We start from the raw sequence: 72,089 nt of genomic DNA, 5'->3' as shown, positions 1-72,089 counted from the left end.
GTGATAATTCTCAATCCTCTTCGGCCCGGAGTTGATTTTGAATGTTTCCTTAAAAAAACGTCTTGGGGAAAACTTGAAGAACAGTCGCGGGAACTGCACATTAGTCAATCAGGGGAATCGGGACATCTTTTTCTCGTTTTGCATCCATTTTCTTAGAGTATAATACCCTTTTTCACTTCTCATTTTTATTTGTTTTATTTTAGCAGGATCATGTTTTGCTTCCGACTCTATGGTTCGCGTGAAACTACTCACCAAAGATGACGGCACGAAAATAGAACGTAAACGAATGGATCAACTGAAAGTAGGAGATAACGTCGAAAGCTTTGACCCGGAAACCAACTCGGTAGCATTTTCCGAAGTGTACTTCATATCTCATGAAGATGAAACCAGCAACTCCTCTCGCTTGATAAAGTTAGTGTTCGGATTCGAGGATGAGAAAGAGTTATCTCTTCGTCTACATTCAAAGCATTTGGTATACGCGTGCAGTGTTGAGGAGAAAGCTGAACCAAATGTAGCACCCGTCACTGATTCCTGTCATTATCCACCGATGAATCCAGTAACCGCTGGGAGTGTGAAAATCGGCGATTTCGTGTGGCTGAGAAATTCTGCCGGTAAATTCACGCCAAAACCGGTGATCGACATCGGCGAGTCCTGGAATGGCATTCGACATCCAATGACTCTTAACCATTACATCGTTGTAGATGATGTTTTGGCGTCTGTTCATATGTATGATGAAGGGCTATACAGGCAGGTTACGGCTCCGTTGAGGTTACTGTATGGCATCAGTCCGTCTATTACCGACACAAGTCTGGTTAAGAAGCTAGTCCAAATGTGGGATAATGTTGAAGAAAAACTCTTGTAAATCATTTAAGGCACAGGTTTGGATACATTTATATGTAGTTAAGAAAATATAACTCGATTGGTATTAAAGCTAACATCAGCTATAACTATTTGGGCAAATTATGTTTGTTTGAAGTAACATAAGAGACAAACAAAAAATATTTTAATCTCGCGGTCTGTTTATTTTTCTCTCTCTCCTTTTTTGTTGTAGTCTTTTCTCTTCAGGTTAAACCAAGTTTGAGGTGCAAATACGTACAACACCAATGATAACATGATAAAGATTCATTTAATAAAAAACGTCCTTCAAAATGAAAATTGCCCACGGGCATGTAAATTCACGGTCGAACGAAAATTTGTTTTATTTTGCTTTATTTCATTTTTACTGAACCATGGCATGGTATCGACCTTTAATAGTGTATAATTATTACTAGCTTACTAAGTTACTTACCAATGCTTACTGACTAACCTTTTGGTCTGAATGGGCATATCTAAAAATGCCACGAATGTATAAACCCCCGAGGAAAAGGTAAAGAATATAATAAAAACATTTTCCAACCCGGGAGTGACACTCATCATATTCCTATTCCTATTTCGGGTGACAGTGATATATACCATAACCTACTGTCGAAGCCCCATGGTTCAGCTATAGTGCGGTAACCGCTCTTATTACTAATGTATAACGGAATGAAGTGAAATTTACTTTCCAATAGAATTTATCTCCAAATCGAGTGATTTTATTAAAATGATGTACGAAATAATGATTGCTGCCGGGGTGCCTGATTGTGTTGACAAAACAAAAACATATGTATCATTGTTTTTGATATATTATATTATGCTCACGAAACAGAATTTATCCAGATGATCTGCTGGGAAAATCAGTACCAAAATTTAGTTTCTCGTGAGTGGTATTTTAACATTCTTTCTTTAACTCTCTCTGTTTTGGAATAAACAGTTGCCTATTCGCCGTAGAAGTAGTGATGTAATAGGATTATTTACCATATCAATGGGTTAACGCTATTTTTGAATTAATTGCCCTGCACTATAAGGAAAATACACTCATCACCTGCGTATGTATGCAATGATAGATTGACTACGATAACGCTCTTTTCAAAGAACTTACCTTACAGGTGCGGGTGATCAGCATGATGTGAAAATTCTATAGTATTATATACGATCCAGGTCTTTCCTGTAAAGCGTAACGTCTAGTGCAGGGCAATACATTCAAAAATAGTGTAAACCCATTGCTATCTTGATTATTATTGTAACATGCAATGAAGCTTGATTAGGCTATGGTCTATACCCGGGTGTTCTTCCTAAGAAATGGTGGACGGGGATGCTCAATGGTTTTGAGGTGCATTTTCATCGTTTTTGGTATACCAATGAGGTTGTTTCGGGTATTTTAATGACCCCTTATTTCTGTGATGGTATTGGGATGGGCTGTTGTTTTCTTTTCTTTTATGCACTTTTGTTTGTAAAAAATGTGTACATGTATACTGATAGGTGTTCATTGTTTATCTTTTTGATTCCGGTATACTCTCTATTAAAGTATCTTTACGTGTTGTGTTTTTCAAAATGTTTAAGTAGCAATTTTTTGCAAGTAGGATTAATGATGACTTGTGTGCCAAAGCCTTTTGTGTGCCAAAACTGTTTGATGACAGTACTTACATTGAAATAAATAGGTACTTGATTGAAAAATTGAAAGTACGTATATCATGTTGTGTGAATCTTTTTTGTCAATGCCGCACTTTAATAACAGGTATAATGATGGGTCGCCATTTCAGTAAAGATGGTATAGAGGTGGGTTGGTTAACTGATACAAGCGAGGTATAGTAATCGGGTGGTTTTTTTTTTTTTTTTTTTTTTCACTACGCAGGTATAGAGATGGTTAACATTCTGAAGTCTACTTTTAGCACAATACAATACCTACAATACCCCGTACATATTTTCCAGCCCCCCCCCCTCCCTCTGGAGGATGGGAGAATCGAAAACAATTCATCCGTTCAAAATGTCTGATCCCCCTTGTTTTCCCATCAAAATTGCCTCATGGCTCAAATAAAACTTCAGATGCCCCCTCCAGACCCCCAAAAGTTTTCGGATTTCCCCTCAAATCAAGTTCACCCCCCCCCCCGGCGTAAATATTGATCGGTCCCTTAGTATAATTTCGTCCTCGGATCTCGCTTTGCCAGCAAACACAAATGTTTTTAAAGCGTTTTAAACATGTTATACTTTGGGTTTTGGCTTAGATAAAAATGTTTTAATGTCGGGCTATATAAAGGTCATGAAAACGCTTTAAAATGTTTTGTATGAAAACACACTACAACAATATTTTTAAAATGTTTTCAAAATGTTATTGTAAAATATTTTTGCAAACATTTTTGCCAAATATTTTGTCAACACTTAAATAACATTATAATAGAATATTTGCAGTAGGTTATCAAAAATTATTTTTGAATGTTATGAAAACGTTTTTTACCCGATATATATAACCCGACATGTAGACGTTTTCTGTCAACCTTGTTGAAAACTATTTGTGCTTGCTGGATTCGTATGTCTCTCTCGTATCTTGTTCCTTATATCTCGGCAATCTCGCATCTAGCCCTCGCATCTCATATGCAGCCTTCTTATCACCCCCGTATATCTCGTATCTTGCATTCGAACCTCGCACATTAAAATGCAGATTATGGTATCAGGTGAAATTTCATATTTTCCCCATGACCCCAGTGAATTTTAGGCCTCAAACATGTTTCGTTTGGGCGATATGAAAAATTATGTTGTTACGAGATGCGAGATACGACGGCGAGATACGAAAATGAAATGCGATAGCGAGATATGCAGGCAGGATACAAGATGACGAGATACGAAGTATACCAATAACCCACCAGTTCTTTGGATTTTACAAAAAGCCTCAAATGCGACGGGCGGGGTCGTCTTCGAAATTTTCTACAGGGATGTGGCACGCACGCTTTCGGATGTTGCCTTTCTCTATTTGCCGTCGAAGTGACGTTGTTAATCGGATTAACTACCATAGCAAAAGATGAATACAATTTTGACTATATCGCCCTGCACTACACGTGTATTGAACCATAGATGTCAAAGAAAGGCTGATCACTCGCACCTGTAAGATTAGTATCTTTGAAAAGAGCGATATTGTATTTGTTTGTTTGGTTAAACGGTCGCTCCGTGTGTAGACACGCTTGGGTCCTGATGGGACCAGGCTCAAACAAAATGCTCAAGCCAGGCTAAAAACCTATATAAGCATGCTGGCCTATATGGAAAGAGAAGTGAGAAACAGATTTGAAGACAAAGAACAAGGAAAAGAAGGCCACTCCCAACAATCAAGTTTTCAATATATGTGTGCTGACATACACAGGTGATTAGTACAATCTGCTTGAAGTGCAGGGCGATTATAAAAAATTGTATTCATCTATGCTATAGTATGGGGTTTTGACACCTTTATCCAGGGATAATGCAACCGGGATGCAAAATAATAAAAACATGAACCTTCCAAAATTAAAGCAATTAATGTGGAATTTTAAGCATTATAACCATAGTATAATATTGAACACCGCTATTGCCACAATCATAATTGTCTGGTTCTATTTTGGAAAAATGTGCTTAAGCGGCAATTTTGCGTAAAACCTGGCAACCAAAATATTTTGGTTAATTCGGGTATGCTGAATTCAAAAATTTTGTCTGCCAAGCTATATTTGAACCTCGTGACCCTAAAAAAGCGCCCACCCCCACCTCACCCATCATACAAGGCAAGGGGGAATTAAGTATTGAAGGAAAACAAAAATGTAACATACGCGTAGGATAATATAGTTACCAGGTTTCGAGGCTCATCAGGTCCAAGGTCAGTTTGCATGTTATATAGGGGTGAAATTTTAAGTTGCTCCGATTTTCGTAAAAATGGATGCAAACTGTTCCTCGTGTGTTCATGATTCTAAATCTTTTGTTGACAGCTAGTCTAAAAGTTTGTCTCCTCGGTCAGTACTTTTGCCAATGACAAATTTGCCAACTACCTGCTCTCCAGCTCTATGGATTCCTACCTTGACATTAAAATCTCCCATTATGATTGTATGGCTTACTTTGTCTTGGTTGAGAAAGCCATTGATTTTTTATACGCCGTCAACTGCATCGTCTTTATAGCTTGTGGTTGGCATATATATCTAGATGATTCTCAGTTCTGTTGGTTTGATAACTAGATGATCATGTGTGTCACTCTATCTGATGTGCTCTTATAGCTTAAAGGGCATATCTATTGCAAAAACAAGTTTAACTCCATTCGAAGAGAATAATTATTACATTACAAGTTGACACTCGAGTGACCCATCATTAAAAATTGTTCGGATTATATAAGGCGGAAATTATCCGGCTTTTGTTACTGCGCGCGTCAAAAAAGTCCCAATTCACGCTCGCCTAAATTCACATAAGCGTGCGACAGTCACGCATTACGCAACGCACAACTAGCGTAAGCATTGCACCAAACTGCGTGCATCCCATTCTATATGCACGGTGTTATTGGTCTTATTCTTTCCGCTTTATGTAAACCGAATAAACTTTAACATCATCATAATTCCTAAACAAGGGGATCTCAGAATTAGCCATACGCGTCACCAAAATTCACATAGATATTCTTAAAAGAATCAGACACCTGAGTACCAATCAGAATGTAGGGTGGGTAGAACAACAATGCGCTACATACTTTATGGAATTAAGGCAATCATCCTTCCTAAATCATCGGTGGTATCTATCAAGATATAATCTAACTTCTAAGTCACCTGAAAACGTTATGGCGCCATCTTCCGGAAGACTTTACTAGTTTTATAAAGGGGGCTTCAGCATATTTACAGTCGTGTGCTGGCATGTTCTGTATCATCGGGCATACTGTATAATCATGTTAATGTCATTTTAAGAACAACAATAAATTCCTAATTAAACTACATAATTATTTCATTGTTTTTTGCTTAGTCAGTCTTGTAGTATTGCATTAATAACCTTTTATAGCCATTATATTTTATTATACGGAGTAACCAACACAATACTCACATCTATTATAGACATAGTTACAAACTGTACTGATATCAATACAGTCTGGATCTTCAGTAAAAGCATGAAACCATGTCGTCTCTTCGTTATACGAGCCGGCTGCTTGAAAAGCATGAAAATGGTCTGCACCAACTAAGCTGTAAAGTTGTAGCATTAAAGCGGTAAGCTAATATGTAGGCTATAAGTTCTTTATACAATAGGAGATGTATAATAATGTACTTGAACCACTGCTTTGGTTCATAGTTTAAACCATGATTGCCGTGTGTGCAAAAATGACTTTGTTAGTGTTTTCCTATGTATTGTAACCTTGTCTCCTTTATTATTTGCGACGGCGAACCTGGTGAAAATTAATGTTTATTTATATAATTCCCGTCGATCATGCCACTGTTTTTCCGTGTTATATTTCCTCACAGGGAGGATGGCAATTTATTTCTCGCATTTACGGCTCTAGCTACTATGGGATATTTGCGGGTAGGTGATAAGTTTAAGTGACCGCTTATGGGTTCGAATTTCAACCAGCCTAATCATGAAGCTCCCGTGGCCAAGTGGTTAAGGCATAGGTCTCGTAAACCTGAGGTCCTGGGTTCGATTCCCAGGCAGGATCACTTTTTCTCCTTGTCTCCTTTATTATTTGCGACGGCGAACCTGGTGAAAATTAATGTTTATTAATATCTATATCATGGTTCAATATCCAGTACACAATGCATTTGATCACAAACCCTTCAGCAACCTTAGCAAAAATATCAATAATTTATATAAGCCTCAATTTATTAATGCTGGGTGCGTGTTGCTTGTTAATGGGGACAACAATAACAAGTTTCCATTGATGTGGCACAATACACTCCTATTCAAAACATCTGTTAACAAAGGCCACTTAGTTCATAAGCAAATTCCTTTGTGATTTTTGGAATTTCATCCGGACCACTTTTCAGGTTATAACTCTCTTTTAAGCTCTCTAAACACATTACATTGATAAAGAAAGGGGGGCAGGTTTCACAGCAGGCAAACAGTTGGAAACTCAGAATGATCCAAAGGACTAACATGAAAGGATACGCCCATAAACTTGGAGTTTATGCCATTAGCCATTGCCTTGTGGTTAGCTAAATTCACTCCCGGGATGGGCATGTCAAGATCAGAATTGCTGGAATTAAGCATACACATACACATACACACCCCCATACACCCCCACCGCACATACACATACACATGATATGTTGATACCATTTATCTGGTTCAGTCTGTTGCAGCTTTCTCATTCTGTCCGCAACTTTCTCACTCTGTCCGCATTATAATTCACTTTTAACTTTAGTTTTCCCAATTTCTCTTTTCACCTCATTACGCAACTGGCACCATTTTGAGGTTTCATGAACTTCAAATACTGCTTGACGTTTTGATATGAGTTTATTTATACACTGTTTATCAGTCTGATGGATTTTGAGTAGTTTAGTTACTTTCTTAATAATTAAGAAGTTCATAATTAATTTTGAGAGTCATTTTAAACATAAAACTAAGTACCCCATTGGCACCACAAAATCTGTTCCAGCTGATTTCAATACAAAATGGCAAACAAATGACGGCGACGGCGGTGTGCTTTACACTATGGAGTGTTGCGATTTCTTTGTTGTCGTGTGACAATGGTGGTGACGCACCCTTACATTGGCCTTTATTAATTGTGACAATTTATGCTAGCAAAATATACATCCGATAATTACATGTAGAATCTGAGTATTAGTACAATGATCTCAAGTAATTTTAATTGTTTGTATAAACAATAATTATTGATTACACGTATTTTAGTCATAATCATGGTCAAATCTCATTCACGGCAGTAGAAGTTAGACCATATGTATTTGGGTTACTCCATATGAAATCAAGGAGGCGCCCCACCTGACCCCCTCAGATTTGCTTTATATTTTAGTCATATGTTGTACCTGTAAAAATATTAAAAACCTGCAAATTTGAGGTTTGTAGCTCTTACGGATTTTCTGTGGCAGCCATTTAAAGTTGGAGTATGGGGGTCTAAATTTGGACCCAAAAGTTGCCCTTTAAATAAATGTCATCTTTGGGAGTCTGTGCCTTCTTTATAAAAAGAAAAAGAGGTCTGCGACTTTGTAACTGCATGCCCAATTTGTCAAAAAATAAAAAATAAAAAATTTCTGTAATTGCGCGTTGTGTCACGGGGTCATTAAATATGGAAGAAAAAATGTAAGGTTTTGTAAACTGGCAAGTTTAGCCCCCCTAAATTCACATTTTTTGTCAGATTAATTATTTTTTGTTATCACTGATGCTATATATAGGATAAATACAATGCGTATCCAAAAATTGAGGTCACAACTCATTTACATTTCGAACAGCGCCCTCACGAAGATGACATTTATTGTAAATTCAACATTTTCAGGGGGCCCAAAGTCGATGTGGTCCACCTTCAAAATTTATAAAACATCACTTTTATATAACTACTAGTCTTAAATTACAACTTTGCTAAGTCCCAGTAATTGTATAGGTTGACTTCATATAAATCAACAAGCCCAAAGTTGACCATTTTCTTATGATTGCATGTGGTGCAAATGTGCCGAATTCGGAAGGCTTGAAAGTCAAATTGGCCCCAATATTGAAAATAAAATGAAAATAAAAGTAAATAGGGCCAATAACTACGCATCTAGTCATTTATTTTCAATATTGTGGCCATTTTGACTTTTAAACCTTCCGAATTCGGCACATTTGCAGTACATGCAATCATAAGAAAATGGTCAACTTTGGGCTTGTCGTTTTATATGAAGTCAACCTATAAAATTACTGGGATTGAGCAAAGTTGTAATTTAAGACTAGTAGTCATATAAAAGTGATGTTTTATCAATTTTGTAGGTTGACCACATCGACTTTGGGCCCCCTGAAAATGGTGAATTTGCATTAATTTTCATCTACACCCACTTTTTAAATGGCTACCATAGAAAATCTGTATATATTGAAAATGAAATGGAAATAAAAGTAAATAGGACCAATAACTACTCATCTTATCATTTATTTTTAATATTGTAGCCAATTTGACTTTCAAGCCTTCCGAATTCGGCACATTTGCACTACATGCAATCATAAGAAAATGGTCAACTTTGGGCTTGTCATTTTATATGAAGTCAACCTATACAATTACTGTGACTTACCAAAGTTGTAATTTAAGACTAGTAGTTATATAAAAGTGATGTTTTATAAATTTTGAAGGTGGACCACATCGACTTTGGGCCACCTGAAAATGTTGAATTTGCAATAAATTTCATCTTCGTGAGGGCGCTGTTCGAAATGTAAATGAGCTGTGACCTCAATTTTTTGGATATGCATTGTATTTATCCTATATATAGCATCAGTGATAACAAAAATAATTAATCCAACAAAAATGTGAATTTAGGGGGCTAAACTTGCCAGTTTACAAAACATAACATTTTTTTTTGCATATTTAATGACCCCGTGACACAACGCGCAATTACAGAATTTTTTTTATATTATTTTTTGACAAATTGGGCATGCAGTTAGTGTGTATACAAAGTTTCAGACCTCTCTTTCTTTTTATAAAGAAGGCACAGACTCCCAAAGATGAAATTTATTTAAAGGGCAACTTTTGGGTCCAAATTTAGACCCCCTACTCCAACTTTAAATGGCTGCCACAGAAAATCCGTAAGAGCTACAGACCTCAAATTTGCAGGTTTTTAATATTTTTACAGGTACAACATATGACTACAATATAAAGCAAATCTGAAGGGGTCAGGTGGGACGCCTCCTTGATTTCATATGGAATGACCCATTTCAGAGTAAAGTTGTTGGAAATATTACTGTCCGCACCCCAGAAAAAAATATACTTTCCGATCTTATGAAATGAACAGATAATCAGTGGGCGAGCGTCGAGTGGTTGATTTTGGACCAATCAGTGTATATAGGAGCAAAACGCGCAATATTGCATTGGTCAATAAATCAATGAGTGATTATATTTGAGGCATGAGTCGAACACATAATCAGTATTAGGCTCGTGGGTGAGTGACAATCTCACATGACGACTGTTCAGTGCCAGAAGTGGGTAAGTGCAATAGCTTCCATAATGTAGATGAGTACAATATACTGTGTGTAAATTGTCAAATGTTCACAGGGCAGCTATTGCAGTTACCCACTTCTGGCACTGAGCGGTTGATGAATCCTCTTCAGCATGCAGGGTGCGTCGGATGTTAGTAAACTAAAATGATTGCTAATTTCTAACAATTAAAATATTCTGTTTAGCATGTGGCGTCAGTGCCTTAAGCATCTTATATATTCCTTACAAATACAGCAGCCAAGTAAATTGGATTTTAAAAGTTTCAGTTGAGACCATTTAATCCGTTCATTTGTCTGTTTGTTTGGAATATTTGACAGCAACCAATCAATCAATCTTTATTTCATTCAAATACAACAATACAATAATACAATAACAGCAAAACACACAAACCTTCTTCCGATCCTTTCTTCCCATTGCATTGCGTGGGCATGCAGGGGTTAATGAGGGTTCGTGCTATCGTATATGAAGACATGTCACCCTGTTTACGATTTTGTATCATTATCTTTAAATTAATTTGTGCAGTTGGCGGTATTTTCCGGTCTAAATTTACTTGAACTTAATAATTCAATGTAAAGTTAACAGAGTTGACGAGTTATTAACACTAAGGTTGGCTGTACCTTGTTTTCTTTACTAAAGGTAGAAGTCACATCGACATGAGTCATCTTGGAAATTGAAAATCTATTTACAAGCAAAAACTGCATAATCGGAACCTTTTAAAATGTGCCGTAGATATAAATTTAGTAACTATTACGTAGCGCATTTTGTTGTTTGGTGTGACAAACAGGGCCATAAAAATATGAATCATTTTAATGCAGCCGCTCAAATGAAAACGCTCAATCTGTTATTGTTTGTATGTTTACTGTGGTTGCTGCAATATTGCCACATGTACCTGCTACATCAAGTTATCAATGTGGTGAGCTCAAACGGGTGGGGCCCAGGGATCCTCTGGTGGAGTCCAGGGTCAAAGCTCCTTGCAGGGCAGGGAGTAGAGTCTCAAGCTCACGAGTTTTTTTAAAGGCATTTTCAAAGCATCCATATTAAGATTTCATGATCAACTTTGTTTCCTTTTTTTTATAGTTTTCTTGAAGTCGTTTAATAACGCCTTCGAGATTTCCAAGTTGATCATATTATACGATATTTACTTCTTTTTTGGCGAGTGTAGCCAATTGCCGTTGATTGTGTTAAAATAATTTTATTTTAATACAGTAAGAGTTTTCTTCCCTGTTGAGGTATCTATTACTGACAACATAATCCCCACTATTTTGTTTCCAAACCACGCATAGTCACATAGCGGAAGAATACATGGATTTGTGCACAAAAGATCTAGATCCTGAAAAGAAACGACAGGTTTTTCGCTCTCTCACACTATTTTCTTTAAAAATGTTTAGTTTATTCACCACTCGGGATTCACCGTGATCTAAATGGATCTACTGCTTAAGTAATGTTAAACCATGTCAACAAAATATAGTAGGGTTTGGGTGAAATAAGTTCAAGAAGTCAACCAGCCTAATCATGAAGCTCATGTGGCCAAGTGGTTAAGGCATAGGTCTCGTAAACCTGAGATCCTGGGCTCTCCGCAGATGGACACCATAAACCGAGACAAGGGCACCTACAACCTGAGCAATCTCTATAACCCTCTGCTGCAAAGCGACTCAAGGACTGGCAACACTTGGTCGTACAGTAGCAGAGCTTCACAACTCTGAAGAAATCCGACTGAACAAGACGGATGAAACATCAGTTGGTGAGTTTTTACCATCATTTCACCACAAATATTTTGGTTTTGTAAAAACAATCTGTAATATTTAAAACATTAAGCTATTCTCCCAAATTCTGATGAAAAGAGTTTTACACCGTATCTAATGTTCCAGAATCTTGTTTTGTTCTGTTCTGCAGTCATCTACACAATCTGGAAATACACATCTGTCTTCATGGATATATAGTTGAGTACCACCAATGAAATGAAATGAATGTGTATTTGTTTTTATGCTATGTGGAAAAGGTGCTTTCAAAATCATCAGCACTTTCAGACTGACGCGGTGTTAGAATTATATGTTTTCCCTATTTCAGTATTGATGAAAATATATCCAAAATTGTTCATGCACAGCTTTAAATTACATTTACAGAAAAGATAAGGTTGAGAAACTTTCAAATGACCTTGTATATCATTATACATATCGGTGACAAGAATATGAATTAAAGTACTTTTGATATGCATGAGGTATATCAAAAGTTAAGGCCGGTTTACACGATGCAATTTTCCATGCAATTGCCTGTTGCACAGACCTTGGAAAAAGATTGCACCGTGTATTTTGGATTTGCAAGGAATTAATCCCCCAAGCATCAGGCAAATTAATCCCCCAAGCAACAGGCAAAAAGGTAGCGACATGCTCTACTTTCAAGGTTGTTGCATGCAATCTAATCTCCTTCAGCCAATCAGCTGAATGAACACCAGCTGGTCGCTGCATTCATTTGGGAAATGTAGGGACCAACTTGATTCACCAACATTGTAGGCTACATTGTAGGCCTATGCTGTTGCTGTCAAATAAAACATCATGGCCAATTCCAAAGCAACACCTATGGCACGGAAATTCCTTGATCTGTACGAGGAACATGAAGCACGATAAGAAAAAAGAACTATAGCCCTGGACAGCACAGGTGCCATTTTGATATGATTATAAAAAATTAACCACTAAATATGTTTTGAGTATATCCCAAATCTATGACCACGCTCATGGAATTGCATGGCCACATATTGCTTCGTGTATTTCGATCAATTGCACAGCTTCATGGTTAGTGAGCACATAATCTCACCCACTAAGTAATGGGCCTTGCAATGGAAATTTCATCGTGTAAACCCACCTTTATATACTCGGTTGATTGTCTAGTAGAGTAGACGCTACAAGAAAAGCAGCGAAGTAATAAGCCAAATCGGCATTAGAAGTTTACAATGCATTGTGGGACAGTTTTTGCATTTTTAGGACACTTTGTCCTTTGACCTTTCACGGAAATTCAGAAAAATTGGTTTTTGTGCATAATCAATAAAGTTTTACTTGAATAAAACAAATCAAAAAATATATTTATTATATAAATTAATTATCTAAATATTTTTAATTGTAACATTATTAGAATAATAAAAAAATAAATAATAATTAGAGTATTTTTCCCGAAATGTCAGAGGTCAAAGTGTCCTAAAAGTGCTCTCAAAAACCGGAAGTCACAATGGCGATTGGGCTTATTACTACAACATTAGTTGAATGGCACCATTCCTGTTTTGAATTTTTTTGACTGAAATTCCAACAAATCTGGAAATTTATGTGAAGTCAAACGAAAAATGGAATGTACGTTTCTGCTGATTACTTGCTTCATTTTCTTGAAGTGCGTGGAGGCCTCACACGATCCCACTTTGCAAAGTAAGTCTTCATTTTAGTTTAATTACGAAGAACGATTCGCTGTATCCAATTAGATTCCAATCCGCCCAGTTTTGACCTGAATGATTATTTTATATGAATTTAATCACCATGAACAAATTCTGTACATTAAATTAATTTTGACTACTTCATAATTTCATTTGGAGTTCTTTATTCATTCGGCCGGCAAATTGTTGCATAATAAATTTGCTTAAATGCTATTTTATTACCATTACAATTTTATATACAAAATGAACCCCTTTTTTGCAAAATATTATACCCAATGGCCCCCCTTTTTAAAACAACATTTTATACCCTACTTCCTGACGTCGGTAGGCAAATTTTCCTGGGTACCTCCTCTGCTCTTTGGTTGGGGTTGCGGATTGTTGTAGGATTCCTACGACTTGTCTCATGATCTGAACTGAAAAATTGTATTCGCAGGTAATGTAAAAAAAATACCATTCAAAAAGTATCACAAAAATCCACAAATATGTACAAATATATGAAAATTTGAACAGGTAATCTTTGAATACACAGCTTTCAGGAAATCAATGTAGAATCAATCCAACGACTGCGTTTTACGTCGGATATAGTTATATTACGTCGGATATAGTTATATCCGACGCTAATTCACACTGCCACTTATATCCGATACTATTACCGACGTAATTTAAGACCGGTAATAAGTGATTTAAGTCCGACTGTGTGAACACGACTATAGATGTACAAATGGATGAACAAAAGGACTATATGTATGAATAGATGCGACAGGATTACCTCTATTGTATATATTATTATATTAACCCTCCTCGTCTTTGCATCTTCTCCAGGTGTTAGGCGGCTTTTATTTGCACAATCGGGAGCTCAATACCTCAGGTTGGTGCTAGCGGGAAACCAAAGATGGCCGACCAAATCCTGGTCGTCTATACACCTATCCGACTTCGCCATTACTGCGGTGTCCCTGATGTAAAACTGCGGTGTCCTGAGGTCGGGGTTCTATCCATTATTTATTGTGTGCTATACAGAATTGTACCCGGAATTGTACACAACAGTGATATTCAATACACAATCATGAGTATTGAATTACGAATTAAATCTCCGCTCTGGTACATCTGTGTTGCCGTCAATATAGGGCCAAATACACTAAACGCTTCTCGGATTGGTGTATAGTGGCCGTATACGGAATAAATATACTGCGATATCGAAGGATATCAGTTCCGTATAATATGTGCGGCAAATAGCGCTATTGGTCTGTTTATAGTGGCGACCAATACCGTATAAGATGTACTTATAGACGAATCCAAGTAGCCAAGTCATGGTCAGAATTTGGTCGGACATCTTTGGGTAGCCGCTAGCACCAACCTGGTGTTTTGAGCGTCCGATTGTGCAAATAAAAGCCGCCTAACACCTAGAGAAGATGCAAGGACGAGGAGGTTTAATAGAATAATAGCTAATAATAAATATAATGGAGATAATTCCGCAGGTAATCCCGTCGCATCTATTCATATACATAGTCCTTTTGTTCGCAAGTACATCAATGCATAGATACCGCGTATAGTTAATCCGATTATTATGTCACTTCAACAACGAATAGACCATGCTGCATGTGTGTTTTGTCTACCTGTGTTTTCGCGGAAGGTGTAAAACGGGTGATGGAATGCAGTTTAAAATTTCCGCCAAGGCCGAATCATTTCACATTTTGAGTGCATTGTAGCCGACGGCTACCCAACTAAAGGCTGCTAGTCAGGTGTAGGAATGCGTGTATTTGGATTCGTCTATACGCTAAATACCGGATAATCTGGCTCACTATAAACACGCTCCTTGATTCTTCGGAAGGGAGTTTATTGTGCTGCCTGAAAAGTGTCCGCACTATCGATTGATTACGTAACTGTTATGAATAATTTATTAGGTTTTTCAATGCAATCGCCTCGACCCATTAATACATATCATCTGTATTACCAAAGTACTTGGAATAGCAATCCGGTGAGTTCACTGAACTACGCCCTAATACTGATGGAGTTTTAATGGCGTTTAATGGCGTTTCTCCTCTCCATACACAGATGAACAAATACAATAGATGAAGGTCAACACGTATGACCTCCTATGTGACATGTTATATGTGATGTACACAAACCTGAATATCATAAAGATCGGTATTCGTTTGTGCATATGAACTGCACATTTACGTTGCTAAATTACTCATTATATATTATGATATAAAATTGGATCGATTGAGCCCATATTTATTGGTCGAGCTGTGAGTTTTAAAATATTGGACGAGACGTAGTCGAGTCCAATATTTTAAAACTCATAGCGAGACCAATAAATTTTGGCGTAAAGCATCAATTTTATCATTATTATGTTTTGGATCCAATATTTTCACACACTTGGATCCATCAAAACATAATAATGACAAATATTGGTATTATGACAATACGGTATATATATTGTACATAAAACGACTAATAGATCCTACTATCATGGCGTCAGGTCAATGTTCATCATATCCCGTATGTTTCTAAAATTCATTCATATTTGAGACAAATTGCTGTGTCCATTTTATAGGTGCACAGGTAGATCCGTGTTTTTTTTAAATTTTTAGTTCTTTTTAATGAAAGAATTTAAAGCACGGGGCCACAAGGGTGATACTGATTTTAATGCTATATTTTCAAAACGAATACGTGTTCCCGGTTGGCTCTATAGCGATTTAACAGAAAAGGTATTTCTAGTATAATGCAGCGTCGGGCTCTAGCTGAGAGCACAGCCTAAGTCATTACGGACTTCAAGAAGGGCTCTCCATACACAAATGAACAATCACAAAGGAAGATAGTCTCCTCCGTGACCAGCTTGATTTCGATGGAGCGGAACCAAATTGGCTGCGGAGGAGACGGGTCATTTTGCTATGCAAATGAGGTAGTGTCGGTGCCCTGACATTGCTTACGCTCCTTGTGTGTACTTGGAGGCTAGCTGGTGATCCTCGCTCATAGTAAATGCGTTCCAAAGCCCAATACGATTATCTATCCATGTCATTAACCTTTTAATTCGTTTTAATCCTTGATGTAGGAAGTTTACGGTATGGGGTAGGTTGCATTCTGGAAGCTGTCCCAAAGTAAATTTCACGTCTTGAAGTACCAATAAAGCAATACTCAATTATTAGTCTATAAATGAGTTGACCTCAATGTTTATCAACAAAGGCAAGGGACTGGTAAATCGATATGCTTGAGTGAACCCAATGCATCCACTACACTGTTCAATGGCCTTATTATGATGTGGCGGGAGTTTTAAAAACACGAACCCTGAACAAAATATGATGCGCGCGCATACTGCCGGGCAAAAAACAATGGAAATTGTGATGATGCGTGCGCATACTGCCAGGCATTGACGTCAGCTCATCTGTACGTCAACACAATAAATATGATCACACACCACATAAACACTTGGGGCATTATTATCTACACGATATGGAAAATATCAGCTTGATTCTCTGATTGTTTAGGAAAAGATAAGGACAAAAGAGAGCTGCACCTCTGCCCAATTTTGTGTCTATTTTTGCATTTTTCTCAAAAATTATAGCGCATTGTTGACAAGTAAGATATGTATATTATCGGGGGCAAGGACTACAACTATTGCACTGGAAATTTTATTTCAACACAGACAACAGTTGTGGAGTTACAGTCAAAAATGAGGGAAAACCAATATTTGATAAATCAATCAATAACTACTTGCCTTGACTTGCTGAACTTTCAGTGCAGTAGTTGTAGTCCTTGCTTCTATCATATACATATCTTACTTTTCACCAATGCGTTATAATTTTTGAGAAAAATGCAAAAATAGGCACAAAATTGGCCAGGGGTGTAGTACCCCCTTATGGGGGTTCGAAACGATGTTTCTGTTTCTGGAAAACAGAAACTGAATTTAGAACCATTTGAATAGATTGAATAAGTTAAGCTATATACACTGAGCAAAATAGTTTTTGTTTGAAGGAAATCGGACATACGGTTGTCAAGATATGCATGTTTTTAGTTTCTTTGTATTCTATTGTTTTTGCCAATATATTGATGAAGTTAATGAGGAAAATTGGCAATATGTGCTCATGTATAGTCATGTTTGCCAATATTATACTAATATCTTATGAATAAACCTTCATTCTACTTTTATTTTAAATGATTTTGACATGAAACTTTGCCAATGTGTTTCTATGGCCTAAAATATTACCATGTGATTTTTCCGCCCATCTAATTTGCATATTTGCATAATTAATTAGCATTATACTTAAGGCTAATTAATTATGCAAATATGCAAATTAGATTTGCGGGAAAATCACAGGTTTAGGTCATAGAGACACATAACTTACTTGTCACTAATGCGCTATAATGTTTGAGAAAAATGCAAAAATAGGCACAAAATTGGGCAGGGGTGTAGTACGCCCTTAGTTCCATAAAGGTATACATTGTGGCAGTGTACATGTAAGTGTATATTTTAAAATAGGACTGGTTCAAAATTCAGGAATCTGTAATATAAAATGTGACCGTACAGCACGAATGAGCCGTAAATGTCCTCAATTGTATTCTGAGTTACAGTGTAAAATGGGCATGAAGGTCGTATTCATAGGTACCTCAATTTGGTGCTACGTGTACCTCATTTAATGAGATACACGTAGCACCAAATTGAAATACCTATGAATATGACCTTCATGCCCATTTTACACTGTAACTCAGAATACAATTGAGGACATTTACGGCTCATTCGTGCTGTACGGTCACAAATTATAACTTTCAATATTCGACTTGCACTGGGGGGGGGGTCGCATATCCAATAACCTTTTTCTTCTATAATTCTATCATCAAGATGCCATATAGACTATGCCATAGTCGAATTTTATTAAAAATATGTTATTATTAGTCATGGTGAACCCATTTCGTTGAACTCAAAATTATACTGATGTTTATTAAAATTAAAGTATTCAATAGTAAAATGGTCATAAAGAGTTAAAAATATCAGACGATTAGTGACAATAAAGTAATTGAATGCAACATTATCTTGCATAATTATAACGGCTCATTTTAATACTGAACAATTCTGATTTTGGAATCTACCAGTTTATTGATAGCGAACCCCGAAAGTTCGACTATGAACTTTGAATTGTAAGCAGAACTTTACCCCCTGGACTTTGCTCTCTAAAAACACACTGTCAAGCATACTTGCTTATCAGTCCATTAACCACAAGTACGCGCTAGATGTTTGATGAGAGATTAACTTTCGCGTCAACACAAAAGCGCCGCAACAGTTGCTTTACGGTGTAGTTAATGGTAATGGCGCGGGCCCAGACGATTTAAACCATAGCGAGGTATGGGCGATCAATCACAAGGCAGATCCATTTAAAGATGCATTACATCATGACCAATTTTAGTTAGGCCAGAAATTGGCCTAAACTCTCCATAGAGTCCCGTGTTAAAAATCTTAACCGCAAGGCAATGTCAGTAGTCCACTTGGGAAGCTAACAAACAGAGGGAGTAGGGTGACTGATCAGATGTGAAAATCTATCAATTGTGCACACATTAATTAAATCAGAGTTTTAAACTTAAATACAATATCCAGAGTATGCACAATGGGCAAGTGGACTACGGGGTAGTCTAGATGCCATAAGAAATGCAGAAACGTTCCAATTATTTCACTGAGCAAATATGTATTGTACATAAGCAACTTAAAAACAAAAGATTCCCTTTGATTCCTGCATAAGGGACGCACAATTGAATATTATCGAGGGGCTAGGGAGATTTTTGAAACTAATGAGAGAGAAAAAAAACCTCACCCACTAGTGAGACGAAAAAAAAATGCCTCACTTCGTGAAAGAGACATCTTCGCCAAACACATTTACCGTCAAGGTAGGCAAAAAATAATTTCAATACAAAAGTGGAACACAGATCTTGCTGGCGACGACGTGCCGCGGCGGCGTGCTTTACACTATTTTATGTTCAGATTTCTTTGTTATTGTGTAACAATGGTGGTATACGTGACATACATCATCCACATCGCCTTCATTAATTTTCACCATTTACGCTAGCAAAATATAGATCATGTCGTGACAGATAATTAGGTCAGCAAAAACTAATTTCAATACAAAAGTGGAAAACAGATCTTGCTGGCGAAGACGTGCCGCGGCGGTGTGCTTTACACTATTTTATGTTGAGATTTCTTTGTTATTGTGTAACAATGGTGGTATACGTGACATACATCATCCACATCGCCTTCATTAATTTTCACCCTCACCATTTACGCTAGCAAAATATAGATCATGTCGTGACAGATAATAAGAATCTGATAAGTACAATGTTCCCAAATCGTTTGTCGACATAGGTATAAACAATAGTTGATTAGTTCACACGTATTTTAGTCATAATCATAGTCAAATCTCATTCACAGCGGTAGAATTTAAAAATTATGTACTTATAAAAAGAATGGACAATTAGTGGACGAGCGTTAAGTGGCTGATTTTGGACCAATCAGTGTCTAAAGCAGCAAAACACACACTATCGTATTCGTATTGGTACTTGTCCACTGAATATTAGGCCGGGATATTAGGCTGAATTGAGATGAAAACCAACACTATATTGCCCTATACCACCTGGTCTTATCACGATAATAAATGGGACCGGGAATTGTGATTGTGGGCAGTGTCACGTTCACATGGTTCAGAGTGCATAGTGCGTAGGAAGTTTCCTGGAACTACAATGATTGTTAGTCATTTCGTCCCAACAATGTGTCTGACAAAATGATCTGCGTGATTAATAATCAGTGGCATCAATAGACTAACCTTCTTATATATTCTTAACAAACACACAGCCAGGCATGAAAGCCAAGTAATTGGATTTTAATTCATGTAGGTATTCCCCCGGTGTTGTCACTTAACATTGACTATGTGTACGCATGATCGTTCCCAATTTCGCGAAAAAAGGGGTTATTTTTAAACTATGTTCGCGAACATTTTATGTTCGCGATATTTAAAAAATAGGGTTGTTTTTGACGACGGTCGAAATTAAAAAATAGGGTACATATTTCTGTGAATCATCATCATCATAATGTTGAAATCCCAAGAAATCTTACCATTTCTCGCTCAATTTACTCCCCGATTTCACTTTTGTGAAACTTTTTTGCCTTCCTAATATCCCGGCCTAAATATTCAGCAACACGCTCGACTCGGTTTTATTTGTTTCATGGTTTGTTTACACCGATTACGTCACTGGGGACTTACCCAGTTTGGCCGCTGATTCCATGAGACTTTTTTCATTGGCTTTATTAATGACGCACCCGGCCTCCGGAGCCTTGACAAACTGGGTACCCACAAACCGAGCCACAAACTCTTCAAAATGGCACCTGATCATAAAGGAATTGTTCCTTCTGAACCTTTTGAAGTTGTAGTCAGCAGGGCGAAAACCGCAAATCGCTCACTATTTGGTGACCGGCAAGCTAGAGGTTTTTCTTGAAAATATCTAAAGATGGTGCTGATATAGTGGTGTGAGTGAGGGAATTCGTGGCAAATGCCAGAGTTCGTAATTTTTGGATGTATTGGTCACATTCAAGCTTTATTTTGCAAAAAAAAAAAAAAAACGGGAGGAAAGATTACATTGTTGATAACTGTATCATAAAAACACATGATGCATCCTATTGGATGTATTTGTATATATTTTTCTGTTATTTTCCTCATTTATATATTAAAAGGACAACGGAGTAAAACAATGAATCAGAACAAGTGTTTTTGTGTGTGTTCTTGAAATTTTAAAAAAGGGATACTTTTGTAAAAGTGTACTTGAAATGCAAAAAATAGGGGTATTTCTTAAGGCTAATTTGTACGCGTTTTCATGTAAAATAGGGGTAAAAAATGACGCAAATGTTCTTGAAACCGCGCAAAATAGGGGGGGGGGTATTTTTTACTTATAGGGAACGATCATGTGTTACGCCTTTGAATGTTAAGTGACAACACCGGGGGTATTCCATGCATGTCGTTACCTCTTAGACTCGCCAATTAATTTTGGGTAAATAATTGGATATGAATTTTGTCGAGATTTTTTTCACACTACTCGGCCAAATTAAAGGATCAGACGTCATTTGGTCAGTACTATAAATACAAAAAAAATAGAAAATGTAAATCATGATAGTACAACATAACAGTCAATGTCTAATACTTTAATTTGGCTGAGTTGTGTATTCTTGACAAGTTGTGGAATATGAGTGATATAAAACTGGGTTTTTTGTTTTGTTTGCACTTTCCAGTCTGATGACTCGGTTTTCATTAGATTTCAATAGGTATTAACACATGCCAGTGAGCTTAAACTGGTTTCCTACTGATATAGGGTCATGATCATGATCATGGATTCATGCATGGTGGAAATTTAAAAGAATCAACCCCATGTAAAAAACGTGGTATCTACTTTGGTAATTACTGACAGTTTTTGACTTTATTTTGGGAGAAGGTTGACTCCAAAACATATAGATTCAGGCTGTAATTGGTAAAATGATTGACACCAGCCAGTTCTGTTGCCTATTGAAAATCCAACTTCTTCCAAATACAACATTGGGTCCTTTTGAAATAACTTTGTAGGGTTATGCACTTTTGCTGTTGAGTGTATTTTATATTTCTTGTGCCCATAACTAACGGATGTATACCATACATTTCGACATATTCTCTTAAATCAAAACAATCTATTTATTCTGGTATTTACGTTTAGATATTTATTTTTACTTTTAGGTGCAACGATATTGCCTCAGAATCCATTAAGTGTATTTCTGATTTCATGAAGTACATTAAACATCATGAACAACTTTGGGCCTCATGGAAGAACAGAGGATACCTTAAAACATCCACTGAATGAGTAACCCAGGCAAAAGAAATAAAACAAAACAAACTATTAGAATCACAAGTCAGCAAATTTGCTATGCTGCAATATTTTCATTTACACGAAGCCGTCATTAATGCCATTGGGTTCTATTTTGGTGAAAATTTTTCTAGTTTTTTGCCATGTTGGCAAATTGGTAATTAGCTTTGCTCCAAAGCCAACATATTTTCTATCCAATTGAAAGAAAGAATGAAAAAACCATGCCATATGCCCTCTGACACTATAGTAAAGACCAGGCGCATCGGTGAGTGGACTTGAGCGGTTGGTGGGTGGGTTAGACCAATATCTGTGGGTAGACAGTAATACTGCATAGTGGTCCTACTTATTGTTGGTGACACAGGGAAGTGCAGGTTGGTGACTTATGTAGCTTGCCAAGTGATAGTGTAGCTTGCCTAATGCAAGCTCTGTACTGTATAATTTTTTTGTAAACAGAATGGTATACTAATAACCAGGCATGGATTAGCCTTACATTTTCTTTACTAGTCACTTGCTTGGGTTTATTTTACTCAGGGTTCACTGGATCACACCGCTTGAAAGAGTGCCAAGCACTAAGTTTCTAGGTCTTCAAATTGACCAGAATATCACTTGGAGAGAACATATTGATAATATTGTTAAAACATGTCCAAGAAATGTCGGTATCATTAATAAATTAAAAAAACTTCCTCCCACATGAGGCGTTATATACATTGTATTGTTCGTTGATATTACCGTATATCAACTATGGCTTCAGGACATCACTTAGGTTTGCATTCTCCATCGAGTTGTACGTAAGTCATTATACATGCGAAATCAGAACTATGGAGAATGCAAACCTAAGTGATGTGCAGAAGCCATCGAGTCCCAAAGCCAATATCTCTCAGAAATGTTCTCCAAGGACATATCTTCAACATACCTGAAGTTGATGGTGGATCAAAATGTCTGACATTGGTTTTCAGGGGGGTCAAAATGTACAAAAAATGTACAATTGGGGTTTTGCATAGGTAATATCTCAGCTAAATGTATTCTAATAGGCTCAATATTGGATAAGAGTAATGTCCTACCAAAGGGCTCTGACTGGCAAAAAAATGGACAAGAAAATTATTTTTACTTTTGGAGTTCTGACCCCCAAAGTTTGTCCTGGATGGACGAAGTTGCATTTTGAGGGCCTTATATCTTTTAAAGTAAAGGAGTTACAAGTTTTTTGATGCCAGATTTGAATTCTACACAAATAAGTACCCCAGGATACATACTTTTCAAAGTTGTAAAGGGTTCCCTTTATACATTTATGGACCTCCAAACGTTGTCTTTCGCATTGCGACACATTTTTTTACGCTGACCCCCCTAAATTTCAAATTGATGCCACGGGAAAACGAAATAGAGTATGAAGCTCAAATTTTCGGGATTTTACTTTCTCATCAATATCTACCACCACACAGAAAAAAGAAAAAAAAAATGAAGAGGTGCTGCGGTGCACATCCCTGGAGTTGACATGGAATGGGTCAGCTATTATTATTTAACACTTTATTTAACATATTTATTAAAAGAAGAGTTTGTTTTTTTTTTTAAATAAAGAAAAGTCTCAGGTCATCATTGACATTTTGGTCATTTGGGTATTCATGTTTCATTTCTTCCTTCACTGTAAGAGGTCTGAATATTAGAAAATTATTTGAAATAACAATGTTTTTCAAATGGAAATTGTGTAATATTATAAAGGATTTAGTAGTATATTTAACCGCACAATGCATTATCATGTACAGGGTGTATCAAAATGATTGGTACCCATCGATTTTGATGTTTATTGAAAGGCCTGACTCTTCCAAATACAACACTGGATGCCCTTGAAATGTCCAGAATGTATAATTTATGACTTGTTTTAAAATTAATCTGCAAATTATATGGATCTTATGTTGAATTTTAATGTGTCAGGCTCATCCATTATCAATGAAAACTGATGGGTACCAATCATTTTGATACAGCTTGTACAGCTTCAAGAAGCGTACGTTTACAGAAGAAGAGATACGGTTGAGAAACTTTTGAATGACCTTACATGTCATATTCGTCGGTGACATACTAGTATATGAATTTAGGTGTTTTTTATTATGCGTGAGGTATAATGATTCCATAAACCTGTTGCATGTCTAGTAGAGTAAACGTCACAAGAAAAGCAGCGACCTCCTTACAGCGGCATTATTTGAATGTTTCTCTCAACGTTATGCACCATTCCATTTGACTCTGCTTTTCCAACAAATCTGGAAATTTATGTAACGTGAAACGAAAATGGGATATAAATTTCAGTTGCTTGCTTTCTTCATTTTCTTGAAGTACGTGGAGGCCTCACACGATAATAGTTTGCAAAGTAAGTATAGTTTTTATTTAAATTACGAAAACCGTTTTCCGCTGTTGGGTATATCTAGTCAATACCACTGCCGGCTAATTATGTTATTTGCAATCATACGGGTCAACACTGAGGGGGTGTCTGAGGAAGTTTTTGCAAAATAAAGGTCCAATTAAAGCCATTTGGTGCATTTTTAACTACTTAGGCCTATATTAATTATTATTACTTTAAACAAAAAAAGGGCCCGAACTCAATTTGTAAAATGTTAAATGTTACACTGCTCTACTTTATCTGAGATTGAGACTCGGAATTACTAAAGTATGCATGGATTGTTAAAGTCAGCATTGAGTCCGTCTTAATACTGATTTTGGTGATAAAATGTGACGGGCCCGCAGTAATTTTCACATGTTTTTGGCCGAGGACTCGCCTCCAAGCAATAGCTAAAATAATCCCAAGCCTATTATTATGATCAACCCGACCGTGCGCTTTTTAGGCATATGGGACTACTCAATTACGTGCAATTTAACTTTTTCCCTCTCTTTTTCTCCCTTTTCTGTTCTCTTTTTTTTGGGGGGGGGGCTTAACCGCGATTGGCGACATCGTCTTCGGACCAGCGTCCTGTTGTTATTTAAGAATTTTTATTAACATGATATCAACATGCATGACATGACATGATTTGATTTTGTAATGGGGCTTATCGATCTTCAAGCAACATATCTGCAAACTCATGCAATTTCGCTACCAAGCAAAATGCATAGTGTTTCATTTCTACCACAATTTCACGTTCGGACCAAAAATATGTCATATACACATATCATCCAACTTTCGACCATATTTATAATCATAACAACAAAACTTGTAAAGCACCACTAATTGAAATTAATTTTGGATTTGTAAAGCGCCTCTCTCCAGATCTTAGAGGAATCAAAGCGCTGATACGTAAGCATCAAATTCATTCTCTAAATATAACTTTGACAAGAGCTAATGTTTTCGTATTCCTGCCACTGACAATACACAGAGGTAAGTTTACCATGGGGTCACACTACGATAAACATATAATTTACAGTCCGGGCCCGTCACGGGTCTGACAGGGACATACCCAGGCGTATATTTATATTATTTATCGTATCATAATATGCCGGAAATTACAGGCCAGTGAGTATTCTTTCTGTTGTTTCAAAGATTTTAGAGAAAGCTGTTTTTACTCAATTGAACAATTCCTTGGTTGAAACCAAGCTTCTTTATCAATTTCAGTCTGGTTTTAGGGGATCATACTCAACGGACACCTGCCTCATTCATTTGCAAGATCACATTAGGAAGCAGACAGCCTCCGGTTACTACACTGCGATGATCTTACTGGACATCCAGAAGGCGTTCGACAGTGTAGACCACCAAATTCTGTGCAATAAGTTGTCGGCTATGGGTGTGAAATCAACACCTTTGGTTTCATTCTTATCTTTCTGATAGAAAGCAGATTGTTAACATCAATAGGGTTGAGTCTGATCCCCTTACCATAACACGCGGGGTACCTCAGGGCAGTATCTTAGGGCCTCTTTTATTTCTTTGTTATGTGAATGATATGCCAAACTCTGCTGATTGTTTACTATTACAATATGCTGATGATAGTGCCCTGATGTACTCTGATAAAGACCCAGAAACTTAGCACTACTCTGCAAAGTTGTAATAAATGGTTAATTGAAAACAAATTGTCGCTTCATATGGGCAAAAATGAACTAATTCTCTTTGGATCTAAGCGTAAAGTTAACAAATATCCTGATTTTTCCATCACATGTGACGGTCAAATTATCAACGCAAAACAGTCTCTAGTTTATCTTGGGCTCGAACTAAATCAATATCTTGAAGGTGAACAAATTGTTTTTAATATATTTAAGAAAGTAAACTCTCGCCTAGAATTCCTTTAGAGGCAAGCAAATTTTTTTTAATCATAGCATAAAAAACCCGATCTGCTCAGCTCTTGTTCTTTGCCTTTTTGACTATTCAATCTCTTCATGTTATGCAGGCATGAGGCATCTCCAAATATCACGCGCAAAGACTTCAATGTACTCAAAACAAAATCATTCGTTTCCTCCTGAATAAGGATTTTTGGTATCACATCAGTCACTCTGACCAGGGAAGTGCTCTGATTTTCAAAATATTGGCATTTTAAATATAAATAACAGAGCTGAGCAGCCCCGTTAAATCATGTTTTTAATATTTTTTACAATACTTGTCCTGATTACATGAATGAGAATTTTACTAGCCTATCAAGTGTGCATCATTACAGCACAAGGACTTTAATTTTCAAGTTCCACGGATCAGGTCTTTGTTCAAATCTAGTTCTGGTTCTTTTCATTTTAATGCTATCAAAAACTGGAATAGCTTGCCGGAAGATATTAAATCTGCTTCACTGAAATACCAGTTTAAAAAAGACGTCAAAGCTCACCTTTTAAATCAAATGAATGTCTAGTTTGTTGTGTTTTGCTCCAATGCTTTGTTTTTGGTTTTTGGTGTTTTTTTACCAGTCTTAACTTTTATTATCTTTTTTCTGTAATATAAGGACCCCTTTGGAAATAAGTTTTTGCGGTATATTCAGAATATAGGTATATACCTATAATCTGAATTATTCCACCAAGAACCTCTTCGGCTGTTGTCAATGTTAATGTTTGTTCTGTGGATTTTATGTGTGTGTCCTAGCTGGATGCACAGACATACAAACACCACACCTACATCCCTGCATACACACACCATATATTAAATCAAGGACCTCTTGGTGTCAGCAAGACTTCCTACACCACGTGTTTTGGAAGATCCTGGATTCTTTAAATGTCCTTCTAAAAAGTGTGCTGACCCTTTATTAACACTGGCACTAAATTAGTAGTGTTACTCATCAAAGCATGCCGCAAACTTGAGGGCGATCGCCAGTTTTTTAACAACAACGGTGATTCAGTTACCCGCAAGCCTTCAAGTTTGTGACATGTCACAGACGAACGCTGCATAGGTCTAAAACTCGATCCTCGCCACTAGATGCTGTCATAGCTCAGTGGTAGAGCGCGGCGACTAGTAATGCCGAGGTCGTTATTTCGAGTCCTCCTCTCAGCAAAGTTCATTTTTTGTGATTTTCATGCTAATATAACAAGTATTATTTTTCAGGTGACCAACTTTGGAATTAAAAGTGCTCAAACCCATTACAGATGAGCGTAGAAACAAATTCAAAGTATAGACCTCTGGAAAAGGCAACCGTTACTACTAGTTTCACAACATACCCTCACTTACGATCATTGGGTATACCGATCATCAGACGGATAATTTGTCTTTTTTTTTTTTTGGTTGATTTGTATGGCGCTTTCAACTACTGAGGTTATTTGCGCCAGTACTCACTCCTTTGTCAAGTTGCACCTATATATTTCCATTCAGTCACAATACGTAATTATCTGCTTCACTGCATCTTAGTTATTTCTATCTTCTTCATGCCTAGCTCGTTGTATATCTCTTGCTGTATATGCTCGTACGATGAATCCAAATTTGTTTCTTTGTCTACGTGGTAAAAAACCAAACGGTGTCTCTTCAGAGCCACACCAGGCTGAGTCAGCCGAGGAAGGACTGAAACGTGGTCAAAATACTTTGCATGATCCTCCGCTAGCTTGACTTCCTCGCATCCAAGCCTGTTCCCCAGAGCCCAAGTTCGCGTTATCCATCCGACACCACGTGGAGGTTTGGGTTGAGTTGCCCGCGAGCAAATACTTTGCCAGCTCTTTTTTCAGGTGACTATAAACTTTAGAATTAAAAGTGCTCAGACCCATTACAGGTGAGCGTAGAAACAAATTCACTATAAATAGTGGGGGCGTAATATAACAAGTATTATTTTTCAGGTGATTAACTTTGGAATTAAAAGTGGTCAAACCCATTACAGGTGAGCGTAGAAACAAATTCAATGTATAGATCTCTGGAAAGGGCAACAGTTACTACTAGTTTCACAGCATACCCTCACTTACGATCATTGTGTATACTAAGCATCAGACGTATAATTTGTCATGGTTTTAACTTAACAGTAATGCATATACATGAATATACATTCTGTGGTGTCAGAAGCATGACAAAAGCCACCTCCAGCAGTCTCTACTCCAAATGTAGTCGAAAGTGCTCAACCACTATAAATAGTGGGGGCGTATATATATATGCTGTGAAACTAGTAGTAACGGTTGCCTTTTACAGAGGTCTATACTTTGAATTTGTATATATACCGTATATATATAAAGTTCCAAATGATGACAAAGTAAAAACGTCTGAACATTGAAAATCATTTGATTAATACTTTTAACCCAACATTAAATATAAGTACCGCTTTACTCATAATAACCAAACAGCATGCTGATGGTCTTTTTCCCTCCTTTCTGTTCATTTTACATTCCCAATGACATACCGTACACTTTTACCAATTTCTCACCTCTATAGCTCAGTTGACCTGTGATGCGGCAGCCCCATTTGATGTTGTCAATGATTTCCAACCAGCGTGTTCTTATGAGGAAGGGGAGACGGTATGGATTCATGCGACAACTGATATATTGGATTACATTGGTGGTTCCAGTATCTATCTTGATGCGTCCACTGGATGTAAGAATTTAACAAATGCGTGACCTACACATAGTTTGAGGGGCGTGTTGTGTGTAGAGTGGCAGTGGCGTAGCCAGGGAAAGTGGGGAAGCTGCCTCCCTGTGAGAAGTCTTGTCCCCATTCTTACCTCCCAGTTAGATGCTTTTATTGTATTTTGTAGCTCATTTCTGATCATTTTCGTTTGTTTGCCCCCCCCCCCCCGCCATCCTCACTCTGAAAATGTGCTGGCTACGCCACTATAGAGTGGATAGGTTTATGCTGTTTGTTTCCTGTAGCAGATCCAAAAAGTCAAATGCGAAATATTTAGTTCAATGATGGCCCATTAGACTTTTTGGACCTGCTACAGGAAACAAACATGTTTTTTGGCTTTATCCCTAGATATTTTTTTATGGTAGCCTCTACCCCAGGAGTTAAAGATCAAGGACTACAAGGGTCAATATGTGCAGAATTTGGTACTTGGTACAATGATGGCCCATGACCCCAAAATATTTGCTGTTGTAGCCTTTACCCCTTTATTATTAGCATTATCATCTTCTTCTTCTTCTTCTTCTTCTTTTTTTCTTTTCTTTTCTTTTTCTTTTCTTTTCTTTTCTTTTCTTTTCTTTTCTTTTCTTTTCTTTTTTTTCTTTTCTTTTCTTTTCTTCTTCTTCTTCTTCTTCTTCTTCTTCTTCTTCTTCTTCTTCTTCTTCTTCTTCTTCTTCTTCTTCTTCTTCTTCTTCTTCTTCTTCTTCTTCTTCTTCTTCTTCTTCTTCTTCTTCTTCTTCTTCTTCTTCTTCTTCTTCTTCTTCTTCTTCTTCTTCTTCTTCTTCTTCTTATTATTATTATTATTATTATTATTATTATTATTATTATTATTATTATTATTATTATTATTATTATAATACAGTGTTCTACACCAGGGATGGTTGTCTGGCAGATGAAGGACTAAATTTTGGAGACCCAGGTCTTAACTGCGACAAGAAAGCAACCTCTAGTAAAGACTACGGACAATTTGTGATAGAACACGATGGTCAAAGGCTGCCTTCGATTGTGGAGGATGCCCGGGGCACAGGCTGGTTTACTTACATTAATTATAGACTAGATGTTGGGGACTACGACCGTCAAGGCGATTTAGATTACATCCCGATTGATACCGTTGATGACTGTGACGTGGAAGGTGACGAGGTCTTTTCAGTCTTATCAAGACCTCAAAATAACCTGGATTTCTTGGATACTCCCGACCCGCAAGACGGGTTTGAAGTTCTTATCGTGGATAACGATGGTAAGTTAATTAACATAATATTAGTGTGTTTAAAGACATAAGAGTAAAACCACTAAAATACTGAGTTTTGTTTTCATAGTATATTATGCAAGTTGTATGGACTACGTAACCACTTGGATGAATTTATCATTTCAGTGTGAATCCTATTTAATCTAGTGCCAAATTATATACGGTACTGCATGTATGTAAATAAAATTCGTACAGTACGTGTACGGGTAAAAATGTTAAGCTTATTATGTTCAATTACCTTTCAGATGAATTTTGCTTTGAATCTGAAGTTTATGAAGTCGTAGAGGGCGCTGACGACATAGAGCTGTCATTGACTGTTAAACGAACCGGTATTCTTGCCGCTAAAACCATACGTAAGACCACTGACAAATTAAATAAGTATATCAAGGTTTTTTGTATTGGATTACAGTACTATCTATTTATCTGTTTTTCTATTATAACATGCATTTTGGTGGCTACTTCAGTTGACTAACCCGAGAATGTGTGTGGGCAACTGGCTAGTTAAAAGATGGCGAGTTAGGCCAAAACTAGTTAAAGATTCGAGTTACTCACCACGAAGAACTTTTTTAACTCGTCTCTGGTAGAACCAATGTTATTGGGGGAGGTTTCTTAACTCGTCCTTTTTAAGCGCAGATTACACTCCCCCTCGAGAATGTGTGATCACGGCATTTTATTAGTGGTTTAAGCGTGTACTGGGTTTGGTCACAATGTTTAAATAACATTCAATGCGGGATATGTATATAACATGAAAACGTTTTTTAAATGTATTTGTATATACAGGGGTGTCCAAATAAAAACAGAACCCTCACTGCGCCTTCTTTTTCTTAAAAGTTTATCAAATATATTTTGGTATATAAAGAAACCTTTATTCGTTAGCTTTAATAAACCGAAAGAAACCCTAATCGGCTCAGAACTTTTGAAGATATGCTTTTTAAAGAAATGTACCCGTTTCTCACTTTGTCCACGGAGGAAGTTTGGCTACTTCAAAGATTGAAAAAAAGTACACGTACCATACATGAATATCAAGCGTTCCTCAATGATATTGATATTTATAAAATAACAAACATTATTTAGGGAATGGGCTTTACCGGTGGGCATATGGGCTATGGATTGTGTTAAGGGATCCAAAATGAGCGTTTATTGCGTTTCGACAGTATTTTTTGTGGGACATGAGAGCACCTCAGACCTATCAAATTGCATTCTGAATACGAAGCATGTCTTTCTGATATCAAATAATTTTCCTTTTTTAAAAATCACAATATAATACAAATTTTATGACAAATTATAAAAATTTGATATTTTTCAAATTTTGATATATAACAGTCCTCGAAGTAAATTATATAAATCTAATGATATATTCTTAAAGTGTATGTAGCAGGGAGAAAAAGCCGACGGTCAATTGAAAATGTTGACCTTTCATATTGAAGATATGGATTTTTTCCCCAAAAGACCTAATTTTTTTTGGTGTTTTGGGAAAAAAATCCATATCTTCAATACGAAAGGTCAAAATTTTCAATTGATCGTTGGCTTTTCATCCCACCTACATACACTTTAAGTATAAATCATCAGATTTATAAAGTTTACTTCAAGTACTGTTAAATATCAAAAATATCAATTTTAATGATTTGCCATAAAATGTGTATTAAATTGCGAATTTCAAAAATCAAAATTATTTGATATCAGAATGACATTCTTCGTATTCAGAATGCAATTCGATATGTCTGATGTGCTCTAATGTCCCAAAATAAATACTGTCCAAACGTTCATACCCCATCCCTTAAGAGTCATTAACTTGTCGGCAAAATGGATGTGGGATGAGACGTCTCTTGTGGTACTTGCAATTAAACTTATTTTTCTTGGTTATTTATGCCTTTTTGTTTTATTATGTTTCTTACTTCTTACTTCGGGTACATTTCTTAAAGAGGGCATATCTTCAAATATTGTGAGCTGATTGAAATAATTGTTTTGGTTTATTAAAACTAACGATTTAAGGTTTTTTTACATACCAAAATACAATTTGATCAACTTTGCAGAAACAAGAAAAAAGAGGGCCCAATGAGGGTTCTGTTTTTATTTTGATACCCTGTATAACAGTTACGGTAAAATTGAAGGTGATTTTTCCAAATGAATCATCCAAATCACTTCAGATTTGGTCAGATCGTGTCCCTGATAACGAAAAAAGACTGTTAAATGCACGGTTGTCATGGCAACGGATATTTTGGATAATTGGATATTTTGGTTAAAATTGCGCGCAATTTTTTGTCCGTAACTTTTTGTTGAATTCTGTTCAGATTTTTTTTTATAAAACATTTAGCGGTAGACTCGTTTAATTCTGCACTTTTTTAAAACATTGTTCTATGCCTGTATAATATATATAGGTCTACATATCAATGAAGTATGTGTCAGATTTCAAAGCAATTGGACATTGCGTTAATGAAAATTGACGTTTGAACTTTAGAAACACTGAATATGTAAATTAAATAATAGAAATTCAAATTGAATCGCAAATAATGACTTGGCTATTTGCGTTAATAAAAAAGATAAATAAAAAAACAAACAGTTTTCTTTAGCAAAATAGGTTTAATAACCCATCTTTTAATTTTGTCGTCTCTGTCACATTAATTTACCCTGCCACACTATTATGATGAATTTGATTTATGTATTTTCACAACATCATGTTACTTTTCAGAATATTCAACAATCCCGTTAACCGCGAATTCGGATGATTTCGTTCCCGTATCTCTCAGTAACATCGTCTTCGGTCTAGGGTCCCTACAGGAAACTGTGAAAATTACCATTAAGTGTGACGGTGAAGTAGAAGGACCGGAGATGTTTGCTGTTGATCTCTACCATCCTACTGATCCCGATCCATCTGTATGTACTGGAAAAATCGGTCGTCCTGGAAGAGCCTTTGTAACTATATACGATCATCAAAAGTGTGAGTTGAGTATTTGCTATGACGATAATTATGTTTTAATTAACAATGGCGTAATAGGATGGCCTGCATCCTCTGTCAACTACTAATTCGACTCATCAATTCAATGCAAAACTAATGCCAGTACAGTAAAAGATACTCCTCTTTTCGCGAAACGCCAAGTGTTTCTGGAATGCTGCTAAAGTAAGACAATTTTTAATGCTAATTTATTGCACATTCTAGGGAAGCGTGGTTATCTTTTTTAAATAGCCGAGTAAGAGGGTTTTCAATGAAATATTTTTGTCTCAAAATTGAAGCATCCTATGTATAAAAGAATATATGAATATTTATTGCACATCATATATAAGCAAATAAAATTCCAAAATATGGTACGTTTTCTGTCTTTGCTTGTTACGTGGTATGTTGAAGTTGTGATTATATGTTCAAATTTTCAAGATGGCACCAACAAGTCAGGTGGCCGAGCGGCAAGGCGCTGGTAATATGTCAATACTGTATACACGATAGCAGCGCGAGCCTCACCTCTGCCGAACTAAATTTCCTTTTTTTAAATTTCCTATTATGTTAGGGAAATGTGGCTGGGACAATTTATGTATGAAGAAGAGTGGTGTGAGTAAAAGAGTACAATGATGGCAAAATGCTTTTATAAAATGACGCTTTGCATACAGGTGATATTAAATAAACGAATGGATGAACACAAACCTATTGTGCTGCTAAAGCAGTATGCAGACTTTTTATTATACGTAAAATATTGTATGTAACATTATCTACGTTATTTAATCTATTAATGTTTAAGTTCTAACGAATGTTTGATAACGTAAAATCGATAAAATATTTCTGCTAGATATTATATGTAACATATTATCGTTTTTTCGTCATCAAACGTTCGTTAGAACTTAAACATTAATAGAATGGCAATAGATTAAATAACGTAGATATGTTACATACAATATTATACGTCTAATACTCGGAGTCTGCATACGACTTAAGGCTACATGCTCTTTTTGGTTGAAATTTTTGGCGGGAAATAATCCCGCCAAAACATTAAAGTAATCTTTTCCCACAACTAAATATCATAGTCAGGAAATTAATGATGCATCTGGTAGCTTAGATCATAACTTTCATTATACTTAGTTGCAATTATCCCAGAAAATTCTTGATTTGTTTTTACAGTGTCTTGAATTGTCGATGTTTTTGATCAAAAACATCACTCGGTGTATTTTGAAACTCGAGGCATTAACTCTTCTCAAATTAGCCCCAAATCATAATTTATTATATGCACGTGTAGCAAACACCAATGGGAATAATTGGACGTTGTTTGCGGAGCCCAAATTTGGTTTGATTTTATTTCACAATAATTCTAAGGTGAAAATTTTGACCTGACATTTCCGTTTTGGATTTCCAATTTAAATTCATTGATATGTGATATTTTGAATAAATAAAGAGTACGCTTACCTTTCTGCAACACTTCCCGGTATCATCAAGCATCTGCTGATAACCAACATTTTAGCTGAAAACAGTCCCTTCCTATCATTTTTGAACAAAATATGGTTCAAAAGTGCGTACGCTAGGCGTATATACTGGGACAGCGAGGTAATGAACAGAGTTATTTACGGTGGGGTATCTATTGTAAGCTATTAGGGTAGGCCTATAGTATATCTTCCCGCAAGTGACATAAGGGCGGTATATTCAAACGCTATTGTCTGGATCATTGAGTATCGATTGCGCACGTATACATTCAACACGGATGTGTGTGGTCCTCCCCAGGTTTTGACATGAATTACAAATCACGTCGTGAATGACCCAGCGTTTTCATTTTATTATTACTAAATTAATCGTCGTTTATCACGAGTCCTAAGAGTCGTACCAGTTCAATTCATCAAAATTAATTTGTATTAAATGAAAAACAAACAGACAAGTAGAGTCATTATGTCTTTCTATGACCGTATTCCTACCAAAATCTGATTTTCAATAGGCCTACACTAGAAACGTGTTGATATGTAGGCTATATCTTTTAAAATCGCCGAATGTTAACCACAGTCACCATGGCACAGCACTGTGGTGGCACAGTAGGCATAGTGGAGTTGGCAGTGGTTCGAACCCCGGTGAAAATTTTAGTATTTTTTATTCTTTTTACTAATGCGCTGTGCCGTTTTTCAAACACGCCCCTGAATGAAATTGATGGGCAAGTACCCTTAACATGGCCATGGCACTATTGGTGCTTCAGTTACATAACTTACCTTCTAACCGTCGATGGCCAACGGTTTTGGTTTTTTACAGCTCTGTTCTCTTTCAAATATCACGATTATGCTGTAACTGAGCCGCTACAAGGGGATACGGAAACGGTAACTCTAACTGTAGTAAGACGTGGAAACATTGATAGAGAATCAACAATCGGTAACTAATTTATAACACTTTTTTACCTTTAATGAGCTTTTAAAGACATTAAAGCTACTTTCAAATTTGCCACAATGGGGGTACCATGATGCATGATAGTACCCTGAGTTTTGATTTACACTATGCCATTGTTTTTCTAAAGATATGTGACGTCATGTCAAAAGGAGACACTTTTGGGCAGGATCGTAAATGGAGAAATAGCCAAAAATCTGCCCGGGGGTGATTTTTTCACAATTTGGGTTTGTTGCGAATTTGTTATGTTATCAATGTTTAAAATATTGTCTGATAGTTTCAGCCCGGAACATAACTGGCATCCCATATTTTTGGAGACATTTTTCATTGTAATTCGTACTCTCACCATTGTCAATATTATTTTTAAATAATTTCAAATTTTTTGATACCATAACTTACGAACTCAATATCTTCGCTTACGAATGTGCGATTTCATTGGAGAAAACGGCGTTGTAGAGCAACATATCTCTATATTTAAGATATGTAAAAACCTCAATATTGATAACCTGCCCAAACGTGTCTCCTTTTGACATGACACGTCACATATATTCTTTAATTGCGTGATGGAAGGGGGTCATGAGTATGTCGGTGTCCGGAGTCAAATTTTATTATGATGACCCCCTTATCACGGATTGAAATCTTTGATGACCCCCCTCCTTACATATGATTGAAAACTGTTATGACCAACCACCCCTTTCGCATACACATACCAAAACCAAATTATTCAAAAAAGGTCACAGAAATGCGCGCGTATAGGCGTACCACGTGAACATTTTCATTGTAAGTACAAAGGATGTGCAAAAATTTTGATAGTCACAAGCCCTTGATAATTTTATTACCCCCTCTATTTTTGGTGTAAAAAATATGACTCCTCCATTTTTGGTTGGTATGACCCTCGCCCTGCCGTGGAAAATGATAGCCCCCGAATACGCTTGGTTTGACGGAAAATGAATCCCTCAATGCGTTATTAGATGATTCATAGGAATACCCTGGACGAATACCCATAGGTTCATCCAGCGCTAGATATAAGGCGGGCCTTCGGACCAAATGCCAGCGAAAAGCTGCACGGGGCCCCTCTGAAACATTACCGTAAGTCAGCAAAACGTATTAAATGATATAATTATATAATATTGTGCCGGTCGCCAATATTGTAATCTTGTAATCTTCCGAATATTAACTTCAAAATCCCCGAAAATGTGACAACTTTTCAATAAAACTATTAAAATAATTCAAGTTTTATTCGGGTCCGCAAAAATGTGTAAGGCCGCACAAAGGTTTTAGGCCAAGGCTCGCGAAAATATTGGCTTAATTCTATAACTGGGCTATCATCATATCAATATCCCTAAAGAGAGTATGGAACACCTTGGGTACTTAGGTGTTGATAATATCGTTAGCTGTGGTTTTCCTTGCTTCTCAAATACCGATATAATTGACCGTGAAGCTCCGTGAAGAGGATAGAATTCTGAAATGTACAAAGCTATCATTTATTATGCAATCATGGAAACTAATTTCATCACGAAATTGACTTTTGTTACATAATAAAAGATATCTCTTTGTATTGCACCCATTCATTGCCCTCATCTCCCCATGTGTACAATATTTGGAACGGTTGGCCCCGGGGGGGCACTCACATGTTAAGGTGGTATGGGTATGTGCAGCGGTCAAGGGTCCCTTTTTCAGGCTCTCCGGCAGTTCCTTGAGCCCCACATTTGGATCTGCTCCAGTTCTTTCCGCCTCAAACTCTGACAATTGTAGCTCTTTAAGCTCAAATTTGGAAATAATTTAGAAATTTTTAGCTCAACAGCCTATAATTTGGCCCTAATTTCAGTTCTTCAAGCCCCTATTTTGCCCGAAAATCAGTTCTTAGTTCCCAAAGTTCGGCGCTCCGCGCCGCACACCACTACCAAAATTTAAGTTGAGTACCCCCCCCCCCCCGGGGGTTAGCCAAGTTTCGCTGAGATGTTTAGTGTACCAAGATAATGAAAACAGATGTCTTCATAAAATATTACTAATTTCACTTGATAAGGCCAACCTAAAATGAACTAACCCAGGCGACTTACACGCCAGCATTTGTAACCTCGGGGTCGTAACGACCTCCAATATGGCCAACATTTTTCATCATTTCTGCAAGCTATGCCAGCCGTTACGCTTTTCGATTTATCATTCAGTTATTTCCATCGTGATTCGTTTCTTTTCTTTAGAGCTTTCCTTACGAGACATAAGTACTCAGAGTGGCCGTGACTATACACCTCCAGCGTCTTTGTCACTCAACTTTGTTCAAGATGAAACCACTAAAGATGTCTCTATTGATATTAACTCCGATGCTTCCGAAGAAGATCCTGAAACTTTGGAATTATCCATTGATGAAGTATCTGACAAGAACGGCGTTATCGGTAAACCCTGCACGACTGTTGTTACCATACACGATAGTAGTAAAAGAAGTAAGTTGTCATTAATTTTGTTAACGATAGCTATGCGGTATTTGAGCAATTGAATACATGAATACAAAACCCACCCAAGTCCATGGGAAGTGATTTTGAGAGAAAAACCTGTGTATCATTTTAATTCCTTAAGTTAGATTCACCTGGTCAATATGGTAAGTTTTACATGCAAATGAGTGGATTAAACTGTATAAAGTATGACGATTAGCATTTCAGGGACTTTGTAGGGTTCATTTTAAATTTTGGACTTGGGTGGTTTTTTGAATCATATACAAAGACAACAACGTTGGAATGAGATTACCACTAGTAAGATAATACAAAATAAAGCACACATGTATGTGTAATGTTGATAAGCATTCTGCCATGTAATATAAACCACACACGTTCCTTTATTAAACCCAATGTTTTTTTTTTTTTTTTCTCTCCAGCAATGAATGTGTTACAAGTGGACTTTTATATATACTTGATTTCAATCAATGTGTTACAAGACTCAAATCACGGAATTGGGTGGTTCTTTCATACATGCTATTTCTCACATGTTCAATAGACACAGATGATGAATTTGAGTTGTTCTTTCATACATATGACAGGCCTATGTATACTGTATTGCAACAATTTCCCATGCTTGACTCAATTTGGCCAACGTATGGACTTGGGTGGGTTTTGTATTCATATATTCAATTGTTAAATGACGTCACTTCAAAGCCACTACTTGAAACACCAGATATGCAAATTAGGTCTCTGAAACCATTATTTGTGGTGGCTGCTCCATGCTAACACATATTGTCAATTACTGGTTGTATACGTTAAGTGACTACACGATTTAAAGTTAGAAATTATCTAGTATGAAAAATTTTGTTTATTATTAGGAAGTTGTATTGAGTTTGCAAAACCAGTCGATTCTGTCCTCGAGTCTTCATCAGAAGTGAGCGTCACCCTCTGGCGATCGGGAAATGTAATGGATGCTACACAAATTGGTAAGTGTGTTTGTTTCTGGTGTTTTTGTTTTTTTTTGGATTTCCAAACCTTGCCTATTTCACCAAACTGACAGGGTATTATGGATTTTAAAAATATCAGTTTAAACAAAAACCGCAAATTAATATCATTTAATAATAAAGAAACCATGTTCATCTCTTTCGCTCTGTATCCCAAATCGTTTAGATGAAAGCATAGTAATACAACGTCTTTTCAATAGGGATATAGAGAGCGTGAGAGAGCGAGAGTGAGATAGCAAGAGATGGAGAGAGCGAGGGGGCCGGGTGGGTGTACTATGGTTGTGTGTGTGTTTTCCTGTCTGCTTTAACCAACGTCTATTGTCCATATAACGAGCATGACGGACGGTAGGGTTGGTGAATATTAACGACCTTCATGAAGTCTGTCTTATTCTTATGCCAAATGTAATAGCATAAATCAATTATCACCACAAAGTTCATTTGAAGACCTGAGCGCAAGAAGACCATAAGTCCACTTGGCCCCTCAACATGTATACACTAAAGTTACGTATAGTTTCTTGGGGTTTATAATGTTTAATACATGTTCCAGGGTGAAAACATCATGAAATGTTGTGAAAGATTTGTTTTGGCCCCTGAACATGTATAAAACATTACAAAACTATACGAAACTATACGCAACTTTAGTGTATACATGTTGAGGGGCCAAGTGGACTTACGGTCTTCTTTGCGCTCAGGTCTTCATGTATCTAGCGAAATGATACGTTGATGTCAATTTCACTCGTCAAGAAATTTATCATTTCCACAGGCCATTCAAACTTACAAATTTCGTCTAAGTTGAAATATATTTATATTTCGACGAAATAAAGACCAAATAACAGTACAATTTACAGTTTCATGTTGTAAAATAAGTAAAACAAAGACACCTGTATAGTATTTGACTGTGTTCAGTGACAAAAAAAACAACAGGCAAATATTGTATTTTTAAGCCTCTTACCTCGTCCCTGGCAAAACCGGTGATTGGACTTGGTTTCTATTTTTAGCAAAATTATACCGCTGTTAAGCCGGCGGATAAATTGCCAATTTTGGCAAGGCGCCTGCGGTTGAGTTTTCTGGCGTCTTCCTCAGAGCATCTCTTAGACTGTTAAAGAAAAGTAAATGCAACCAAAAATATACTTTTATTATCACAGGTCTTACCACAGCTGATGTAGATGCGAAATCAAGACAGGATTACAATGCGTTACAAAACTACCCAATTTCATTTGGATCAGGTCAGACCTCTGTCACAGTACCCATTGTGATCGTCAACGACGAAAACAAAGAGACCGATGAATGCTTCCAATTGAGTCTTAACAAGCTGTCGAATGCTGTAGATAATGTGGACATTTGTTCAAAGGATGCGACAGTGTTTATCAAAGATGATGACGGTAAACGATGGTTTGAATTATAATTACTAATACGAGACCCTTATAACTCATACACAATGTTGAATACAAAAATGTGTGGACAGCGTAATGCATACTTTGTGTAACAACGCAGGGCCAGCAAGCGCATTTGAAAGGTCAAACGTTATTTGAAGCAGAAAATGACGCTGCCACATAGGGGGATACATCATTTAGCGTATTGCTATAAAGACTTAGTTATGATGACGTCATTTAAAAACATGGCGGACCTCATGAATAATGTTTAGCAGAAAAATGACGCTGCCGCCAGCGTCGACACATAGTCAACTATGATGTCACAGGGTGAAGAGCTGCCAACCTGTGAGAAATCTTGCCAGGTCATCCCCATGCTGAGCGCAAGGTAATTAGTTTATTTTTAACACGTTTAGGATAACACTTCATTTATAATGTTAAAGTGTTAATAATGTCTCTTGTTTTTAACACGTTGAAGTGTTAATATTTATTGTTTATAACACGTTGTGGCATTCATATTTCAACGCCATTTTTAACACGATGGATAACACTTAATTTATGAATGGCCAAGTGGTCCAAAAACGTGTAAGATAAACGTGTAAGGTTACACGTGTAAGGTTGCATCTTATACGTATAAGATTGCATCTTACACGTGTAAGGTTGCATCTTACAAGTGTAAGAATGAAGTGGGATTCTTAAATTGACGAGTCACATAGTAAGAAATCACAAACAACCAATCATCTTACGCGTTGCAAACTTCGACCAATAATATTTGAAGACGTTTTTAGATTTGTAACACCCACGACTTCATATACGTGTAAGAATTTGAATTTAGTGATGGACGTTACGCGATATTAGTGGCGGCGTACCGAGGATAAGTAGAGCTCGTAGCAAACATAGTAAACAAGGCATTTCCTAAATTTTTATGAGTGCTACAATGGCATGTATTGTATGCCGAAACTCTGTCAGGAATTGTTCGGATTGTTGAACCGTCCGATTTATCTCACTTTCTGGTTACCTTTTTCAGTTATCTGGAGTCAATTTGTACTCAATATCGAATAATTTCAAGTGGTGGAAGTAAAATTATCACGTTTGCGAAATCTACCGTGGGACATATTGATATGGAGGCTGAGATTATTCGATGCTCGTCTAATGTACTAGTCAAATTGGAATACCGTCCATCCCTAATAGGCAAATATTACGCGTGTAAGAAATGCTATAGCGAGATTTCATTGGTCGAAGATGAATACGCGTAAGATGATTGGTTGTTTAGGGTTTAAATATGGTATGATTCGTCAATTTAAGCAACCCGCCAGATTCTAAGACGTATAAGATGAGATCTAACACGTATAAGATGCAATCTTACACGTATAAGATACAATCTTACACGAATAAAAGTTACACGTATAATCTTACACGTTTTTTGGTCCACTTGGCCATTCATATTAATTAACATATATACATGTTAATAATTTCATCATCATTCCGTGATCGTCATTTTCAGATTTTATGAGTCTGATCCGACGGATCGATGTAGGCCTACAGGTACCAAATGGTGATAGAAAGTAAACCATCTATATTTCACGGTTGTTTGATGTATATAGAATTGGCTTCATTATTAAGAAAATGCAAACTATAGATGGCGCTATTTATTATAAATCATATTTCTTAATTTGCAAGGGGTAGGTAATCAATACTGCCATTTAAACAGGTGGGATAGATGAAACAAGCACCAAAGAAATTTTGTAAACATATTTCATCAAAAATACATGGAATTATTATTATTTAAAGCCTGAAAGAGTAATTTCCAGTATCTAAATAGCGCCACCAATCTTTTCATAAATACATAGATACATTTAATATCCGAAAAAGCTTTAAAAAATGCTGTGAAAGTGAATAATGTTGTAAATAAGGGGAAATTAAAATTGAAAATGATTCAAAAGCATCTGTATACATTAATATTGACCGCTTTAAGCTGTTTAAGCCTAAAAATTGGGTTGTACATGATGTTTTGTTAAAAAAAAAACTAATAAATGATCACATCAAACAACCGTGATTTCATTATAGAAAATGGATATAATAATTCAGAGATGCAGTTGAATAACATTTGCCTTCTCACACACATAAGCTTATTATTATGTCATGATAAGCTTACTCTACACACATAATATTACCGTGATCTTTCCCATTTTTACCATGCCAGTACTACATGCATGATACAAAATAATATTCATCTAAATCTTTGGATTAATATATTCATTATCTGCCGTGCAAACATAGATGAATTTACATTTTATCACCGTTTAATACATATAATTCACCCGTCCGATCCAGACAGATCAGCTCGCTTAAAGACAAATATCAAAATGGCGATTCCTTTATGAACGGGTTTCCCGTACCACATTCAATGGTCAAAAAGAAGTAAACTCATGTTTGAGGGGCTGTAACTCGAGGTCTACAAAGAATCTGCTAAAAATGAAAATACCACTGGAAAGAGCGAATTTTACACGTCTAAATAAATAAAAGAATTGTTGCAATTGCTCACAGCAAACTAAAGTTATACTCATTTGAATACAACCACCCATTTTGTAGCTGCACACGGCTGATTGATTTTCATCCATTTCAATTTCGACGAATCAGCAAAGTGCTAACAGGATTTATTGTTGAAAAGACAACTCTTGCTTTTAATTAATATTCAACAAAGTCCATGACGGTACTATAGTTTGTAGGGATACCAATTCAAGTCTTTACGAACGAACCGGCAGAAGCTTGATTGGGGAATGTTGGGTAAAGGATTGAGCTAATCTTTGGTCTTGCTGTAACGCATGTCTAACTCTAGTAATGTTCACTTGTGATCTAGCAGTTCGTGGTCTGTCTGAAGCTTCCGACAGTCTGTTCCTTAGTGTCCCATGCACATTGAGCTTGTTCACATTCTTATATAAAGCTCCCTTACATGAAACCCGGTTAGCTATAGGAAATTGGACATGAAAAAGACGCTGAGACTCTTAGTTTCATGATACTTCGTCGACAGAAACGTGCGCTCCCGTGCGGTAAATTGTGGTGCCATGTTGTTATTTGGCCCGTTTTATTATAAGGTAGTGCAATGAGGTAAAATTCATATTAAAAAGAGCCCTTTAACATTTAGGAATTATTGATCGAAACCACACCTGCCACAGAACTTTATTTGCATTTGAATACATATAATACATATACATATACAATACATATAATTAGGTAGGCCCCTACTTGGGAAGTGAAACCGTGTGCAGCTACAAAAATGGGTGGTTGTATTCAAATGAATATAACTTGAGTTTGCTGTGAGCAATTGCAACAATTCATTTTTGTATTTATTATTTATTTCTAGCAGATTCCCTTCAGATCTCGAGTTACAGCCCCTCAAACATGAGTTTACTTCTTTTGACTCAGCCTGTATAGTGTTAAAAGATTTCATATTATGAACACTGTGTTTATATGACGTGAAATAACGGCAAACCGTCAGAATTCTTTCTTAGTTCTAACACATCAACGTTCATATTAACACTACGTTGTGTTAATAATAATAGTGTAAATGCTGGTTTAGCACCATCGTTTTAAAAACACACTACAACGCGTTGTAGCGTTGATTTTTACAGTGTAGCCTGTGTTCACAATTTATTGCATAAAACAGCAACAGAATGATTCACAAGAGGTATTTCAAAGGCCCTAGTACATGTAGTATCAACAATACAAGCAAGCCGATACCTTTGATGTTTTGCTTTAAAATACATGATAAATTGTATTTATTGTTACCTAGCCGGGACACCGGCTAGGTCTTGAAATGCTACCGGATCTTTCTTTCTTCTTTACCTAGCCGGGACACCGGCTAGGTCTTGTGATGCTATCGGATCTTTCTTCTTTCTTCTTCTTTCTTCTTCTTCTGGCAACAAATTTCAAAATGCTTCTTCTCTTACATGTTACATCCTACAATGACGTCACTTGCACATATGCATCGGCTATATCCAGTGTCTATAGGGTGTTCACAGATTTGGGGGCAAAGGTCATTAAGGGGTCATTTCCGGTATAAAACCAAATATGTTCAAAATGCTTCTTCTTCCACAAATTACATGTGATGGTAACATGCTTAGGACATGTGACTTGACTTTGAACGGTGTCTATAGGGTGTTCACAGATATGGTGTCAAAGGTCATTAAAGGGGCCATTTCCGGTCTGAAAGCTAAAAATATTCAAAAAATCACTGTTTTTACAAAATACATAGCAGAGTGTTGTCATTAGCACACATGCATTGCTACTAACCAGGGTCTTTGGGGTGTCCACAGTTTTGAGGTCAAAGGTCATTAAGGGGTCACTTCCGATAAAAAAAAAAAAATCGTCAAATATGTTCTTTTTTTTTTATCTCAAAACGTAACCAGACCAGAGTGACATAAACTTCATATATGCATTAGTGTTACTCGATGTATGCACGGTATTTTTATTATTTTGGTCAAAGGTCATTTAGACGTCATTTCCGGTTTGAAGCTAAATAACTTCAAGAATTTTTATCTCCATAACTAAGCATAGTAGATTTTTTTTTTTTAAACTGTAACAATGCATTTTCTCGGTGTATATGAGGTTTTTTTTATATTGGGGTCAAAGGTCATTAAGAAGGTCAAAACATCAAATTTGCAAAAAAATGTTTAAAATTACGGAAAAGTAGCTGTATCTCAGCCTATGGAAGACGGATGAAGCCCCTACATGCTACAGTGATGCACCATTAATGGTGTGAGATGTCCATAATATCAATCACTGACATCAAATAATAGCCGGTCAAAGGTCAAACTTTAAGACTGGCATTTCCGGCCCCGGCTAGGTCCAGATCTGTAGCCAGATCTAGTTCTTTCTTCTTTCTGGCAACAAATTTCAAAATGCTTCTTCTCTTACATGTTACATCGTACAATGACGTCACTTGCACATATGCATTGTCTATATCCAGTGTCTATAGGGTGTTCACAGATTTGGGGTCAAAAGGTCATTAAGGGGTCATTTCCGGATAAAACCAAATATCTTCAAAATGCTTCTTCTTCCACAAATTACATGTGATGGTGACATGCTTTGGTCATGTTACTTGACTTTGGTTGGTGTCTATAGGGTGTTCACATATAAGGGGTCAAAGGTCATTAAGGGGTCATTTCCGGTCAGAATGCTAAAAATATTCAAAAAATCACTGTCTTTACAAATTACATAGCAGAGTGTTGTCATTAGCACACATGCATTGCTACTAACCAGGGTCTTAAGGGTGTCTACAGTTTTGGGGTCAAAGGTCATTAAGGGGTTGCTTCCGGTCAAAACCAAAATCATCAAATATGTTCATTTTTTATATCTCAAAACGTGACCAGACCAGAGTGATATAAACTTCATATATGCATTAGTGTTACCCGATGTATGCACGGTATTTTTATTTTTTGGTCAAAGGTCATTTAGACGTCATTTCCGGTTTTAAGCTAAATAACTTCAAGAATTTTTTTTTTTTTTTCTAAGCATAGTAGATTTTTTTTATTTAAACTGTAACTATGCATTTTCTCGGTGTATATAAGGGTTTTTTTATATTGGGGTAAAAGGTCATTAAGGAGTTCAAAACGAAAAATTTGCAAAAAAAAGTTTAAAATTACGGAAAAGTAGCTGTATCTCAGCCTGTGGAAGACGGATAAAGCCCCTACATGCTACAGTGATGCACCATTATGTGAGATGTCCATAATAGCCGGTCAAAGGTCAAACTTTAAGTTAAGACTGGCATTTCCGGCCCCGGCTAGGTCCAGATCTGTAACCAGATCTAGTTTTATCTTTGCACTTATAGATCAGTTCTATTTTGAAGGAATATTTGCCCGAGTAGAGGAGGGTCAATGCACTGAAGTAAAAATTCTCAGATGTGGGTACCTGGATAAAGCCACGTCCGTTCGTAAGTAATCACCACATTCTAATCTACATCATGGCATGCACGCAGTAAATAGATTACTGAACATGGTCATCAGGACTATTAAAATTAAAACGAATTTCATAGTTCTAGTCCAATAAAACAGCACTTTCTGTGGACGTTTTGAAATCTATCGATTTATTTATTAACACTAATGTTGTTGTGACCACCTCCAGTTTGCCACTCGTTGCTCAGAAGATTAACGAAATATAAAACTTTGGATTAAAGAAGCATAGAAAATCAAGCACGACCGTGAACAGAGACGATAGGCAATACAATCTGAAGAAGAGAGCCGCGTTGCTGAGCAACGAGTGGTAAACAGAACAGCTTACAGTACATCTGTGAACTATGAATTTAATCTTTAAATTGAATTCAATCAGCTCGACGATGCTAGCTAGTAACGACTAAAAAAACGCATAGCTTTCAGTGACGACTTAACCCATAAGAACTACCTGCCGATTGGCCAAAAAGTTTTCATTATCAATTGGACCAATCATCAACATTGTTAGAATAATTTCACCACGCAAAAATAGTGGGGTGAAATACTTGCAAAGCTCCATTCTGATTGGTGATTGAAGTAATGATATCATGTAATTAACCAATCAGAGGCAATGTTAGATCGGCAGGTAGTGCTCAGGGGTTTCAAAACCTTACCTCTCGTATCGTGCTGGATTCATATTCGCGAGGGACTTGGCGACTTCCTATCGGAGCAAACGTCCGCGTAGTTGTTGGGAGTCCCGTTGGGAGCCCGGGGTTGGGAGTACTAGATCAAAAACAACACAGTCAAATTAGAGCCAACTGCAGTCTTAGATAGACTGACACAGAATGTGCCCGAAATTTTTTTCACCTGTCAACACAGTACGTTGACGCGACAACTGAGGGGTTAGTCTGGTAGTAAGCCAGGGTCATCATGCGAAGTTGTATGACTTCTCACAGGTGGAAGCTGCCAATCATTGCCTCCTCCACTTGGCTACGCCACTGGCACCCAGGCTCTGGTGTTTTGTAGCATTCAGTATAAAGGATATGGCTAACTGTAACCTTACTGAATATAACAAAACATTAAAAGTCTGGTGCTTCCTTTTCAGCTCAGCGGGATGAGGTTGTTAAAAATATGGCACCTCTGTCCAAACCATCCTCACAGGGGATAATGTTTCTCATAAAGATCCAGTTACGCATTTCGTATGTACGCATGTATTTGGTGATTCACTAAAGCAAACTACAACTTGTCTTGGTTTTTCACAGGTGTCACTGCTGAACCATCAACCCCGGGACCATCAAGTGCCGATACCAGCGACTATGCAATTCAGGGCATTTCTCCCGCCATACAGTTTGAAAACAATGAAGATTCACACACACTTCGAGTCTGTGCAACTGATGACAGCTTGTATGAAAAGGATGAGAAATTCTCACTGGTTCTGCAACCGAATGACGGAATCAACAATAATGGCCAAATTCGATTTCCTGATCGAGTAACAGTTGTGATTGTATCTAATGATCGTAAGTCATATATTACATTCTAATAATTAACATTAGTCTCGTGATTAGAAGGGCATAGGTTCAAATACAGCGCCTCGACATTCCCTTACTACTTTTTGTCGGGTTGTGTGCCGGTCGAAATTTGTGTTTGTTTGTTATTTTGTAAAACTTTGGGTTTGAAAACTGCACTTTCTGGATCACATGACCACAAATATCTCTACCATCAGTAGCAATAGTACCTGTAAGTCATAAAGAATATTTTGCCGTAAGTAGGAACTCCAAGTCGTAAATAGTACTTTTGATGACATCCATATGGCCGCTCTCTTTGTGATGGAACAGTTAGCCTGTTTGCAGTACATACCCTTGTGTTCAAACCACTGGGCCTAAACATAAAAAAAAACTTCCGCACGTATAGTAATATTTCCTCACATCACAGTAGTTTTTCTAGTTTTTTTATCACCTAGCACCTCCGTTGAAGGCTTAGCGCTAGCCGAAAGCTAAGGTCAAAAAACTAGTTGTTTTTGAACTGTTTAATATACTTGTGTGTAAAAATGAAGATGAGTGCGCGTTTTGGGTAGATTCTTGCAAACCACATTTTTTTGTATTCGGTAAATCATATAATGATCAAATAATTTTACATCTTTGTATGGTGGCGGCCATTTTGAAATCTGACATCAAATAATATTATTTTTGATCATAACTCAGTCTGTGAAACTCATAGACGTTTGATTTTGGTGCCTATATCCATATTTTTAGGGTCGAGAAATTGGCTCCTTCGGTGAACGGAGAATATATTAATGAAGTAAATAAAACAAATATATACTGCCTTTTTTCGAGATTCTGGTTAAAACTGTGGTCCCTTGGTAAGATCCATTGTACTATAAATGATACCATTGATCTCGCCAAGGACCCATAGTTTCCACCAGAACCTCTACCTCTCCTGGTAGTATTATTTGTATATGATATCTGTTACAGTAGAGGGAATATCCTGTGATCCGGTTTGTGTTAATGGTGTATGCGCTGAAGGTAACAACTGTGTTTGCCAAACAGGATATGCTGGTTACCGTTGCCAAACTCGTAAGTAACGTTATTTCGTTATCATATTTTGCTTTTTAATTTTGCAATTGACAATAGTATATTGATGTATCTCAAATGTAAATTCAAACGTGCTGGTGACAACTTCAAGATACACAGTGACGTAGCTACGGGGAGGGAGAAACGTGGGGGAACGTGCCCTGGGCGCCACCTTAGGGGGGACACCAATTGACCAATTTAGCATCGATTCTGCGCCCTCTCCAATCGATGAAAGTCAAAATTTTTGCGCGCAAGATTATTTGAAAGTTCAATGTTCACCTTCATTATAAACAAAATCAATAAGTGGTAGGCCCTATTTGTGCAAATTGTCGTGCGCTCCGCGCGCAATTGTTTTACGAATTGGGGGAGGTGCGTCATTGTGTATTCTTTGGGGGCATTATCTATCCTTAGCCCTGAGCCGCTGAATATTCAAGTGACTTAAGGTTAGCAACTATTTTATGCGATTTGGTAGTTCACAGCATCTTGCGAATGTTAGTGAGCCTTGGCAAAAAATGGATTGATCATTTCAAAGCGAATGTGTAGAAGAATTCAAATATCACAGATATACTTTTGTAGGTCCTGTGGTTCTTGAGTTATGTAGTAAAGAGGGCTGAAACAGCAACACTTTTGTAAAACGTACATAACTCATTCACAATAATAAATCAAGCAAGTTTTCAAAGTATATGATTTGTAGAATGAACTTTTGCAAAACAGCAAGGTGGTATTTTTTAGTAATATATTAATTTAGTTAATAAAAATCGATTTTTTTTTTGGCTGCTTCGACCAACAATACCTCGCCTACCCTTAACTATTCAATGTAAAAGACACGTCGTATTCAAAAGGAGTCACATGATGTTGTTTTCAAACCAGTTCTCACCTGAGAGACAAAAAGGTCCATTTGAAGAGCAAAAATACAAAAAGGGTTACCTTTTTGAGCACTTTTAGCTTGTAAAATTGAAACGAATTATTTTTTTTCAGCTGCATAATTATACATAGTACAGTTACAATGCAACGTAGATATCTATCTTTTAATGGAGGAAAGAAAGCTGGGGATGAGGCTATCTGTCAACCATTCTATTTTAAATGTAAGAAATCTTTAACAATGTTAAAAAATTATGTCACGGTCCATTTTTTGTTTTTGCAGAAATCACATGTTCCTCCCTGCAATTAGCCAACGGTAACGTACCACTCAAAAACATCCATGGCGTCGGTTCACAGGTAACTTGCAGTTGCAAGTCTGGCTATCGATTAGTAGGGATGTCAACACTAACGTGTAACCTTGTTACGGACAACTATGCTATCTGGTCTCCTCAACCACCGATTTGCATCGAAGAACATGAAGAAGGTACACGGGCCTCTTATAATTAAAGACCTAATTAAAAGACTAGATTGCGTATGACGTCCTGTCAACCAGACCAAAAATGCCGTACTGCGCAGGTTAGCATCCAATCACGCTGCGCCTTTGCCCTGACGTCAGACGCAAACTAGTCTTTTAAATTCGGTCTTCAATTACATATATTCCACTTTCAAATAATTACTTTTTTATGACCAGTTGAGTCGTCAAAGTCGAGTCTCGAGTCGAGTCATTTAGGGCTCGAAGACTCGTAAGTCGACACGCGTATTCAATCCACTATGACTCGGACTCTTGAGTCTCACATCCCAAATGACTCGGCTCAACACTTCAATGATTCTACTCGACTCGATTTAAGTCACGAGTCTTAAAATGTCAGGTCGAGTTTGGGTCAATATGAGTGGAAAAATATGTGTGAAAAATATTAATGGTCTAAATTTATAATTTGATGACGTATTATAGACATTCATAACCTCATTAATATACGCGAAGCCTGTAATCCAATCAAAAGAAATTGATTGCCTGACCGCACACTAATTGCGAGGTCATTAATAACTCCGGACGCGCAACAATGACTTCTGAGCGAACGTGCATGTATAAGCTACGAGTTATGGCAACGCACACGCCTACGCGATGCCGGCCCGCTTCTGTGATTGGTAGCTCTTGTTGTCGGCGCGAATGTTATAATTATTCGCCTGGTTGATTTATTTTGTAGGGTAGGTTACAACAATGATTAACACTGGTTATATTTAACGTTTTATGGCATAAAATAACATAAAATGCCATTTTGATTTGTTCAAAATATTAGATACGACGGTAATTGTCGGGTTTTGTTTAAGGCCTCGGTACTTTTATACCTCAGCCCAAAACAAAACCCTCCGATTTCACACAATGACCTCAAAATAGATGGTGCGCAGTTATTATTGTCTAATTCACGTATCAGAGTCTTAAGATTAAAATGTGCCCGTATGATTTCAAGGGTCCGTCTATGATTAAATTGCACGGTCACTATATCCATTTTTACAATAGACAATGCAGGACTTATCGGGATCATTCTTGGAGGAATTGCCCTAACTGGTGTGATCGTGGGGTTGTTTCTCGCTGCATTCTTCTGTTTTCGCAATGTTATCAATCCTCCGAAGGGCATACTGCAGCCACAGCCACAGCTCCAACTCATGCCCTACAACGGCGTTAATCCGTATCCGTTTACTGGCGATGCGCAGAGGGTAATTGATATTATTATAACATAAATATACAAATGTAATATATGAATAAATTAACAAGCAGATAGATACATTGGAAGAATATATAAATAAATAAATGAATAAATAAATAAATAAATAAATAAATAAATAAATAAATAAATAAATAAATAAATAAATAAATAAATAAATAAATAAATAAATTAGGTTACATTAAAAACCTTTCACGCACCGTGTCCTCATATGAGGACGGATAATAAATCAAAATGAAAAATGTATTAATACCCCCTCATCAATGTGCAATGTAGCATTACAATGTCACAAGAGGGCAGTATACACTCTGAGCTTTTATAAATGCCTACAGGCTATATTTACCCCAGGCACATTTCTACAATTGGGATTTCACAGCAATGCGCTATTTTTTATGATCCCTGGATTCAGCCAAATTTTTTTCTTGTTTTATGACGTAGGAAAGTGACTACAATTTTTATTAGTATTTATAGATGTTATAGAACATAATGGCAACAACTATATTGTGACAAATATTTTAGAATACTTGAAGATAGTCAGCGGCGTAGCTGGGATTTATTCCAGGGGGGGCAAGCCTGTATGGGGCGGGGGCCCAAATCCACCAAATTTTCCTGCACTTGGGGGGTAGAGGGCGGGGGCCCAAATAGACAATTTTGCCAGGCTTATTGATAATAATCGTATGGTATTGCATATCGTATGGATTCCCCATCTCTCCTCCCTTCCTCTCTCTCTCTCTCTCTTTTTCCTCTTTTCCCTCCTTTTTCCTCTTTTTTCCTTGCACTAGGGGGGTAGGGGGCGGGGGCCCAAATAGGCCGGCAGCTACGCCACTGAAGATAGTGAAAAAAAGATATGTCCTCAAATGAGGACACTGCGCCATTGTGGTGTCTTACTATAGCGCCCTCACGTCCTCATAAGAGGACACTGTGCATTAGAGATGTAACATTTACCATGGTGGTATAGGAAAGTACATACGTATAGAATGAAATAGGCCCACTGCAGAGTGGATGTAATAATTAATGTATTTCAACTGGAGTTGTTGAACTCTAATTAGGCTAGGAATAACATCTAGTTGAATTTAAATTCTAATTTACAAGTTGTAATTCGTGAACTTCAATTCATTTCTATGCATGTACATGGTTGCAGACATGTCACTTGTTTCTGTTTTTTGCCTGAATTCCTAATTTTGTAAAGGCCAATATAATATTCTAAATAATTTTTAGCCCAAGTCGTTTACATTTTACCCCAATTTCTCTATTATTTCAGAAAATGACTTAAGATTTTCTATGTAAATGTAGCATGTAAATATTTGTAAATATTATTCGTGCATGGCAGGGTTAATTAAATAAGTCATCTAAAAACTCATCTTCTTTGATCCTTTCTATCTTACAGGTACCACAACCACTTATGTTCTGAATGTGAACACACCACCTTTACACCAATGGATATTACATTATCCTATCATTTATATGGTGGAGGGTTGTAGACAATGAGGAGGGAGAGAGAAAGAAAGATTTAGAGAGTTATGGATGAATATTAGGACATGACCTAATATGTTGATATAGGAAGTAATATGACGACCTGAGCGCAAGAAGACCATAAGTCCACTTGGCGCCTCAACATGTATACACTAAAGTTACGTATAGTTTCTTAGGGTTTGATAATGTGTAATACATGTTCCAGGATCAAAAATCCTGGAACATGGGTGAAGGATCTGTTTTGGCCCCTGACATGTATTAAACAGTACCAAACTATACGAAACTATACGCAAATTTAGTGCATACATGTTGAGGGGCCAAGTGGACTTACGGTCTTCTTGCGCTCAGTTTTGCTGTACATATGCATACATAAGTTACAATATAGACAATTACTGAACATGTTCACTAGGACTGTTGCTGAAAATAAAGACGAATTTCATAGTTCTTCTCCCCATTCCAGAAACTAAAGGAATAGGATTTAGCTATGGTTCATTTAACAAAACAGGATGATAGATTTGTAATCTAAAAAAAATAGTTCTGTATTTTTCTGGAATGGGGAGTAGTCCAATAAAAATCATTATTATGTTTTCAGGGTTATTAGGAGTTAAGAAAACCTAATAATGATAATATTGGATGGCTTATTTCGCTTGATACCATAACATATCGGATGAGTCATACAAATATCGAACTCGCCGTTGGCTCGTCCGATATTTTTATGACTCATCCGATATGTTATGGTATCATGCTCAGCCATCCAATATTATATCATTATTATGTTTTCATGGTTATTAGGAGTTAAGAAAGCCTAATAATGATAATATTGGATGGCTTATTTCGCATGATACCATAACATATCGGATTCGTCATACAAATATCGAACTCGCCGTTGGCTCGTCCGATATTTTTATGACTCATCCGATACTTTAAAAACGCAATAACCAATCAACTATCATTATTATGTTTTCAGGGTTATTAGGAGTTAAGAAAACATAATGATAATATTGGATGGCTTATTTCGCATGATACCATAACATATCGGATTCGTCATACAAATATCGAACTCGCCGTTGGCTCGTCCGATATTTTTATGACTCATCCGATATGTTATGGTATCATGCTCAACCATCCAATATTATATCATTATTATGTTTTCAGGGTTATTAGGAGTTAAGAAAACATAATAATGATAATATTGGATGGCTTATTTCGCATGATACCATAACATATCGGATTCGTCATACAAATATCGAACTCGCCGTTGGCTCGTCCGATATTTTTATGACTCATCCGATATGTTATGGTATCATGCTCAGCCATCCAATATTATATCATTATTATGTTTTCAGGGTTATTAGGAGTTAAGAAAGCCTAATAATGATAATATTGGATGGCTTATTTCGCTTGATACCATAACATATCGGATTCGTCATACAAATATCGAACTCGCCGTTGGCTCGTCCGATATTTTTATGACTCATCCGATATGTTATGGTATCATGCTCAGCCATTCAATATTATATCAAAATCTGCCAGATTGATGTTGTTGTGACAAAGTGGTGACCATCGGTTTACAACACGTTGTTGCTCAGCAACGCGGTTGCCAGGTTGGTTTCTTCTTTAGAAAATCGTCAAACACGTGATATCTTGTCGTAATCGTCATCCCGTATGTAGGCTAGAGAGCGTATCAGAGCGTATTGCTAAAACGCATAAGAGTGCCAATATATCCGCTGCTATGAAACCTCATGCACCTTAAGTGAAATGCTCATGCACCCTAAAGATTAAAAAAACACCACCGAGGTTTTTTATTCCATGCCATGCAAGAATTGTAATGAGACTGGTGTCGGTGAGACGGGTAGAAAATTCAGCAATTGGCTTGAAGAAAATAGGGCGCAGAGGCATACGGCGTGTGTAAAATTCGCAAAAGAGAGAACAGAAAAGCTTCTCTATCAACAATCAATAAATCGGCCATCACAGACAGGTTCTTGAAAAAGACCGTATTATTGACTGGGAGGAGGCTAAGATTCTAGGCGAAGAGGCAGATAAATGCAAGTGATGGATCAAAGAAACGGTGATAATTAGGCAACAAGGCACCACCATGAACTAAGACGAGGGGCAATACAATCTAACCTAACTGAAGAAAAACCAACTGGCAGCCGCGTTGCTAAGCAACAACGTGATTTAAACAGAAGGTCATCACAACAACACCAGTGTTGAAAAAGAAATCTTACAGATTTTTAGATACAAAGGCGACCTACATACATACATACATACATACCTTTATAAATTTAAAATATATCTACCGGTAGCTAAAAATATTAGAGCAATACTCAGAAAATACTTGAATTTTACTTTAATGAATGTGGGTGTGCAAAGGAGTGATTAGGATGTGTGTGAGTGAAGTATATTTTCATGTGGACGAGTTATAATATTTAGTAGATGCTAATTCATATACTATGCAATTTTGTCTTCACAGAAAGTCCCGCAGCCGTTATAAATAAGCCTATAACTTCAAAACTATTGATAAATTTGTTCAAAATAACACATATTTATGAATCTGATTGGCTTCAAAAATCGCGTATTGACAGGCCGTAATTCCCAACTTAGAAATATTGTGAAATTAAATCAAATCCAATTTAGGCTCCGCAAACAACGTCCTTTCCCATAAATTGTGATTTGCGGCTAATTTGAGAAGAATTGTGGCCTCGAGTTTCAAAATACACCGAGTACATGTCTTTTTTATCCAAAACCTCAACGACTGTGTAAACCAATCAAGATTTATATGTGTTAATTCCAACTAATTATATAAAAGTCATGATCTAAGCTGCCAGTTGAAAAAGATTAGCATTTTGGCGGGATTATTTCCCGCCAAAAATTTCCACCAAAAAGAGAATGTTGCCTTAACAACACAGTAATGTTTTTAAGGTAAAAAACCTGGAATTTAAAAGTTTACAGAGATAAATGGTTATTTCACAAGCATGTTAAACACGCCACAGTGACTCCATTTACCTCGCGCTAAATTCAAATCAATACAAATTGCTGCAACTTTTACATTAGGGTATTTAAAACACTACTATGTTGTTAATATGAACTGCATCAGATGAATGAGGCATATTAAAATGTGCGTAGATAGGCCATCGTTCTTTTTATGTTAATAGAGGAAGCTACCGTTGTAAATACTATTAATAGACTATAACGGCTTCGTTACTTTTTGTGAAGGCCTTAGTAATATATAGGCTATATAAATTTTAAGAAAACCTTATTTTTGATTGTACGTGTGTATATAGTTGCATGTTGATGTGCGTGTGTGACGCATTGTGAATGAATATGATGGGGTGTTTGTGTATGGAGGGATGTTATGACGATGTACATGTATGTGGTGGAGGGTGGTGTGCTAATGTATGGATGTGTAGGATGTACAGGTATGTGGGTGTGAGTGTGTGTTCTATTTTTTAGAATTCGCCAGCGAAGTGTTACGTGTAAACTGGTTATCACTATGGCAACTGGATCACGCGTTCGAGTTCTGCACCACGATCGAAATGATCGCAAGTCTATGACATGTACTACTAACTCCAAAAGGTGCGTGATCCAGTTACCAGGGAGTTATGCAACCACTTTGCTGGCGAATAATCGTCTTAGTCAATTAAGATAAACACAATTAACAAAATCATATATTTATTTATTTCCTTTTTATTGATTTGTTTTATTATTTTATTTTCAAGGCAGTTTTTTTTATTTATTATGAAAAATAACATTTTGATACTCTCTTTGGATATATGAATTTTGTATACTTGTATTAAGTAGTTGAATAAATAAAATTTTGCTTTCAAGGGCTAAACGGAAATCTGAAAACTTATATAATTGATTTTTCATTGTACAAAATTGTGTGAATTATTGCTGCGCAAATATCGAAATAATTAACCTAGAAGATTATTCTGTGCCTTTTTCGAACAAAAGTACAAAAACAACACCAAAACAAAAGAAGCAAACCAAACAGATTTACCAATACAATACCATAATAAGCTGAAACAGAGTTCTACGAAGAATCACGTTCACTAATTCTTAAACTGGTCAAGGTACTTCTCGATTCGGTTAGTAGACAACAAGGGTATTAGTGCTTGGCGCTATGGGTTTTGGATTTTATTTTCCTACATTATTGGAACCAATGTTTTTTGGCATCCTTTAACCAGAAATGATACACATTTGATTTGATCCATTTTGTCTGATGCCTCCCACTAGGGGTCGGAGGTCACAGTGGGGTCAAAATGTAAAAATAGTCCCAGCTTTTTGCATGTTATTTCAAATTGTACCTTTCATCAATAAAGAAAGTCAGTTGTCATATTTTTCAACGGTGCTTAGTTCAGGAGTTATGGTCCAATAGGTCAAATGTCAACAATTTTATACACAGAGGTCCAAATTAAGAATTGGTCTGATTTCATCGAAACTGGTCTCAAATTACTCCCCTTAACATAAGAAATCTCAAATATTTTATATATTTTACAATATTAGTACATGATTTCAACCGATTCCTTGGTTATACATTTCTCAATAAAATATTTCCCTATTTGGTTTGCCGAGAGGAGTAATTTAAGACTAATTTCAATTGAATCGGTTCAATTTGAAAATGTGGCTTCTTTGCATTGAGACATTTGACATTTGACCTTATTTACGCTACAACTCCTGAACTAAGCACCCTCGTGCAATATGACAATTGACTTTGTTATTCCTAGCAATGAGAGAAGCAATTTGAGGTATATTACAACATGACAGAACAAATTTTAAATTTGGTCCTATTATGACCTTCGACCCCTCGTGGGACGCATAGGAGGCATAGAAAAAATGGAACCGATTTTAGTTTTATCCTTTGTGGTGTAAGGATGCCAAAAAACATTGGTTCCAGTGATGTAGGAAAGCTAGATGCTACCACTAAAATCTGCCAATAGCGCCATGCACTCTATCACGGGAGGGCCCTTCACTGAACCACTGACCAGCTCACAAAACGAAATATAGAGACAAGATATAAGCAACTGCTGTGATTGAAGAGACACGATTATCAGGCAGCAGCTAAATGATTCAGGTGACCTCTGGATGCCCTATGACCTCAAATAGCATAACTGATAATTACTCTAATATAAAATGGTTCTTCTGGTCAATTTTGGAAGCCAAAGAATGTGATCTGGCCATATGACCACAAGAAGACCTATGACCTCCTGGCAAGTACGATCTCCAGAGACACAAGCGACACGTCCACCCCGAAGAAGAAGGAGATGAGGAGGAGAAGGAAGAGGATGAGGACTCAGGCGAATCAATAGCGAAGATCGTCCTGTCGCACCGGGAACAATCGTAAGATTTAAATGTATTCATGTTGATGCTTTGAACTTTAGGATCGAAATGACCAAAAGGTTGAAAATGACGCATTTAGACGCATTTTGTTACGCAATCGACACATTTCGTAACGCATTTTACGCACTTACGCAATTATTACTTGCGCAATGATGCTTTTTTACGCATTTCGTTACGCGTTTGTACGCATTTATGTGCGCAATCACGTAATTTGACCCAATCCTGTTCATTTGCTCATTTTCCCGCTTATTCAAAAGTTTCTAATGTAAAAAGTCTTACGTTCCAACGAGTATTCGACGGGTCTAACTAACATCCGACGAGTCGAGCGAGTATTCGACGTGTCTAACTAGCATTCAATGGTTCGAGCGAGCATTCGAGGGGTCTAAATAGCATTCCACTGTTCGAGCTAGCCCTACCACAGGGCATTTTTAACACACTATATACTCCGAGACACCATCCTGAAAACTGAAAACCTAGTAAAAGCTCACAAACCAGTGACCGCTTACCTCTCGGGGTGAGCGGTCACTGGGTTTTTAGCAGTTCTCATGATTTTGCACGGTGTCTTGAAGTTTGTTATTATAGTTTGTTTAAAAAAGGCCTTGTGGTAGAGCTAGTTCGAGCGAGCATTCGAAGGGTCGGGCGATCATTGGAGAGGTCGAACGAGTATTCAACGGGTCGAGCTACCATCCGACGGGTATAACTTTCGACAGTTCCATGAACGTTCATCAGTCGACATTATATAATTCGATAGTTTGTTTCACGACTTTCATAATTTCTCGTTTCACATCTTGGTGTTTAAGTCTGTATCGACACATGTCCTTAGCATAAACGTAAAGCGTGAATGCTTTAAAAGATAAACTTGAAAGGATTTCTGCCGTCGAGAGGTACAGTTTCGCTCAACGCTTTAAAGCCCGATATTACGTTTTCCTTTCGAGTGACCAATCGATCGCGAGTAAACTTTTATAATCATTGTGTTTTCTGGTGGTCAGAATTAGACTTTCTAATTGGTTCATTTTATCGTCGTTCAAATGATCGGCTTCATGACTTCTCCTCATTTTTCCAATTTATGTGCAATAATTTTATACCGTAAAACCTCGTCTACAAGCATATAAAGTGTTTTAGAAAGCTAAATTAATGCGAAACGACCGTAAATATGCCAATATTAATAGATTGATCTTACAATAGTTCTCGTTTGTATTATGCTTTAGGTGAATCTTTAAAAAAAAATCGGATTTTCTAATGGGCTACCCCTCATTTGGTACATTATGGTTAAAAAACATCTAAATTTAATTTTTTTTAGATAGATAATATGCTTGTATCGGTAATTTATTTGCTCGAACTCCATAATGTCGATGGATGGCACCTGGATTAACTTAGCTTTCATCAAAGGCACTCTGTATGCTTGTAGACGAGGTTTTACGGTATGTTAGTAGTTTGACGAACGACCTTCTCGATAGTTGAACGAATCGAGTCGAACGCTCAACGTTGGACATTCGAACGCAGAACGTAGGCACTTCGAACGTTACTGGTAGGTCACTGTGAGGGGACTTTAAAATAGTCCCACCATGTTGTAATGTAACTCAAATTGTTTATCACATGTCATCACACGGAATAAAAATGTCAATTGTTATATCTTTCTACGGTGCTTAGTTCAGGAGTTATAAGTTCAAATAGGTCAAGAGATAAACAGGGGTCACAATTACAAAATAGTCCGATTTCATTGAAGCTGGTCTCAAATTACTAAACATTAGAAATTTCAAACATTATACGTAATTTTATAATTTAAGTGCATGTTTTGTATTGTCGTGTCCCCTTTATAGTTCATGCAGCCATTTGAAGTCCAATAGAAATATGTACACATTTGTGATGCGATCAAGCAAAATCAGTCGGAACTCGGCAATAATAAAATTACAGTTTCTTATAGGATAGTAAAAAGCATTTACAAAGCGGGATTTTGAAGCAAACCCCATTGAAATTGAACACCCATATACAAAGATATGAGCAATTAAAGAGTTTACAAAACAACAGGACACAAAAGGAAATATTTCCTTTGCTTGGCTATTATACCTCCAAATCAATATTTCCGAGCTCCGACTGATTTTGCTTGATCGCATCACATTTGACCCATGATTTCATTTGATTCTCAAATAAATTATTAAATTATTTTCCTATTTGGTTTGCCAAGAGGAGTAAGTTGACACATATTGTGATTTAATCGGTGCATTTTTGAAAATTTGGCTTACTCTATAACTCCTGAACTAAGCATTCTAGTGCGATATGACAATTGACTTTGAAAGGAATAATTTGAGATATATTACAGCATGATAGAACAGATATTAACTTTTGACCCCATTATGACCTTGGACCCCTCGTGGGAAGCATAGGGGGCATAGAAAAGTATTGAAGCAATTCCAGTTTTATTCTTTGAGGTGTAAGGATGCCATAAACATATTAGTTTTAATAGTATAGGACAAAAGATCCCAAACCAAAAATCACCCCTTAGGGCCTTGTACTATTTAACATGTAATTTAGAGTCATACTGCAGTTACTGTCCGTTTTCCTATACACAATACACAGTGCTCTCACCATTGACGCGTGACCTCTACAAATGATATATGTTGGAAGAATGGGCACTTAATTGACTAGTTAACATCACTGTGTGAAAAATAACCAGCCAATATTTTAAGTATTCTCCAAACTTCTAGCAAATATATTTCTCTAACATGACCTAAAATTACAGCTAGGTTAGATGTTCAGAAGGGGTCGCACTTTCGTAGAATATGAGTGAGGACAAAGCATAGCTAGCTCATAGCTAGCCAACTCCCCGTGTTAATTGAATGGAGATTTGACCGAAAATATTGAGCTATATTGGTAACGGACCGCTCCGTTCTGAAGGATGCCACAAAAAAACGGTACAAGCTACATTTAAAATATTCTGTGAAATTCTAGAAAATATAGTTTTGTAACATGTCCTAAATTTTTAGCTAATTTAGGTGTTTGGAGAGGGTCGCACTTTTGTGTTTTAGGAAGGATATGTAAACGACAGATAACACCAAAAATATGAAGAAATTATTTCCAAACCGTGTTATGTCAACAATCATTATGTTGCTCATTTTCAAGAATGCTGGTTAACAAAAAGCAGGCCATTGTCTAATTTCGTGAACAAAGGTCCACATACCATTGTTTCCTTCCGTTTCCTTTATAATCGGTTACCCAACTGAAGCTATAATACCAGCTTTATTGCGATGTCGCACATGTAAAACAGACACTTGTGCACAACCAGAGAAGATCCGATTTAATCAGTTCAGCTGTTTCAATGAGTGTTATCTTGGTTTAATAGCTTTTAATGGGGTTTAAGTCCTGTAAAGGTCGAGATGAATTCTACTGTAGACATGACTGCATCATGTAGCATTTTTAAGACTAAGTGCGACACCTGCCTCCACCATGTTAAAATATCTTCCCTTCCCGTGTGATGCGATTACCTAAGCCTGCAAGGCTCTTGCAGTGATGTATGAGTTTTTGTAGGCAGTTTTTCTATGTGAACTCTCAAAGAGACAGAAAACAGCTTTCTATGTTAAAATATTGTGAATACAATTATTTGTTCTGAAGCTGTACTGCATATTTATTTGTCAACTGCAGACGACAAGTTTCAATTCGATATTGTTAATTTCCATGACTATATTTGGAATCAGCATGAAAAATGCATTAAAATGAGTAGAATCAAGCCTAGTATTGGTTCAGCGGTTTTTGAGATAGCTCTTGATATCTCAAAACTTGGACTTTTTTATGTTGAAGCCTATGGCTAGCACACGGAGCTAATAATATACTGTACAGATACCCAGCAAACACAAAACGTTTTCGACATCATTCGCAAAAGGTTATAAAAGGTTGTCAGAAAACGTTTAAATGTCGGGTTATATAAAGGGTATATTAAGAGTATAAAACGTTTTCATAACCTTAAAAACATTTTTGATAATCTACTGCTCAGCAAACAAAAATGTTTTACAGAAAACGTTTAAATGTCGGGTTATATAAAGGGTATAAAAACGTTTTAATAACATTCCAAAAACATTCTTAAAACCTTGATACAAAACATTCTAAACAGAATGTTATTTTGGGGTTGAAAAAATATTTTGCGAAAAATATTTTCAATAACGTTTTAAAAACGTTTTTATGACCTTTTATAACCCGACATTTAAATGTTATTAAAAGGTTTTGAAAAAAACATTTTAAGAACATTTCTGTGTTTGCTGGGTTCAAACATTTTAACATAATGTTATTTAAGTATTGACACAATATTTGGCAAAAATGTTTGTAAAATTAGTTTACAATAACATTTTTTGAAAACATTTAAATATATTGTTGTAGTGTGTTTTCATACAAAACGTTTTAAAACGTTATCATGACCTTTATATAACCCGACATTTTAATGTTATTAAAACGTTTTTACCTAAACCAAAAGCCAAAATATAACTTATTTAAAACGTTTTTAAAACGTTTTTGTGTTTCCTGGGTTAGTTCTAACTGGCAAGGTCTGGCAATAAAAGTCAAATTTGCATGTTTTCTTACAGCCTATGACTTTGCAAAAGTGCTGTATTTTTCTAGAATAGGGAGTACTTTATATTTCTAATGTTATGTGACATGATAGAATACAAGAAAATAGTGAACAAAAATGGTCCCATGATTAGTCTTAGTCTTTTGGTGGCTATTTTGGGGGTTTTAGTGCACAGGTGGAATGTCGGTGGGTTGTCACCGGACCCACTTATGCAAAAAGAATACGTTAATATTGTTTCTTGTCATGTGACTAATTCCTTATGGAATTACTGAATTATACAGCATGATTCTGTTAGTCTACTGTGTTTTTATTAATGATAATCATCATGATCATGTAATATATTGATATTAAATGAAAGACCCTGTTTTTCTCATTAACATATCAAAACTTGGAGTCATTATGTTGAAGGCTATGGCTAGCAAGTAGAGCATTAAAGGTTTCCGCGGGGCACATTTCGCGCTGCGTCTAGAAACATGAAGACGCAGAAGAGCCATTCACAAATGCTCCGAGACGACGTTGACATGGTCGGCAAGATTGCACACCGGGCCCTACGGATTTGTTTATTTACCAAATATTGTATACTTTATTCGAATATTATCCACGATCACATTTTAATGGCCCAACAGTGGCGTAACTACAGGAAGGGGGGTAGAGGGGGCAACATGCCCCGGGCGCTACCCTTAGGGGGGCGCCAAATTGACCAATTCAGAGCGATAAAAGTCAAAATCTTAGCACGCATTTCAGCACAACATCAATTGAAAGAACATTTTTAAGACCGATATTCAACTTCTAGTAACCAAAATTAATTAGTGGTAGGCCTTATTTGTCCAAAATTTTGTGAGCTCCGCACGCAATTGTTTCTGGAATTGCCCGCGTCTAAGATATTCGCGGGGGGGGGGCGGTGTAGGGGCGATAATTTTGTTTCTTGCCCCGGGCGCTACCTACCCTAGTTATGCCACTGTGGCCCAAGGCCCAAGGCCAAGAGTCAAGCCTGTATCCCTAACAAAAATGTGTATGACCTCTCTTACTTATCCTCAGATATATGCCAATCATATGAGTCACTAACAATGGTCGAAGATGATAGGCTTTCCATGTCATCACCAAACTTTCCAAATGTTTATTCCATCAATGACTTGGAGGATATTAACTTTCCTTTGTGCTATCAAATTATTTCTTCAAACGATGGTGGAATGTTTACTGTACATCCAATAGTAACCAACATATCCTACGAGGACACCATAGGAGTAGGTTATGGGACATTACCATCATTTAATACAGCTGTTTACGGTATTACTGGACAAAAAGGGACACCTATACGTGGTGATTATCCAAAAGAAGTTGGTATTGGTATAGCGGGTAGCAGTGAGAGCATGTGGATAGCGTTTGTAATTGCATCGAACCGCTATGGTATATTCCAGCATGAGACAGTTGATAACGGGTTCTTGTTAACCATTCAAAGAGTAGCAATGATGGAAGGTATTATGCGGCTTGCATTGTGCAGCTTTTAAATATTTCTGTAACGCGTCTGTGATAGTGCAGTGGGGGAGGGAGGGGGCAGTGAAAATCCGATGATTAGAAGATGCCACCTATCTACAACCTTGGCGAAAAATGTTGCCACACCTGAGCGTCGGTGTTTACTCAGAGGCCGTATGTCTCAATTTTGGCCCAGTGAAAATAATTTTTGTCTCACAAAAATTTGTAATGCTATATTTACAATTAGTGAATTTGGGGAATTACTGGGCCAAAATTGGGACAATTTGGGAAGAAAATGTTTCATTTGGCGCACCCAATTTCCAGAGAGATCAGTGAGCGTTAATTGGCCAACATCCTGCCCCGCTCCCCTATTGCAATGTTGATTTGGACAAAATCGTCATCATTTCTACATTACAGTCTCCCAACATTGAAATATGGGGGTGGGGAAGGGGCGAGTGTAAGTTGCATGTACATTTGCAACTATTATACAAAATAATACAGAACTATCACATAATTGGCACCGATTGCGTGCTTTTAACACCAGAACGTGCAGGTGTGGCAACGAATTTCCGCCAAGGTTGTAGGACATTGTTGCATTCCACGAAATATCATCCGCACAGAATTTTCACATCGGTCGCGGTGATGACACGTTTGCCTCCAGTTCCAGATGCCGTCACACAGCAGGGATGTATACAGAACTCCACAAACCGGTAGGCGCAAATTATCTTTGGTATGAAAACGATATATGGCCGCGAAGCATTGTGGTGTCTGAGGTGGGATGTGCCCCCTGAGATGGTCGGATTTTTTCAAATATGAAGACCTTATTGAAGCTATTTAGTGCACCATTTTTAAACTTTTTACATTTATGCGCTTTGGAAAATTCGACAATTTCAATATGATTAACATGATTAACATTTACTTATTAACAACCTTTTAAATACTGCTAACACGGGCAGTGTCACCACTAGCGCAAGCTTTCGATTTATTTTAGCTTCCATTTTATTCAAATACACACGGACTCTAACCCATCAGATAGAAGATTCACCAAAAAGTTCCCTCAAAACGGGCTTATAAAACAGAGTCAGTATTGCCGTTGGTTCTAATAAATTGCGACATTATTCCTTGATTGTTTTGTAGCACAATAAGGTTTGAAAAAGTGAATTTATGAATCTTTTAAAAACTTCCAATAGCTTAAGTAGATAATGGGTCAAGGGTTTGGTTAGCCATGCATGCATCTTTAAGGGTCCTTAAGAGCAGCCAAATCTTCCTAGCAAAGTTCCTTGTCATTCATAATGCTTCATGGGTGCTGGTTGCTTAGAAACAGCATTTTTATCAGCTTCCAGCATCTTCATTGGCTATGCTCTCTTTGCTTAGTATTTGCATGGTATCATTTGGTTTTTGTCTGTCACACCGGAAGGATGGTTTTTTGTCCCACCCACCCACCCAAATAGGGGGTGAAGTAATGGGAAAATATAAATTTTGTTGTCAGGTGAACAAAATAATATTATGTTGATTTTAATTTGATGGTAATTTGTTTGGAATTATTTGTTAATTGTATATTCAGTTGTATCATGAAATAATCTTCCTTTTGGGAATATATTGCAATGGGTCTATGCTGCAAGTGAAGTAAAAAAGGGTTAGTAAAATGCTGAGTTCCTTTATATCCTGAGGGAGCTCTTTGGTAGAATTGAGGTCTCCTTTTCTACCCGGTGGTGTATATTTAGTTTAAAACATGAGTTCCTTTATATCCTGAGGGAGCTCTTTGGTAGAATTGAGGTCTCCTTTTCTACCCTTGGGTGTATATGTTTGGTTGAAAGCAGAGTTCCTTTATATCCTGAGGGAACTCTTTGGTAGAATTGAGGTCCCCTTTTCTACCCGTGGTGTATATTTAGTTTATAAGCCGAGTTCCTTTATATCCTGAGGGAGCTCTTTGGTAGAATTGAGGTCCCCTTTTTTTCCCGGTGGTGTATATGTTTGGTTTGAAAGCAGAGTTCCTTTATATCCTGAGGGAACTCTTTGGTAGAATTGAGGTCCCCTTTTCTACCCGTGGTGTATATTTAGTTTATAAGCAGAGTTCCTTTATATTCTGAGGGAGCTCTTTGGTAGAATTGAGGTCCCCTTTTCTACCCGGTGGTGTATATGTTTGGTTTGAAAGCAAAGTGCTCTTTTATATCCTGAGGGAACTCTTTGGTAGAATTGAGGTCCCCTTTTCTACCCGTGGTGTATATTTAGTTTATAAGCAGAGTTCCTTTATATCCTGAGGGAGCTCTTTGGTAGAGGTGAGGTACGCTTTTCTTCCCGGTGGTGTATATGTTTGGTTTGAAAGCAGAGTTCTTTTATATCCTGAGGGAACTCTTTGGTAGAATTGAGGTCCCCTTTTCTACCTGTGGTGTACATGTATATTTAGTTTATAAGCAGAGTTCCTTTATATCCTGAGGGAACTCTTTGGTAGAATTGAGGTCCCCTTTTCTACCCGTGATGAAAAATTTGTTTGCATAACCTTTTTATTATAGAAAATTGTTTATTCGAAATTGTGGAGTATAGTATAAAAGGAAGATACTGATATTGATAATGATGATTAATGAGATAATTGTTATGAGGTAGTAGTAAGATTGGTACATTTTGTTGTAATTATTATAAAACAAAAACATTAGTGGCAGCAAGGAATAGTAAGGATCTGGGTAGGATGATTTGATTATTTTGATCATTTTTCCACCATTTGATTGAATCATTAACAAAAATTTAAATTGGAATTGATTACAAGTCTTTGTTAGTAATGCTTAATAGCTTTGTTTGGTTTATAAAAAGTATAATGCTGAATAACTTTTTTTGATAGTAAGAATTTAAATCTGATATTTGTTGATGCTTAGTTATATATATATTCTTGAGCTAAGATTATTATATATTGGAAGTGAGTAATGGCAATAAAAGCACTTTCGGTGTGGCAGGTGAATGCCTTGTATCAAACTTTGTGTCTCTTTGTCCCATTATCTGTCTATAAGCAATACAAAAAAGAGAGCACACATTTGAAAAAAGACCATGAACACGTTTTTTGACCGCTTGTTTCTGATGTACTAAGACTAAATTAATATATTGTTATTATTATTATAATTATTATAATTATTATTATTAGTGTTATTATTATTGTTATCTTTATTATTATTATTATTATTATTATTATTATTATTATTATTATTAGTGTTAGTGTTATTATCATTATTATTATTATTATTATTATTATTATTATCATTATCATTATTATTATTATCATTATTATTATTATTATTATTATTATTATTATTATTATTGTTGTTGTTGTTGTTGTTGTTGTTGTTGTTGTTGTTGTTGTTGTTGTTGTTTGTGTTATTATTATTATTATTATTAGTAGTAGTAGTAGAAGTATTCAATCATCTTTTCTTTTTTTTAATGATAGACATTTGTGGAGAAGATTTCCAATGTGAAAGCGTTATAAAAGGACACGTATGTTTATATCCACATCAAGTGTGCGATACTTTTAAAAACTGTTTTGACGAATCCGATGAAAAGAATTGTGGTGAGTCAGGAAGCTTATCGGTCATAGCTGTAAACAAACACGCGGAAAAATGACAGACCGGTCTTAATCAATCTACATTCACTGTGAAATCAATCTATATTCACTGTGAAAAATATAGACCATCGAAATATTTCCACCGATATTACAAAAGAATACACACTGAGTGATACACTATTGTAGACTACTCTATACACTATCAATCTATGTGCATATCGCATGCAAGAGGATCGATAGAAAGCTATAATGACTTGCAATATAGGCTAATTTAATTGTATTCAAGTTATTTATTACTCAGAAGAAATGAGAAGAGAGAGAGAGAGAGGGGGAGTGTGGGTGGGTAAGGGGAGGGGATAGAGAAACAGAGGGGAGAGAGCATTGGAAGTGGGAAGGGAACGAGGGGAGAGGATACCTCGAGAGTAGAGTGGAGTAGTGTGTGGTGCAGTGAAGATCGTGGGGGAGGCGCAGGAGAAGGAGGATATATAGGGGTTGTGCTTTCCGGGCACAATAAACTAATTCATAATCAATATGAATTAGTTTATTGTCATAATCTGGTACTTCAACCTATGCTTCCAGCACCCATGCCACGCCAGTCCACGTGTGATTGATATCCGATCCACATTACTCCTCTTTTCGCCAAACGACAAGGGTTTCTGGAATGCTGCTAAAATAAGAAAACTTTTAATGCTAATTTATTGCACATTCTAGGGAAGCGTGGTTACCTTTTTTAAATAGCCGGGTGAGAGGGTATCAATGAAATATTTTTTGTGTCAAAAATGAAGCATCCTATGTAGAAAAGAATATATGAATATTTACTGCACATCATATATAACGATTCGTGATACCCAATTGTGGCCCATTCGATGTCATTTAAGAAGCAGAGAATTTTATTTCAATTTTATATACGCCAAAATATTTTTTTTAATTGAGCAAGAATAAGGATAGAAAAAACGTTGACAATTCTATGTAAACATTATATTAGACCCGCCAAAGATTACTGTTTCGTTTTTATGGTAATCTAAAAAAATTGAGGTCTAATGTGGAATTTTTATATAAATGATAAAAACATCGAACATGTATACAAGAAAAATGGTAGGTTCCACTATAGTATTATACTGACACACATGTATTTACCGATATACGATGTACGAGCGCACGTGTCCGTCGAGTCAAAATCGATATAATGTATTGTCCATTTAGAGGCCCATTTATTGTCGGATTTCTGTATGTAGAACACGCAGTTAACAACAATTGAGCGCTATTAATACATATTAGTGTTTTTAGGCAAATAAAATTCCAAAATATGGTACATTTTCTGCCTTTGCTTGTCACGTGGTAGGCCTATGTTGAAGTTGCGATCATATATTCAAATAAGTTTCAAATGGATACCAACAAGACAAGTGGCCGAGCGGTCTAAGGCGCTAGGCTCATAGAGTATCAAAAGCGGTGCGCCGTGAGTTCGAGTCCCGCCTCTGCCAAACTTAATTTTACTTTTTTTTAAATTTCACATTGGGGAAATGTCACTGGGAGAATCTATGTATGGCATGGAGTGGTGTGGATCCCTATATACATTAAATATAAATGTATCCATATTTGCTTAGCACAATCATGACACGAAGCTATTATAATTTATATACTTATGGTCCTCTCTACAGTAAAGTTGAATTTATTACTCTATCACTGGTCGAAATGAGGTTGATATTTGACCAATGAGGTAGTGGCGCTTTTCCCAACGCAACAAAAAGCGCTCTACATCATTGGGTAAAAACCAATCGCAGTCGCTCAGTTTCTGTTTTGGTTTCTGAACAAAAGAGAAAAGAAAACTTTAACGAGGGACTGTTGAAACACCCATACATGATACACCGTGCGAATGATCAGCACGATGAACAGCAGCAGACAGCAGCATATTACAAAATGCACAGTGGAATTACTGTCGTTACTAGGGATACCGCGTCGAGGACTCTAAATGTATAAAAATATAGTCAATTGACTCCACGGGTAGAGTCAATTGACTCTGTAGTGAAAGTCAGTTCGGACTCCTTTTCAGAGTCAGGGCCAAATAACTACCACGTCGTGAACGCACTCCGCAGGTGAGCCAATTGACTCCACAAGTAGAGTCAACTGACTCTCTTATGACAGTCAGGCAACTCCTTTTGAGAGTCAGTGCTAGTTTACTCCACTTTGAGAGTCACTTGACTCCAATCAGGCTATCAGTGTATTCTGCAAACCAAATGTGATGTTTCTACTCCCTTTAATTTGAAAGAAATAGTTATAGTTAAAATGTGACATTTTTGGTTGAAAATATATAACAAATCTTTTTAAAGATTTGTTATATAACATAGCGTGACCGTTGTCATGGAAACGTAGTAGAATGCGCGGGTTACACATCACGGTTGTTTGATGTGATCAATTATTAATTTTTCTATTAGCATGCTGTTGAAGAGGAGGGTGGTTTGTGCACATGCATTGTGGGTGTGGCTGGGGGAAAGAAATAAAGAAGAAAAGTGCTTGTATTTGACAGGCGGGGTGACAGGCGTGTTGAGGGAGACGGGCAGGCACTGTGGAGCAGGACAGGGTTGCTGTCTGTCATTACAGCAGGGGCAGGCAACCCACAGACCCACATGTATGTTGCCTCTCGCTGTGATATATCATACCCCTGGGATCATCCTACTAGCTCCATAAATAAAATAGCCCCAAAACCTTGTACACACATTCCATAGTGCAAAGCGAAACACCAAAAAAAATTAGGTCTTTTTGGGAAAAAAATCCATATCTTCAATATAAAAGGTCAAAATTTTCAATTGATCGTCGGCTTTTCCTCCCAGCTACATACACTTTAAGAATATTTCATTAGATTTATAAAATTTACTTCGAGTAGGCCTATATCAAAAATTTGAAAAATATCAAATTTTGATAATTTTGTCATAAAAATTGTATTATATCGTGAATTTCAAAAAATGAAAATTATTTGATATCAGAAAGACATGCTTCGTATTCAGAATGCAATTCGATACGTCTGAGGTGCTCTCATGTCCCACAAAAATATTGTCGAAACGCCATAAACGCTCATTCTAGATACCTTAAGTAATGTTAGAAAAGTTTGGACTATTCCATAGTGTTGTTTGGCCACATTTCTGCTGGTCACTTTTGGAACATTTTTTTAATTTCTCTTGTGGAGATGTCCCCTAAAAGTCCTGATAGAGGAAAAAATAAGGCAATAATTGCCCTGTGCATATTCCTTTTTAGCCTGAAAAACACAGTGTTTTGGGCCAAAACAGGGCAAAATGGCACAATTTGCACTCTTTGGGCCAAAATAGTCTGAACTTTGTAATCTTTTAAATTTGTAATTTTTTTTAACTGGCACAAAACTTGCCCCCCCCATAAATTTTAATGCTTCACCCGCCACTGCAGAAGTGCCCTTTGTGTTGCCCGCCCCGTCTGATGAAGGGGAAGCGCAGAACCTGTAGTATTTCGTATTATGCATGGCATGCAGTTACAGTGGACACTCATTATAACGAAGTTGTCAGAGACTGAGAAATTAGTTCTTTATATCCAAATTTCGTTATATCAGGGTTGTAAAAACAAGAAATAACAAAAGAATTTTGTATCTTGGTTCTGGAAAAATACTTCTTTATAACAGGGTTTTTCTTGTATCAGATTTCATTATAATGAGGTTTTTTTTTATCTTTGCAAGGCTGTCAGGTTGCCATCTTTATTACAATACAAATACATTTAAAAAATACAACCTTTTTTCATTTTTTTTTTACAGAAACATAATTAAGAAAAATTAAAGTAAAAATTTTATCAGATCACAAAAAAAAAATCACAAAAAAAGAGATAGATTGAACAATGCACCATGTATAAAATCAAACAAACAAATATTACACATAAGTCATGTATCTTCGAATCCACAGTCATGCATACCACAGGAAAAAATTTAAAGATCAAACCTCCATTTTTTGAAATGAAGTGAGAGTTTTCCCCTTTTTTTGCAATACAATATTCA

At 36.7% G+C, this 72,089-nt stretch overlaps 2 protein-coding genes across 2 annotated transcripts; both read left to right on the top strand.

The window, feature by feature from the left end:
• The first annotated feature begins 24,389 nt into the window (after nt 1–24,389).
• On the top strand, nt 24,390–35,800 carry LOC140141619 (uncharacterized). Its single transcript, XM_072163531.1, has 6 exons — nt 24,390–24,603; nt 29,035–29,193; nt 30,080–30,454; nt 30,709–30,816; nt 33,153–33,401; nt 35,676–35,800. The coding sequence occupies exons 1-6, from the start codon at nt 24,525–24,527 to the stop codon at nt 35,798–35,800; spliced, it is 1,095 nt and encodes a 364-aa protein (XP_072019632.1). The 5' UTR covers nt 24,390–24,524.
• Nucleotides 35,801–37,905: 2,105 nt separating this feature from the next.
• On the top strand, nt 37,906–53,612 carry LOC140140538 (uncharacterized). The gene is made up of 9 exons (XM_072162297.1): nt 37,906–38,245; nt 39,115–39,222; nt 40,386–40,622; nt 46,441–46,542; nt 47,800–48,054; nt 49,009–49,110; nt 50,252–50,452; nt 51,488–51,684; nt 53,080–53,612. Exons 1-9 carry the CDS (start codon nt 37,906–37,908, stop codon nt 53,101–53,103), a joined length of 1,566 nt encoding a protein of 521 aa, XP_072018398.1. The 3' UTR covers nt 53,104–53,612.
• Nucleotides 53,613–72,089: the final 18,477 nt, after the last annotated feature.

The sequence above is a fragment of the Amphiura filiformis genome, chromosome 19 (assembly GCF_039555335.1).
Source record: "Amphiura filiformis chromosome 19, Afil_fr2py, whole genome shotgun sequence".
Lineage (NCBI taxonomy): Eukaryota > Metazoa > Echinodermata > Ophiuroidea > Amphilepidida > Amphiuridae > Amphiura > Amphiura filiformis.
This window is presented reverse-complemented; position numbering and strand designations above follow the sequence as displayed.

What these genes read in the sequence shown, in the direction of transcription:
- LOC140141619 (XM_072163531.1), top strand. Translation starts at nt 24,525, where the DNA reads ATGGGATATAAATTTCAGTTGCTTGCTTTCTTCATTTTCTTGAAGTAC. An exon ending in TCTTGATGCGTCCACTGGAT is followed by an intron (nt 29,194 to 30,079) that starts GTAAGAATTTAA and finishes ATTATAATACAG; the next exon opens with TGTTCTACACCAGGGATGGT. An exon ending in TCTTATCGTGGATAACGATG is followed by an intron (nt 30,455 to 30,708) that starts GTAAGTTAATTA and finishes ATTACCTTTCAG; the next exon opens with ATGAATTTTGCTTTGAATCT.
- LOC140140538 (XM_072162297.1), top strand. Translation starts at nt 37,906, where the DNA reads ATGGCCAACATTTTTCATCATTTCTGCAAGCTATGCCAGCCGTTACGC. An exon ending in GGATAAAGCCACGTCCGTTC is followed by an intron (nt 46,543 to 47,799) that starts GTAAGTAATCAC and finishes GGTTTTTCACAG; the next exon opens with GTGTCACTGCTGAACCATCA. An exon ending in TTACTGGCGATGCGCAGAGG is followed by an intron (nt 51,685 to 53,079) that starts GTAATTGATATT and finishes TCTATCTTACAG; the next exon opens with GTACCACAACCACTTATGTT.